The sequence below is a fragment of the Xenopus tropicalis genome, chromosome 3, assembly GCF_000004195.4.
Source record: "Xenopus tropicalis strain Nigerian chromosome 3, UCB_Xtro_10.0, whole genome shotgun sequence".
Classification (NCBI taxonomy): domain Eukaryota; kingdom Metazoa; phylum Chordata; class Amphibia; order Anura; family Pipidae; genus Xenopus; species Xenopus tropicalis.
In genome coordinates this window covers 151,818,894-151,882,960 of record NC_030679.2, presented here as the reverse complement: position 1 = coordinate 151,882,960, position 64,067 = coordinate 151,818,894, and the positions used below count along the sequence as shown (strand labels likewise).

At 49.3% G+C, this 64,067-nt stretch overlaps 3 protein-coding genes across 5 annotated transcripts; 2 read left to right on the top strand and 1 right to left on the bottom strand.

Moving 5' to 3' along the window:
- The first annotated feature begins 9,536 nt into the window (after positions 1–9,536).
- On the top strand, positions 9,537–17,406 carry LOC100489081 (phospholipid scramblase 2). Its single transcript, XM_031899618.1, has 8 exons — positions 9,537–9,636; positions 12,830–12,868; positions 13,671–13,804; positions 13,911–13,938; positions 14,929–15,110; positions 16,058–16,219; positions 16,579–16,707; positions 17,108–17,406. Exons 2-8 carry the CDS (start codon positions 12,856–12,858, stop codon positions 17,171–17,173), a joined length of 714 nt encoding a protein of 237 aa, XP_031755478.1. The 5' UTR covers positions 9,537–9,636; positions 12,830–12,855; the 3' UTR covers positions 17,174–17,406.
- A 5,548-nt stretch (positions 17,407–22,954) lies between these two features.
- Positions 22,955–34,617, top strand: plscr4 (phospholipid scramblase 4). The gene is made up of 7 exons (XM_002942874.5): positions 22,955–23,110; positions 23,788–23,868; positions 25,772–25,799; positions 26,285–26,469; positions 30,005–30,160; positions 30,413–30,574; positions 33,850–34,617. The coding sequence occupies exons 2-7, from the start codon at positions 23,821–23,823 to the stop codon at positions 33,886–33,888; spliced, it is 618 nt and encodes a 205-aa protein (XP_002942920.2). The 5' UTR covers positions 22,955–23,110; positions 23,788–23,820; the 3' UTR covers positions 33,889–34,617.
- A 580-nt stretch (positions 34,618–35,197) lies between these two features.
- tnk2l (tyrosine kinase, non-receptor, 2 like) lies at positions 35,198–56,686 on the bottom strand. 3 transcript variants are annotated; one of them, XM_031899617.1, is made up of 14 exons: positions 56,003–56,686; positions 46,463–46,636; positions 44,304–44,374; positions 43,042–43,233; positions 41,414–41,566; positions 41,002–41,288; positions 40,680–40,806; positions 40,063–40,209; positions 39,881–39,975; positions 39,612–39,776; positions 39,472–39,527; positions 39,003–39,364; positions 38,662–38,757; positions 35,198–38,332 (listed from the first exon to the last, which is right to left on the bottom strand). In XM_031899617.1, the coding sequence occupies exons 2-14, from the start codon at positions 46,623–46,625 to the stop codon at positions 38,210–38,212; spliced, it is 2,037 nt and encodes a 678-aa protein (XP_031755477.1). In that variant the 5' UTR covers positions 46,626–46,636; positions 56,003–56,686; the 3' UTR covers positions 35,198–38,209. The 3 variants fall into 3 exon arrangements, with proteins under 3 accessions (XP_031755477.1, XP_031755475.1, XP_031755476.1); XM_031899615.1 differs by having other exon boundaries at positions 39,463–39,527; positions 56,003–56,685; XM_031899616.1 differs by having other exon boundaries at positions 39,463–39,527; positions 46,463–46,633; positions 56,003–56,390.
- Between the last annotated feature and the right edge of the window lie 7,381 nt (positions 56,687–64,067).

Below are 64,067 nucleotides of genomic sequence, written 5' to 3'. Positions count from 1 at the left end.
GTGTGTATCCTATGTGTATCCCGTGTGTATCCTATGTGTATCCCATGTGTATCCCGTGTGTATCCCAAGTGTATCCCGTGTGTATCCCACATGTATCCTATGTGTATCCCAAGTGTATCCCGTGTGTATCCCACATGTATCCTGTGTGTATCCCGTGTGTATCCTATGTGTATCCCAAGTGTATCCCGTGTGTATCCTATGTGTATCCCATGTGTATCCTATGTGTATCCTATGTGTATCCCGTGTGTATCCTATGTGTATCCCGTGTGTATCCTATGTGTATCCCGTGTGTATCCAATGTGTATCCCGTGTGTATCCCACGTGTATCCCGTGTGTATCCTATGTGTATCCCGTGTGTATCCCGTGTGTATCCTATGTGTATCCCAAGTGTATCCTATGTGTATCCCAAGTGTATCCTGTGTGTATCCCACATGTATCCCACGTGTATCCCACATGTATCCCGTGTGTATCCCGTGTGTATCCCATGTGTATCCCGTGTGTATCCCATGTGTATCCCGTGTGTATCCCACATGTATCCCGTGTGTATCCTATGTGTATCCTATGTGTATCCCGTGTGTATCCCGTGTGTATCCCGTGTGTATCCCGTGTGTATCCCGTGTGTATCCCGTGTGTATCCCGTGTGTATCCCGTGTGTATCCCGTGTGTATCCCGTGTGTATCCCGTGTGTATCCCATGTATAAGATATTAGGATGATGTAGAGGGCAGAAAGGGAGCCACGCCGATAGAAGTTTGGGCCCCAACACATTAGACAGAAGCCGACATGTCCCTGGGCAGCGCCAGGCCGGGGTGCGGTTATGGCACGGGGAGCGGAGGGCAAATCAGAGACAAGCAAAGAGATATCAGTCACATGACCATCCAGATTGGGCAATAGAGGGAATTCCGACTGCTGGTCCCTGTGTAAATGATTCCCTTTTCTCTGTAATAATAAAACAGTACCTGTACTTGATCCCAACTAAGATATAATTACCCCTTATTGGGGGCAGAACAGCCCTATTGGGTTTATTTAATGGTTAAATGATTCCCTTTTCTCTGTAATAATAAAACAGTACCTGTACTTGATCCCAACTAAGATATAATTACCCCTTATTGGGGCAGAACAGCCCTATTGGGTTTATTTAATGGTTAAATGATTCCCTTTTCTCTGTAATAATAAAACAGTACCTGTACTTGATCCCAACTAAGATATAATTACCCCTTATTGGGGGCAGAACAGCCCTATTGGGTTTATTTCATGGTTAAATGATTCCCTTTTCTCTGTAATAATAAAACAGTACCTGTACTTGATCCCAACTAAGATATAATTACCCCTTATTGGGGCAGAACAGCCCTATTGGGTTTATTTCATGGTTAAATGATTCCCTTTTCTCTGTAATAATAAAACAGTACCTGTACTTGATCCCAACTAAGATATAATTACCCCTTATTGGGGCAGAACAGCCCTATTGGGTTTATTTCATGGTTAAATGATTCCCTTTTCTCTGTAATAATAAAACAGTACCTGTACTTGATCCCAACTAAGATATAATTACCCCTTATTGGGGCAGAACAGCCCTATTGGGTTTATTTCATGATTTTTAGCAGATGTAAGGTATAGCGGCCCAAATTACAGAAAGACCCCTTATCCAGACAACCCCAGGTCCCGAGCATTCTGGATAACAGGTCCCATACATGAATTTATGCACGGCTCTTAATCCAACACCAGTAAGTTTTTGGCAAGCCCCGCCTTTTTTGAGGTCTGATGAACCACTGGGGGGTATTCCTTTGGGGGCCGAAGACTAAGATGCCATTTATGGAGCCCTGCAACCCCCCTTACCCCCAACATGTGGCAGCGCAGTCACATTCTATAATGGGGGGGGGGGCTGTATATTCATTCCATGCAGTGCCTTGTGGGTGCATGTATTAACTTGGCCAAAGGCAAGAATGCCCCCCCGCCCCTGCCCCCCAGATACCACTGTGCCCCCCACACCCTGCTCAGCCACCAATCCCACCCCCAGTTACTTACCCTGCGCTCTCTCAGTGGGGGGGGGGGGGGGTGAACATAGGCGGAGGGGGATTTTTTTGTTTGTGTAGGCTAATGTCACGTGATCAACTGAGGGGCCCACGGGCTAATTGGCTAAGTACTGAGTATTTTTTTTCTAAATGACACGGACGAAGCCCAAACTATTTTGAAAACGATATGCATAGCGGTATTATATACATTTTATTTATAGGAGATCTTACTAGTGATGAGCGAATCTGTTCTGAATCTGAAAAATTCGCGAAACGGCGAAAATGTCGTGCGACAAAAAAAATTGTCGCCCGCGGCTATTATTTTGTTGCGCGGCTCTTGTTTCGTCGCCCGCGGCTCTTGTTTCGTCGCCCGCGACTATTATTTTGTTGCGCGGCTATTGTTTCGTCTCCCGCGGCTATTGTTTCGTCGCCCGCGGCTCTTGTTTCGTCGCCCGCGGCTCTTGTTTCGTCGCCCGTGGCTCTTGTTTCGTCTCCCGCGGCTATTGTTTTGTCGCGCGGCTATTGTTTCGTCGCCCGCGGCTATTGTTTTGTCGCGCGGCTATTGTTTCGTCGCCCGCGGCTATTGTTTTGTCGCGCGGCTATTATTTCGTCGCGTGCGGCTCTTGTTTCGTCGCGCGCAGCTCTTGTTTCGTCGCCCGCGGCTATTGTTTTGTCGCGCGGCTATTGTTTCGTCTCCCGCGGCTATTGTTTCGTCGCCCGCGGCTCTTGTTTCGTCGCCCGCGGCTCTTGTTTCGTCGCCCGCGGCTATTATTTTGTCGCGCGGCTATTGTTTCGTCGCCCGCGGCTATTGTTTTGTCGCGCGGCTATTATTTCGTCGCGCGCGGCTCTTGTTTCGTCGCGCGCGGCTCTTGTTTCGTCGCGCGCGGCTCTTGTTTCGTCGCCCGCGGCTATTGTTTCGTCTCCCGCGGCTATTGTTTCGTCGCCCGCGGCTCTTGTTTCGTCGCCCGCGGCTCTTGTTTCGTCGCCCGCGGCTATTATTTTGTCGCCCGCGGCTATTGTTTTGTCGCGCGGCTATTATTTCGTCGCGTGCGGCTCTTGTTTCGTCGCGTGCGGCTCTTGTTTCGTCGCGCGCGGCTCTTGTTTCGTCGCCCGCGGCTATTGTTTTGTCGCGCGGCTATTATTTCGTCGCCCGCAGCTATTATTTTGTCGCATGGCTATTGTTTCGTCGCGCGCAGCTATTGTTTCATCGCCCGCGGCTCTTGTTTCGTCGCCCGCGGCTCTTGTTTTGTCGCCCGCGGCTCTTGTTTCATCGCCCGCGGCTCTTGTTTCATCACCCGCGGCTATTATTTTGTCGCCCGCGACTATTCTTTTTTGACGCCGGCGACAATTTTTGGACGTGCGCGAATTTTTCCGCGGCGAAATTTTTCATCCGTTTCGCGAAACAATCCGCCAATGGCGAAACGCGGAAATTCGCCGCGAATCCATGCCTGGAGAAACTTTTCGCCCATCACTAGATCTTACATATAGTGTAGATAAATGTTGGCCCTCTTGCAAAAAGTTACACAGTATAATAATAGATGAGGTTAAAAAGGACCTGCATCCAACCATCAATTCAAAGATTTGCCCAAGTGAATTTCTTCACTGCTCGGCCAGTTGAACCAGAGGAAGGTGAAAAGCTGTAGCCTTAGGGCTCTGGCACACGGGGAGATTAGTCGCCCGCAACAAAGACTAATGTCCCCGAACTACCATCCCACCGGCGAACATGTAAGTCACCAGTGGGATGGTAACGCTGCGCAGGCGATTTCGGCAAATCGCTGAAGTTGCCTCGCGAGGCTTTTTTGCCGATTTCCCGAAATCGCGCCGCCGCGTGTGCCATCCCACTGGTGACTTACATGTTCGCCGGTGGGATGGCAGGTGATGGCAACTCGGGGAGATTAGTCGCCGGCGAACAGGGAGTTTTATCGCGGGCGACTAATCTCCCCGTGTGCCAGAGCCCTTAGATGGGGGAATAAAATCCTTCCTGACTCCAAGAGGGCCATCAGATCAAAGCACAATAAAGCTGCTGCATGGGCTTAAGATGTTTTGAAGGAGCTGTAAACAGCTGAGTATTCACAAAATATGGAAGTCACATCACAAATGTATAGCCTTGGTCCATTACTGTTAGAATTAAATGTACTATGGGAAAAGGTTCATTGCAGCCCTGGGTGCCCACCCAGTCTCTGTCAGGGTGACAATACAGAACAAGGAAAATCAGCAGCATCAAAAGCCTTTATTTGGTAGGTAGCTAAGGGCATAAGGACTTTAAACGTTATAGTCACCAAAAACCCAATCACACTGGCTCACATTGAACTAGTCAGGTATGTGTAGATTGTAGATTGTAAGCTCTTTGGGGCAGGGCCCTCTTCCCCTCCTGTATCGGTTACTGATTGCTTTATATGTTACTCCTTGTAGAGTGTAAGCTCTTTGGGGCAGGGCTCCCTTCCCCTCCTGTATCGGTTACTGATTGCTTTATATGTTACTCCTTGTAGAGTGTAAGCTCTTTTGGGCAGGGCTCCCTTCCCCTCCTGTATCGGTTACTGATTGCTTTATATGTTACTCCTTGTAGAGTGTAAGCTCTTTTGGGCAGGGCTCCCTTCCCCTCTTGTATCGGTTACTGATTGCTGTATATGTTACTCCTTGTAGAGTGTAAGCTCTTTTGGGCAGGGCTCCCTTCCCCTCCTGTATCGGTTACTGATTGCTGTATATGTTACTCCTTGTAGAGTGTAAGCTCTTTTGGGCAGGGCTCTCTTCCCCTCTTGTATCGGTTACTGATTGCTTTATATGTTACTCCTTGTAGAGTGTAAGCTCTTTTGGGCAGGGCTCCCTTCCCCTCCTGTATCGGTTACTGATTGCTTTATATGTTACTCCTTGTAGAGTGTAAGCTCTTTTGGGCAGGGCTCCCTTCCCCTCCTGTATCGGTTACTGATTGCTTTATATGTTACTCCTTGTAGAGTGTAAGCTCTTTGGGGCAGGGTTCCCTTCCCCTCCTGTATCGGTTACTGATTGCTTTATATGTTACTCCTTGTAGAGTGTAAGCTCTTTGGGGCAGGGCTCCCTTCCCCTCCTGTATCGGTTACTGATTGCTTTATATGTTACTCCTTGTAGAGTGTAAGCTCTTTGGGGCAGGGCTCCCTTCCCCTCCTGTATCGGTTATTGATTGCTTTATATGTTACTCCTTGTAGAGTGTAAGCTCTTTTGGGCAGGGCTCCCTTCCCCTCCTGTATCGGTTATTGATTGCTTTATATGTTACTCCTTGTAGAGTGTAAGCTCTTTTGGGCAGGGCTCCCTTCCCCTCCTGTATCGGTTACTGATTGCTTTATATGTTACTCCTTGTAGAGTGTAAGCTCTTTTGGGCAGGGTTCCCTTCCCCTCCTGTATCGGTTACTGATTGCTTTATATGTTACTCCTTGTAGAGTGTAAGCTCTTTTGGGCAGGGCTCCCTTCCCCTCTTGTATCAGTTACTGATTGCTTTATATGTTACTCCTTGTAGAGTGTAAGCTCTTTGGGGCAGGGTTCCCTTCCCCTCCTGTATCGGTTATTGATTGCTGTATATGTTACTCTGTATGCCCAATGTATGTAACCCACTTATTGTACAGCGCTGCGGGGTATGTTGGCGCTTTATAAATAAATGTAATGTAATGTGTTAGTTGGAACTCACTAGAGAACCATATTGACTGGATCACACTTTCACACCTCTATGAGTTTCAATTAACTCCTAACTGAATAAGTTTAATGAAACTATAATGATTGGATTTTGGTGACTATAAGGGTTTTCCTTTCCATTCCAGTTGAACTGAAGAATTTGTTTAGTTGTGGAACATTTTGAAGAACTCAGAAAGTCCAACTGCTTTAGATTTAATACGAGATTCTGTAGATATTGGATGAATAAAAATCTTTAAAGACATATTTAAATGTTCTGTTTGTATGACAGTGTAATACATTATAAAATATATATATATATATATATTAGCTACACATTGTGTATATGTATACATGCTGTAAGAAATGCCCAGACACTGACTGCGGCCGCCTTCCATTTACTCTCACATAAAGCTATTCGCTCCCAGTGATTGGCTCGCTGACCGGCTCTAAACTTTCCTATCCAAATCTCGGGAGATTTCGTACTCAGAATCTCAGAGACTCTGCTTGTTGGAGCTGTTGCTGGAATCACTGAGAGCTGGCAGGGGGGTCTTTTCCTACAGGTACCAATAGGCAACACTACCCCAACAAGCACAAGTAGGCAAACTTTTTTTTTTTGGAGTGGGCTTTTTTTTGACAAACAGGTTTGGGGGGCTTAGCCTACCCAAGCCTTAATGAAAATCCGCCCCTGGGGGTGAATTTTGGTTATAAGTAGTAATTATTGGCCGGTATGTCGGTCTGAGTTATGTTAATTATTTTTTGTGAAGTTTTTAGTAAAAACACATAAAAACCCTGGATAGAGAAGAAGGCAGGAGAGGTAAGTGCCCAGGGTCCTAGCACCCCCCTAGGCCTTTGCTGCTGCCCAGCCCAGCTCTGCCCCCCAATACTGTATGCCCAGCCCAGCACTGCCCCCGATACTGTATGCCCAGCCCAGCTCTGCCCCCAATACTGTTTGCCCAGCCCAGCTCTGCCCCCTGATATTGTATGCCCAGCCCAGCTCTGCCCCCCAATACTGTATGCCCAGCCCAGCTCTGCCCCCGATACTGTATGCCCAGCTCTGCCCCCAATACTGTTTGCCCAGCCCAGCTCTGCCCCCTGATATTGTATGCCCAGCCCAGCTCTGCCCCCCAATACTGTATGCCCAGCCCAGCTCTGCCCCCCGATACTGTATGCCCAGCTCTGCCCCCAATACTGTTTGCCCAGCCCAGCTCTGCCCCCTGATATTGTATGCCCAGCCCAGCTCTGCCCCCAATACTGTATGCCCAGCTCTGCCCCCAATACTGTTTGCCCAGCCCAGCTCTGCCCCCTGATATTGTATGCCCAGCCCAGCTCTGCCCCCAATACTGTTTGCCCAGCCCAGCTCTGCCCCCTGATATTGTATGCCCAGCCCAGCTCTGCCCCCAATACTGTATGCCCAGCTCTGCCCCCAATACTGTATGCCCAGCCCAGCTCTGCCCCCTGATATTGTATGCCCAGCCCAGCTCTGCCCCCAATACTGTTTGCCCAGCCCAGCTCTGCCCCCTGATATTGTATGCCCAGCCCAGCTCTGCCCCCCAATACTGTTTGCCCAGCCCAGCTCTGCCCCCTGATATTGTATGCCCAGCCCAGCTCTGCCCCCAATACTGTTTGCCCAGCCCAGCTCTGCCCCCTGATATTGTATTCCCAGCCCAGCTCTGCCCCCAATACTGTTTGCCCAGCCCAGCTCTGCCCCCCAATACTGTATGCCCAGCTCTGCCCCCAATACTGTTTGCCCAGCCCAGCTCTGCCCCCTGATATTGTATGCCCAGCCCAGCTCTGCCCCCAATACTGTTTGCCCAGCCCAGCTCTGCCCCCTGATATTGTATGCCCAGCCCAGCTCTGCCCCCAATACTGTTTGCCCAGCCCAGCTCTGCCCCCTGATATTGTATGCCCAGCCCAGCTCTGCCCCCAATACTGTATGCCCAGCTCTGCCCCCAATACTGTTTGCCCAGCCCAGCTCTGCCCCCTGATATTGTATGCCCAGCCCAGCTCTGCCCCCAATACTGTATGCCCAGCTCTGCCCCCAATACTGTTTGCCCAGCCCAGCTCTGCCCCCTGATATTGTATGCCCAGCCCAGCTCTGCCCCCAATACTGTTTGCCCAGCCCAGCTCTGCCCCCTGATATTGTATGCCCAGCCCAGCTCTGCCCCCAATACTGTTTGCCCAGCCCAGCTCTGCCCCCTGATATTGTATTCCCAGCCCAGCTCTGCCCCCAATACTGTTTGCCCAGCCCAGCTCTGCCCCCCAATACTGTATGCCCAGCTCTGCCCCCAATACTGTTTGCCCAGCCCAGCTCTGCCCCCCAATACTGTATGCCCAGCCCAGCTCTGCCCCCCGATACTGTATGCCCAGCCCAGCTCTGCCCCCCAATACTGTATGCCCAGCCCAGCTCTGCCCCCAATACTGTTTGCCCAGCCCAGCTCTGCCCCCAATACTGTTTGCCCAGCCCAGCTCTGCCCCCCGATACTGTATGCCCAGCCCAGCTCTGCCCCCTGATACTGAATGCCCAGCCCAGCTCTGCCCCCTGATACTGAATGCCCAGCCCAGCTCTGCCCCCTGATACTGAATGCCCAGCCCAGTGATACAATGATACAGTGCAGCATAAAGGAGTGGGGGTTGGGTCCCACTGGCAGCGACTGGGAGTCTTGTTACAATGGGAGTTGGACCGGCGCCTAATCCTGTAACAGAACCTGTTGTACCGAGCGGCAGCGTGAGGAGCCCATCCACATGCCAAGATGGAGCCTGAAGAACAAACATTCATGTCCTACAATCACCCTGAGCGTTACTAATGTCTGTCCCATAGCAACTGTTACACTCAGTCAGCCCATTTCCCAGCAGCCCCTTCAGCCCCTACTGAGCATGCTCCCTGAGTGTCACTGACACAATGCTTCAGCAATACCAATACTGGGGGGGTAAGAGGCAGGGTAGGCACCTGCCTAGGGCGCAATCACTGGGGGGGGCGCACTTCTCAGGAGAAAGATTTTTTTTTTGTTTCATCTTTAGTGGGTTCACTTACCCTTTAATAGTAGGAGGGATCGTTAATACAGGGCTCTCCTGCCTGCTCCAACCCCCTCTGCACATGTTCTGTATGTGTATATGGGCAGCTACACACAAGTGTCATCTTGGCAACAACTGGCGGCAGCGCTAACTTTATTTTCGCTTATTTAAACATTGTTTCTGGGGTTTTTTTTCGGAATATTTGCTTTTGTTTTTCATGTTACATATTTATATTTACACAAGTTCTACTCATTAATGTGTTGCAATATTTCTTTATTAAAAACTGAAAAAGGAAAATGTTAAACTGGGGAGGGGGGGGGGGCACTGAGTGGATACCTTGCCTAGGGCGCCAAATACCTTGGGCCGGCCCTGGTAAGGGGGGGTTGGATTCCTTAGCGCCCCCCCCCCCCCCCCCCGCAAGCACAAGGTCTCCTTCCCCTATAGTTCTGCCCCATGTGCAGCAGAACCGGACCCGTCTGGCCCAGACAATAGAACTTACTGTGCGGAATTAGCGACAATTAACAACAAACTTTGTTACAGAATTGTTACTTTGTAGCCAGTTTGGCTTTGTGTTTCCTCCGTTAGACTGACCCCTAGTGGCCAGGAATGGACACGCCCACCCCTAATCTGATGGGAACCCCCTGTTAACCCCCTAAGTCCCGGAATGTTTATCTGCGCTGCCCCCGGTGCTGCCCCAGAGCATTTATAGTTGGTTGTATTGACTGGCGCCAGTTAGTATAAAGGCCAATATTGGACCGGCAGTACCGGTACCGTATGATTATTATATAATAGAGTCTCTATCCTCCCAGCTCTGCCCCTTTATCCCTGCCTCACCCTGCCAGTCCCTCCCCATTGGCTACCTGCCTATCTGCCCCTCCTTCTGTTTTGTAGCAGAAGCCACACCCCATGTTCCAGAGCAAAACTGTCATTTTGGAAAGTTCTTCTAATTCCTCTGACGGGAAACTCTCAATTGTAAGTTTGTTTATAAACCCCTTGTTTCTGTATCACTCCCCCCATATTGTATCCCCACTCTGTAACTCCTCCTATTAATCTTTATACCCCCCATAGCTCCTCCTATTGCTCCATATACCCCTCCCAATAACTCCTCCTATTGCTCCATAAAACCCCTCCCTATAACTCCTCCTATTGCTCCATATACCTCTCCCTATAACTCCTCCTATTGCTCCATATACCCCTCCCTATAACTCCTCCCATTGCTCCATATACCCCTCCCTATAACTCCTCCTATTGCTCCATATACTCCTCCCAATAACTCCTCCCATTGCTCCATATACCCCTCCCTATAACTCCTCCTATTGCTCCATAAACCCCCCCTATAACTCCTCCTATTGCTCCATATACCCCTCCCTATAACTCCTCCCACTGCTCCATATACCCCTCCCTATAACTCCTCCTATTGCTCCATATACCCCCTATGACTCCTCCTATTGCTCCATATACCCCTCCCTATAACTCCTCTTATTGCTCCATATACCCCTCCCTATAACTCCTCCTACTGCTCCATATACCCCTCCCTATAACTCCTCCTATTGCTCCATATACCCCTCCCTATAACTCCTCCCATTGCTCCATATACCCCTCCCTATAACTCCTCCTATTGCTCCATATACCCCTCCCTATAACTCCTCCTATTGCTCCATATACCCCTCTCTATAACTCCTCCCATTGCTCCATATAACCCTCCCTATAATTCCTCCTATTGCTCCATATACCCCTCCCTATAACTCCTCCTATTGCTCCATATACCCCCTATGACTCCTCCTATTGCTCCATATACCCCTCCCTATAACTCCTCCTATTGCTCCATATACCCCTCCCTATAACTCCTCCTACTGCTCCATATACCCCTCCCTATAACTCCTCCTATTGCTCCATATACCCCTCCCTATAACTCCTCCCATTGCTCCATATACCCCTCCCTATAACTCCTCCTATTGCTCCATATACCCCTCCCTATAACTCCTCCCATTGCTCCATATACCCCTCCCTATAACTCCTCCTATTGCTCCATATACCCCTCCCTATAACTCCTCCCATTGCTCCATATTCCCCTCCCTATAACTCCTCCTATTGCTCCATATACCCCTCCCTATAACTCCTCCCATTGCTCCATATACCCCTCCCTATAACTCCTCCCATTGCTCCATATACCCCTCCCTATAACCCCTCTCATTGCTCCATATACCCCTCCCTATAACTCCTCCTATTGCTCCATATACCCCTCTCTATAACTCCTCCCATTGCTCCATATAACCTTCCCTATAATTCCTCCTATTGCTCCATATACCCCTCCCTATAACTCCTCCTATTGCTCCATATACCCCTCTCTATAACTCCTCCCATTGCTCCATATAACCTTCCCTATAATTCCTCCTATTGCTCCATATACCCTCCCTATAACTCCTCCTATTGCTCCATATACCCCTCTCTATAACTCCTCCCATTGCTCCATATAACCTTCCCTATAATTCCTCCTATTGCTCCATATACCCCTCCCTATAACTCCTCCTATTGCTCCATATACCCCTCCCTATAACTCCTCCTATTGCTCCATATACCCCTCCCTATAACTCCTCCTATTGCTCCATATACCCTTCCCTATAACTCCTCCTATTGCTCCATATACCCCTCACTATAACTCCTCCTATTGCTCCATATACCCCTCTCAATAACTCCTCCTATTGCTCCATATACCCCTCTCTATAACTCCTCCCATTGCTCCATATAACCTTCCCTATAATTCCTCCTATTGCTCCATATACCCCTCCCTATAACTCCTCCTATTGCTCCATATACCCCTCCCTATAACTCCTCCTATTGCTCCATATACCCCTCCCTATAACTCCTCCTATTGCTCCATATACCCTTCCCTATAACTCCTCCTATTGCTCCATATACCCCTCACTATAACTCCTCCTATTGCTCCATATACCCCTCACTATAACTCCTCCTATTGCTCCATATACCCCTCTCAATAACTCCTCCTATTGCTCCATATACCCTTCCCTATAACTCCTCCTATTGCTCCATATACCCCCCTATAACTCCTCCTATTGCTCCATATACCCCTCTCTATAACTCCTCCCATTGCTCCATATACCCCTCCCTATAACTCCTCCTACTGCTCCATATACCCCTCCCTATAACTCCTCCTATTGCTCCATATACCCCTCCCTATAACTCCTCCCATTGCTCCATATACCCCTCCCTATAACTCCTCCTTCTGCTCCATATACCCCTCCCTATAACTCATCCTATTGCTCCATATACCCCTCCCTATAACTCCTCCTATTGCTCCATATACCCTTCCCTATAACTCTTCCTATTGCTCCATATACCCCTCCCTATAACTCCTCCCATTGCTTCATATACCCCTCCCTTTAACTCCTCCTATTGCTCCATATACCCCTCCCTATAACTCCTCCTATTGCTCCATATACACCTCCCTATAACTCCTCCCATTGCTCCATATACCCCTCCCTATAACTCCTCCTTCTGCTCCATATACCCCTCCCTATAACTCCTCCTATTGCTCCATATAACCCTCCCTATAACTCCTCCTATTGCTCCATATACCCTTCCCTATAACTCCTCCTATTGCTCCATATACCCCTCCCTATAACTCCTCCTATTGCTCCATATACCCCTCCCTATAACTCCTCCTATTGCTCCATATACCCTTCCCTATAACTCCTCCTATTGCTCCATATACCCTTCCCTATAACTCCTCCTATTGCTCCATATACCCCTCCCTATAACTCCTCCCATTGCTTCATATACCCCTCCCTGTAACTCCTCCTATTGCTCCATATACTCCTCCCTGTAACTCCTCCTATTGCTCCATATACCCCTCCCTATAACTCCTCCCATTGCTCCATATACCCCTCCTTATAACTCCTCCTTCTGCTCCATATACCCCTCCCTATAACTCCTCCTATTGCTCCATATACCCCTCCCTATAACTCCTCTTTCTGCTCCATATACCCCTCCCTATAACTCCTCCTATTGCTCCATATACCCCTCCCTATAACTCCTCCCATTGCTCCATATACCCCTCCCTATAACTCCTCCTATTGCTCCATATAACCCTCCCATTTTTTACTCACTGTAGATTAAATGCCTAGATTAACAATTATTTTTCTAGGTCATAACAAGACCTGTCTTTTAAAGATGACATCACCAGGTAATGACATCATCATATATGTTTTGATCTCAGTTCTGATAGGCTTCTCATTTTGGGTTCCCTGCATCAGCTGTGGCATTTACACCCCCTACATTTCATCCTATAATCACCCTAAATACATCAACATGGACAGTGAGTGAAGCCAAAGCCTGTTTGGAGCTGGAGAAAGGGGAGGGGCAAAGTTTGGGAGGTAACTGAGTTCGAGGGAAGGACGGGTGGGTCAGGGGTTTGGGGGAAGTGGAAGTGTATGGGGAAAGGCAATTTATTTCATTTGGTTGAGAAGAAATAGAATTGGGGTGCGGTGTGAGCTGGGGTCTCATTGGGGAACATGGATGAAGTCAAGATCAAGTAACTGGTGGGAGGGGTGAGGTTTAGTGGTACTGAAAGGACTTTCAGGGATTGGTTGATAAAGGCAGAGGCTTTTAAACAGCCAGTCTCAGGACTGGGGGCAATATGAGATGATGGGGAAGAGTTTTCTACACCAGATATGGGGGGAACTAAAAGACATGAGTAAAAACTCATCATTCCATGGGGGCTACAAGGAGGACCTCGTTGGCCTCTTTTCTACATGTTGGCTTTATACATTCTGGGTTGTTTGTACATTTATATTTGCCCTCAGCCATTAAACCAAATTCTTCGAAATGTCAAAACTAAAGCATAAATAGCCAATTCCAACTGTTCCATAGTCTTCGTCCAAAGGGTATTGGTCAGATGTTGGCCATGGGAATCTACTGGCCAGAGCTTTGCAACCTTCTTCTGTAACATCATTAGTAATCTGACTGCATGTTCTTCCTCATCGTAGACTTCAAACCTTCATTGGAGCAGCCCCCAGGTTACAATACAATTGCTCCATACGCCCCACCAGACCAGTATCCCCCAGTTGCCCAACACTTGGCTACAACAGGTGCAAGTCCTGGATCTGAACTCCTCGCCCAGGTAACCTGTCTATGAATACATCCATGTATGTCTATAACCATATTAACACAATATATGTATAAATAACACGACTTTAGATGTATAACAATGAGTCATTGCCTTGCAGATAAACCAGTTGTCCATACGGGAGAAATGTAAGAAAACATCTGTATTGTCAGTTATTTTCCCCATTGAATCGTATTCTCTATCCTTCTCCTTGTTCTCTCTCAATCTTTGGGCTTCTTCCACCTGGTTTTCTCCTCACTGATTCCCCCCGGCCCCTTAGATTCTTTCCTCTTGCTTTATATGTTACTTCTATTTACTTCTTCTTCCTTTCTCTAGGCTTCCACTTAGAGTTCCCCTTCCTCAGTCTTCCCAGCCTCCAGGATTCTTTTCTTCTGCCTGGTTTGTCTTTTCCTTGATCTCCTGTCCATTATCTCCCTTGGCCTCCTCTGCCTCATCTTCTCCTCCATGGTTTTCCTCTGCCTTAATCTCGTTTCCCTTGGTTTCTTCTTCCTGAGCTTCTTAAGCCTTAACCTCCCCATCATGAATGTCCATGCTTAATATGTGTATTGCCCTCTGCAGATATGGACACCTTCTTTCTCAAGCATGTAGAGTGTCCTTAATAGACTGAAAATAACTTGACCCCTGTGCCCCAGCACAGACTGATCCCTGCTCTAGGCTTCCACTTAATGAGTTTCCCTTCCTCAATCTTCTCAGCTTCCAAGTTTCTTCTCTTCTGCCTGGTTTGTCTTTTCCTTGATCTCCTGTCCATTATCTTCCTTCCCCTGGGTCTTCCTTGGCCTCTTCTACCTCATCTTCTCCTCCATGGTTTTCCTCTGCCTTAATCTCTTTTCCCTTGGTTTCTTCTTCCCGAGCTTCTTAAGCCTTAACCTCCCCATCAGGAATGTTCGTTTAAAGTTCATGCCTAATATGATGAAGAGAAGTAAGTTCAAAGGCAACTTTTAATTGTCTTCATTTATGTTCCTTCAGTGTTCTTTAAGGTCAGGATGACTGATAAACAGAGTTTTGTCTCTTCCTCCCTCTTCCTTTCCAACACCAAATATCCCTTACTTCTAAGAGAGGGCAAGGAACCACCCCTTTGTAGTTATTCCTCCCCAGACCCAGTTCTCCTGTTCTCCCAGTTAAAGTGTCGCAGGGCTGGGGACGTTCCTTCGACGTGCTGAATTCAGACGGACAGCGGATCTTCCAGGCAGAGCAGAGCGCTCATTTTTGTGGTCCGGTCTTGGATGTGAATATCCGAGACAACAGCGGGAACGAGGTGATGGAATTCATCGACACCTGCAAGTGTTCCTGCTCTAGGGAGGTGAGGAGTTGCCCCATGATCCGCTCTACATACAACGATATATATGTACCCATACACTGCCAGTCAAATGTTATTGAACTTCTGGGCTTCACATGAGCTTATCAGTGCCTCGTACAGAGCAGAAAGTTCCAGAATGGCCATTAATTTCTGAGATATAGGGACAACATTAGCTAAGGAAACAATCATCTTGGACTCATCAAAATACCTTCCTTCACCTTGCAGTGATCCCAGCAGAACCAGCTCTGGGCACTGTGTCAGGTAAAGACTCAAGGTTTTTGTCTAAAAGTTCCTTCAACCACGGGGAGTGACCTTCTCCCGTTGGCTCTTTATACCAGAGGGCATAGCTTGGTGCTGAGGAACATTGTGGTCGCTCCTTTGACTTTAAAGCCAACAAACCATAATGCTGCCTCCTCCATGCTTGACTGTTGCTTTTGAACATTAGAATTCATTCCCTCAACCAATCAATGACATAGAAAAACTAATTGCAATGACCTACAAATGGATTCATCAGCCTGCAATACCATTTTCATTCAGTAGGAACCAAGTTCTTGTGCTTCTTAGCCCTCTTCAGTGGCCTAAGAGAGGTTTCCGAGCTGCTATGTGACCCTTTAGCCCTCCTTACTCACGTTGCACTCATTCAGTGGCCCCTTGACACCCAGTGAGACTTCTGTTCCACAGGCTGATGGCTCACATCTACTGCACCTTCCATCTAATCTTGTCCTTCACCTGCCAGTTCTTATACAACCATCTTGATGCCATTTGATGTTGCCCATTTCTAATTAGATCCATATTATTTAGGAAATCATACAATTCACAGACATTTCTTACATTACATGGGGAAGTTTAAAGGGCACCTTAAGGCGTTCAAACCCATTTGACTGGAGGTGTAAGGAGAATCTTTCTCAACTCAAGTCCGAATGTATCTGCTGTGTCTCATTCATTGACAGATGGAAGTCTACTGGCCCCGGGGATTCCCTGTAGGTTACGTCACGTTGCACTGGAACCAGATGGTCACCCACATGTCCATAATGAACTCTGCCAAACAGACCGTCCTGCTCATCATTGGACCAAGTTTCCGCAGTGGCATCTTCGGGAATTCATGCTTTGAGGTGACACAGAAATGATCTTTGCCCGTGCCCGTTCCTATGGCTTTCCATTTATCCATGGAACTTGGGTGCTAAAACTGTCTTTTCTATAAGGACCAATAATAAGTCTAATTCCACTACTTCCAAATGTGTATTGCCCTCTGCAGATATAGACCCCTAACTTTCTCAAGCATGTAGAATGATCCCTTTGTGATCTCTTTGTGCCCCCATTTCCCTGGCCCAACCTGTCCATTATGTTATACACCAGTCTGTACTGAGCAACAGATCCTCAACCCTTGCTCCGAACCATGTCTCGTTCCTACTCCCAGGGACATTTCTAGTCCTTGTGAGATACCTTCTCATGTGCGGTATTCTATCCCCAGGTAAAGTCCACAGATGAGCAGCACGTGGTGGGAGTTATCCGACACGAGAACGAGAGCTTTAGTGTCTCTTTCCCGTTGGACCTTGAGGTGGCCATCAAGGCAGTGTTACTTGGAGCCTCTTTCTATCTGGTGAGGAGATATAGCCGTTGTCATGAGGTCATAACTGTCAATACTGTCTACACTGCTTGGTACTAAGGCTGAGGATGTTTAGGCCACCAAAGATGGGCCATTTTCCCAATATAAACTAGAGGAACACTGGCCAAGGAATTAACCCTACTAATCTCATTGTTAGCTCTCTCGCTAGCTCTCTAGTTCCCACTCCTAAATCATCTTATCTAGGCCTCACTCATGGATTCTCGCTGAGGTCTCCATCCTTGGGTCCTCATCCTACATCATGGTCTTCAGACACATCCTCCAAGAGGGGAAGCCAAAAGAACAAAATGGCTACTCTCTGCCATTATATACTCACTAGTGATAACCTGACAGTTCTGTTAATTTCTCCGTATTTATTTCTCTGTCTCTTATTCAGGACGCAATTATTTACCAACAGAGGCGCCGTGTGCAGCAGCAGCAGCAAAGAAGAAGAAGAACCTAAAGATCCAGAAACAATAAGATCCTGTATTAAACGTTAATACTATTGTGCCTACAGTGCATATGTATAATATATTCTCTACATAACCCTGTGCCTGTAGCCCCAATACACTATATGCCAATGGTCTTATGAAATATATACACAGTAATACAAGTAATATTCTACATATACTTCAATGAATGAAGTTCAAAAAAGTAAAGCACTCAAAATAAAATAAATCTCAATATTTTATTAAGTGCAATACTTTTTTTTAAAAACTTTTTGGATCTTTTTAAAACCCCAGGCAGTTTATTTTTAAAGTAGGAGAAGGTCAGTAAGGTAGGACTAGCTAATGTGAGGGCTAGCTCCTGTAATAGCCCACTCTAGGGGTGACAGATAGGGTTAGGCAGGAGGCCTCAGTAGGAGGAGAAGGTCAGTAAGGTAGGACTAGCTAATGTGAGGGCTAGCTCCTGTAATAGCCCACTCTAGGGGTGACAGATAGGGTTAGGCAGGAGGCCTCAGTAGGAGAAGGTCAGTAAGGTAGGACTAGCTAATGTGAGGGCTAGCTCCTGTAATAGCCCACTCTAGGGGTGACAGATAGGGTTAGGCAGGAGGCCTCAGTAGGAGGAGAAGGTCAGTAAGGTAGGACTAGCTAATGTGAGGGCTAGCTCCTGTAATAGCCCACTCTAGGGGTGACAGATAGGGTTAGGCAGGAGGCCTCAGTAGGAGAAGGTCAGTAAGGTAGGACTAGCTAATGTGAGGGCTAGCTCCTGTAATAGCCCACTCTAGGGGTGACAGATAGGGTTAGGCAGGAGGCCTCAGTAGGAGGAGAAGGTCAGTAAGGTAGGACTAGCTAATGTGAGGGCTAGCTCCTGTAATAGCCCACTCTAGGGGTGACAGATAGGGTTAGGCAGGAGGCCTCAGTAGGAGAAGGTCAGTAAGGTAGGACTAGCTAATGTGCGGGCTAGCTCCTGTAATAGCCCACTCTAAGGCCCAGAGGCAACATGGGAGATTGGGCAGGACTTGCACAATATCTGGGCCCCAACCAAAGAGCAGATCTAAATTAAATGTATTTCCAGTAATCAAAAAATGTTATCTCCTGGCAAAATCTCCCTCCTCCCCCTCCTTCTCTTCCTCGTGCTCTTTCCTGTTATGTTTCATAAGTCAGAAAGTGGCAAAGGGAGAAAATTCATAGACTGGTTCAGCTGCCAGGTAAGGAGTTACTATATAGCTCTGCACTGGGTATGGGGGAGGGGCTGGCACTGCTGCTGCCTGCACTGTACCTCTGTTGGGTCATCTTGTCATGGAGCTGTAGCCTGTGTCAGATGGTTGAATGTTAATAACTCTCTCAATGACTTCATCTTCTGTGAACAAGCAGGGTGAGATGTCCATCACTACCACCAGAAAACATGGCAAGATGTCCATTAGTACCACCTGGTCTTGTCAATCTTCTGCAGAAAACATGGCAAGATCTCCATCGGTACCACCTGGTCTTGCCAATCTTCTGCAGAAACATGGCAAGATATCCATCAGTACCACCCGGTCTTGCCAATCTTCTGCAGAAACATGGCAAGATGTCCATGAATACCACCTGGTCTTGCCAATCTTCTGCGGAAAACATGGCAAGATGTCCATGAGTACCACCTGGTCTTGCCAATCTTCTGCAGAAAACATGGCAAGATGTCCATGAATACCACCTGGTCTTGCCAATCTTCTGCAGAAAACATGGCAAGATGTCCATGAATACCACCTGGTCTTGCCAATCTTCTGCAGAAAACATGGCAAGATGTCCATGAGTACCACCTGGTCTTGCCAATCTTCTGCAGAAAACATGGCAAGATGTCCATGAATACCACCTGGTCTTGCCAATCTTCTGCAGAAAACATGGCAAGATGTCCATGAGTACCACCTGGTCTTGCCAGTCTTCTGCAGAAACATGGCAAGATGTCCATGAATACCACCTGGTCTTGTCAATCTTCTGCAGAAACATGGCAAGATGCCCATCGGTACTACCAGGTCTTGCCAATCTTCTGCAGAAAACATGGCAAGATGTCCATCGGTACCACCTGGTCTTGTCAATCTTCTGCAGAAAACATGGCAAGACGCCCATCGGTACCACCAGGTCTTGCCAATCTTCTGCAGAAACATGGCAAGATGTCCATAGGTACCACCAGGTCTTGCCAATCTTCTGCAGAAAACATGGCAAGATGTCCATGAGTACCACCTGGTCTTGTCAATCTTCTGCAGAAAACATGGCAAGATGTCCATCGGTACCACCAGGTCTTGTCAATCTTCTAAATTTCTTCTAAATATTATCCAAAATGTAATAGACAACCATAAGAAAGAATGAAGATGCTCAGTTACATTAGACATTAAGGAGATAAGGTGGGAGGAGGATGAGGATGGTACAACAGGGTAATTGAGGCAATTGATGTTCACAGAAGGGCAGTGATTGATATGAGTAAGGCTCCTGTGCATGAGTGGAAGGGACCAACAAGATTTAGAAAAATTCTTCTATATCTCTATATACAGTAAATACCCCCCTCACAGTAGAACAAGGACCAATGAGGATCCAAATCTGAATAAAAAAACACAATGACCTTTGAGTGGAATCTCAACATTTATTTTTATACATTTATAACATGCAATGAATTGTATAAACATGGCGGAAGCTGTAGTCTGGGGTTACTGGTGGCCTTCACCATTATATTGTGTATCAGCCTATGGTCTATGTGTGTTTGTGGGGGGGGGGTCATTAGCTCCATCGTTAGCTGTAATCGTAATTAGTTACCTAAACTGGAGACAGAAGTGAAGAAGATTCCAGAACAATGGTCACCGACACCTACAGTTTATGGTCAACATTGATGGGTTTCCATTCTAGGTAAGTGGCCTAACTAATGATCCTCCCCCATTCTAGGTAAGTGGCCTAACTAATGATCCTCCCCCATTCTAGGTAAGTGGCCTAACTAATGATCCTCACCCAGGGATTATCCATGCATACCCAGAATGCAGCATGAAGGGGCTGAGCAAAGGAGGCGGTGAAGGTGTGTAAGTGCCTGATTGGCTCGCTCAGCTCATAGAAGGACAGACGTCCGGCCTCGTAGTCCAATGAGATCCTGATTCTCCTGCAGGAAGGGACGTGGGGTAAATACGTGTCCTTCCAGTCGTGTCTCACCGAGTAGGTCTTGCACCCTCGGCACAAACACCAGGACTTGTCGTTATTCCCAATCCAGGAATTCTCCCCGCCCCTCTCTATACTGGGATAGGCCACGCCCACCCTCCAACTCCCGGACTCACTGACCTCCACCTCCCAGTAATGTCGCCCCGAGGGGAAGCTCCTGGTGCTCAAAGCCTGAGGGACCTGGAACCTGCGTGGGGTTTGGGGGCGACCCTGGTCCGTTAGTGAGGGGGAGGCGCATTTTTCATCCAATGTTACGGACAGATAATTCCCGGCCGTGTTTATATCCAGTACCAGGTCCATAGCCTCCTCCCAGTAGATCCTCCCCTTTACCCCAGTCACAATCTGATCCAACCCTGTGAGTAATGTCTCTGAGATCAGAACCACATCCAGATCCCCTACAGCCGGGACCTTTATACCCTCCCTCCCGCTGCCCCCAGTATCTGCCCCCTCAGCCCCAACTGGTTCCAGTAGGACAGTGAGTGGATCCACCATGTTGCACATCTCCTCAATGTGATGGATCTTCCCAGACAGCTCGTCCTTCTTTATCTCCAGCTGTTGGATCAGGTCATGGAGTTGGATAAAAAGCTCCTCTTTCTGCCTGGAGATGTCACTCAGGAGTCGCTTCTCTAGGGCTTCCAGACTTTCCATGGGGCCCCCAATTTGGCCAATGACTCTCTCTGTCCCACCAGCTGCCACTTTGCTCCTGCGCTCTCTTTGGGCCCCTCTCTCAGTCTCCTCTCTCTCTGGGCTCAGTTTCTCCAGAACTTTCCTCAGTTTCTCCTTCTTCTTCTCAGAGGCCTCACTCATAAGCTCCACCCTGTGGCCCCGGTGCCCCCCGGCCAGGCAGCAGGACACACAGACAGGGGCCCCATCCTCACAGCACTGATACTCTAGAACCTTGTTATGGGCAGAACATTTTCTGTTCCCAAGGGCAGTGGTGGGATCTGTTGGTTGATGTTCTTCAGACTTTCTATGGACCCCCACGTGGCCATCGCACAGGAGATCACGGGCACAGTAAGGGCAGTAGATCCTACTTTCCCCCAGATCCAGCTGAGCAGAAAGGAATCGTTCCGCTATGTTCCCCAGAGTTCTGTTCCTGCTCAGGGTGGGACGTTCCGGATACTCGGCTCTGCACTCAGGGCAGGAATAAGCCCCAGATGCCCCCAGGGTGCCCCACGTTCTCCCAATGCAGCCCCGGCAGTAGTTGTGGCCACAGGGCAGGGTGACGGGATCTGTATAAACGCTCAGGCAGATGGAGCAGTTCAGCTCGGCTCTCAGATCAGCAGTCGCCATCGCTGGGAACTGGGAAAACTTTTATAAGATGCCCCCTCCCCCTCCCCCCACAGGGTGTGGCAACTTTGCCTTAGTTAACCCTATAGGACTCATTGGGGGTTATGTAACAAAAGGCACTAAGTTTGCCCAGGAGCAGTAACCCAATAGCAACCAATCAGCAGGCAGAATTTACTGGTCATCTGATTAAAAGCAAACATCTTATTGGTTGCTATGGGTTACTGCTCCTGGGCAAACTTAGTGCCTTTTATTACATATGAGGGATTCTCGTATAGTTCAACCCCACATATCCCAGCATGCATTATATTTCTAATCTTTCTATTCAGTCCCTCCCCTATTCATATATCAGTCACTCCCTGGTTACTAAGGTAATTTGAACCCTAGCAACCAGATAACTGCTCCAAACTGGTGGGGTGTATTAGGGTTAGGATTAGGGTGTATTAGGGTTAGGGGTTAGTAACCACTCCCTGGTTACTAAGTTACTGGTTACTAAATTACTCCCTGGTTACTAGGGTTAGGATTAGGGTGTATTAGGGTTAGGGGTTACTAACCACTCCCTGGTTACTAAGGTAATTTGAACCCTAGCAACCAGATAACTGCTCCAAACTGGAAGGGTGTATTAGGGTTAGGATTAGGGGTTAGTAACCACTCTCTGGTTACTAAGGTAATATGAACCCTAGCAACCAGATAACTTCTCCAAACTGGTAGGGTGTATTAGGGTTAGGATTAGGGGTTAGTAACTACTCTCTGGTTACTAAGGTAATTTGAACCCTAGCAACCAGATAACTGCTCCAAACTGGAGAGCTGCAGAACAAAAAGTCAAATAATGAAAAATCTACCACTAATAAAAAAAATAAACGAAGACCAATTGCAAATTGTCTCAGAACAGCCCTCTACATCGTACTAAAACTTAACTCAAAGTTGAACAAGTTTGGAGTTTCAGCAGTTATCTGGTTGCTAGGGTCCAAGTTACCCTAGCAACCAGGGAGCGGTTTGACTGAGAGACAGATATATGAATAGGGGAGGGGCTGAATAGAAAGATAAGGAATAAAAAGTAACAATAACAATAAAACTGGAGCCTCACAGAGCAATAGGGTTTGGCTGCCGGGGTCAGTGACCCCCATTTGAAAGCTGCAAAGAGTCAGAAGAAGAAGGGAAATAATTTAAAAAATATAAAAAATTATTATTATTATTAATAATAATAATAATAATAATAAAGACCAGTGATGAGCGAAATGTTTCACCAGACATGAACGTGGAATTTGTTTTCCGAGGGAATAGAATGTTGCAGTGTTGTTACGTTGCCCCCTAGTGGCCGAGGCCGCATTGCAGGGTGTTTATCTCCCTCCCATTCTCCTTCTTTATGAGGGAAATAAGTAACTTCCATTTCGCGTCCCTGTTCCTGGATTCCGGAGCGGCTCCGGCGTTAGGGAAGGGCAAATATTCCTCTCTATCTCCTGATAAGCAGCGTTTGTGCATTCCCAGTGTGGGTAAGTTCCGCTATTGCCCCCCCCCGCTGGCAGTGGGTGTGCCCGACTCCAGGCAGTCGGGGCAGAGAGGGGGCACCCAGCCGCTATCACAGCAATGGGAGTCAGAATTTGGTGCAAGGTGGTGAACATATGTGTGGGATCTGCTAGGCAGCCATGTTAAAGGGGAACTTAACCCTCAAAATGAATTTGCCACATTTTATATACTGTAGTTACAGAACCGGCCACAAGTTACTGAAACGGCCACAAGTGTCAGCACCTCAGTAGCAGCAATGATCCAGGGCTTCCAACTTGTCACGGGGGGGGGGTCGCCATCTTGGAAGGTGTCAGTGACACTGCACGTGCTCAGTGGGCTCTGGGCGGCTGTTGGGAAGCCGAGCTTAGGGGTCGAGCAGAAAATGAGGTTTGTTTGTCTTGGGGGGCACAGACCTTCCCTGCTAATGGGCTGGAACGGAACCACAGAACATAATATAAAACATTTCTGCCCTACTTCTTTTAGGCTTTAGTTCCCCTTTAAAACAACTGCCGGTTGGGAAACTGTCATAACGATTTCACAATTTCATGAGTTGAACAATTTCCCCCCCCCCCGATCATTTCCTGTTATTCAGAGTAATATTCTCCCCCGGGGAGGCATTTTGCCTGGGTTTGTGCCGATCATTTCATTTATCTCTTGGCCTCAGCCCACAGGGTTCCCATAACCTCCCCCAGGCAGAATGGCAGGAACCCCAGTGATACCCCCCGGTCTGGAGAACCTCCTGCAGGTGAGAAGCTGAACTATCAGGTTGTGCCTTGTTTGCCCCGGGGAGGGGGGGAAATGGATCCATTGTATATATTACCCCCGAGATTGGGTACTGTGGAACAAACAGACTCATTGCCCCTATATATTACCCCCGAGGTGGGTATTGTGGAGCAAAGAGTTTATTGTCTGAGGGAACCAGAGGTTGGGCCTAGGTGGGAGGGACAGGGAAGCTCTCTGGGGTGAGTCCCTTGAGGTTGGGCCTAGGCGGGAGGGACAGGGAAGCTCTCTGGGGCGAGTCCCTTGAGGTTGGGCCTAGGCGGGAGGGACGGGGAAGCTCTCTGGGGCGAGTCCCTTGAGGTTGGGCCTAGGCGGGAGGGACGGGGAAGCTCTCTGGGGCAAGTCCCTTGAGGTTGGGCCTAGGTGGGAGGGACAGGGAAGCTCTCTGGGGCAAGTCCCTTGAGGTTGGGCCTAGGTGGGAGGGACAGGGAAGCTCTCTGGGGCGAGTCCCTTGAGGTTGGGCCTAGGCGGGAGGGACAGGGAAGCTCTCTGGGGCGAGTCCCTTGAGGTCGGGCCTAGGCGGGAGGGACAGGGAAGCTCTCTGGGGCTAGTCCCTTGAGGTTGGGCCTAGGTGGGAGGGACAGGGAAGCTCTCTGGGGCAAGTCCCTTGAGGTTGGGCCTAGGTGGGAGGGACAGGGAAGCTCTCTGGGGCGAGTCCCTTGAGGTTGGGCCTAGGTGGGAGGGACAGGGAAGCTCTCTGGGTGAGTGCCTTGAGGTTGGGCCTAGGTGGGAGGGACAGGGAAGATCTCTGAGGCGAGTTCCTTGAGGTTGGGCCTAGGTGGGAGTGACAGGGAAGCTCCCTGGGGCGAGTCCCTTGAGGTTGGGCCTAGGTGGGAGGGACGGGGAAGCTCCCTGGGGCGAGTTCCTTGAGGTTGGGCCTAGGTGGGAGGGACAGGGAAGCTCTCTGGGCGAGTTCCTTGAGGTTGGGCCTAGGTGGGAGGGACAGGGAAGCTCTCTGGGGCGAGTCCCTTTAGGTTGGGCCTAGGCGGGAGGGACAGGGAAGCTCTCTGGGGCAAGTCCCTTGAGGTTGGGCCTAGGTGGGAGGGACAGGGAAGCTCTCTGGGGCAAGTCCCTTGAGGTCGGGCCTAGGTGGGAGGGACAGGGAAGCTCCCTGGGGCGAGTTCCTTGAGGTCGGGCCCAGGTGGGAGGGACAGGGAAGCTCTCTGGGGCGAGTCCCTTGAGGTCGGGCCTAGGTGGGAGGGACAGGGAAGCTCTCTGGGGCAAGTCCCTTGAGGTCGGGCCTAGGTGGGAGGGACAGGGAAGCTCCCTGGGGCGAGTTCCTTGAGGTCGGGCCCAGGTGGGAGGGACAGGGAAGCTCTCTGGGGCGAGTCCCTTGAGGTCGGGCCTAGGTGGGAGGGACAGGGAAGCTCCCTGGGGTGAGTCCCTTGAGGTCAGGCCTAGGTGGGAGGGACAGGGAAGCTCTCTGGGGCGAGTCCCTTGAGGTTGGGCCTAGGTGGGAGGGACAGGGAAGCTCTCTGGGGCGAGTTCCTTGAGGTTGGGCCTAGGTGGGAGGGACAGGGAAGCTCTCTGGGGCGAGTCCCTTTAGGTTGGGCCTAGGTGGGAGGGACCAGTGGTGTAACTAGATGTTACTGGGCCCCACAACAAATTCAGTTTTGGGGCCCTAAAAACATGGTATGTTGGCCTGTCCTACCAAGATATATTGGAATTGCTCGTTCATAAGGGTCTTGTTGGACCCCTTACACTCCAGATGTTCCTCGGCTTGGCTCCTTGCAAGGTTGAGATGTTCTTGTACCTTGGAAAGGGAGGCGGTTGGGTCCTTGTGGGCAAGAGATTGTCTTGCCTGGATCAGTGGAAGGGAAATACTCTAAAGCTTTACATCTTCCTGATTTCTTTCTTTGACTTTACAGATGGATGAGATTTGGATCAAACAGACACGTAAGTTGGCTGCCATATTGCCCAGAAGGTCTAAGAACTTGACTTTGCCCCTTTGGCTGGTTCCTCATGTGACCCACAGCCCATGTTACCCTGGGCATTTCCAGAAGGTATAAAGGGGGTCAGGGGTTACATTTTATCGGAGATGGGTGCTTGGATTATCCAATGGGGCTTGTCCTTTGCTGCTCATAGAAGTGGGATTGAAGCTTCATTTTATTGCGTGATTATTGGCTTTGGTCTCTTTTTCTGGGGCAGAATCAATGCTAATGGTCTCCTTGGTGCAACCGTCTTCGCTCGTCTCTTTCTGTATTTTTATTGGATATTTATTGAGAGTTCCTCAGGGGCAGGGCATTAACATTTTCTAATCATTGAATACTTTGTACTCATTGCCTTTCAACTGTTCATGGGGGTTTCCTTGGCTCGTGCATTGCTTTGCTTGCTCATTGGTTGCTTGGTTCCTCAGGGATTAATATTCTACCCAATTGCAGGACACAGCACATTTCAGAACCACTGCACGTACGATCTTCTAACCCCGAGTGGGGCCTTGTTGTACCGCGCTGAGGAGACAAGGGAATGCTGTGGGCCTCGCTTTGATGTATCGGTCCAGAACCTCCACGGGCAACAAGTTCTTTCTCTTCTTCTGCCTTCCTCCTATTGTACCTGGGAGACTCAGGTAATGACTCTGGGGCAGGTCATTCTCCCTCCACTAATAAATCCCCCATTTTAGATTGACTTACCTGCAGCGATGGAAGGTTTCAATATATGGGACTGATGTGATAGTTTATAGAACCATAAAAGAATTGGCCACCAGGAAGGAAGACTTTAGGGTAAGGAACCATAAAGGAATTGGCCACCAGGAAGGAAGACTTTAGGGTGAGGAACCATAAAGGAATTGGCCACCAGGAAGGAAGACTTTAGGGTGAGGAACCAGAAAGGAATTGGCCACCAGGAAGGAAGACTTTAGGGTGAGGAACGTTAAAGGAATAGGCCACCAGGAAGGAAGACTTTAGGGTGAGGAACCACAAAGGAATAGGCCACCAGGAAGGAAGACTTTAGGGTGAGGAACGTTAAAGGAATAGGCCACCAGGAAGGAAGACTTTTGGGTGAGGAACCAGAAAAGAATTGGCCACCAGGAAGGAAGACTTTAGGGTGGGGAACCAGAAAGGAATAGGCCACCAGGAAGGAAGACTTTTGGGTAAGGAACCATAAAGGAATAGGCCACCAGGAAGGAAGACTTTTGGGTAAGGAACCATAAAGGAATAGGCCACCAGAAAGGAAGACTTTAGGGTGAGGAACCATAAAGGAATAGGCCACCAGGAAGGAAGACTTTAGGGTAAGGAACCATAAAAGAATAGGCCACCAGGAAGGAAGACTTGAGGGTGGGGAACCATAAAGAATTGGCCACCAGGATGGAAGACTTTAGGGTGAGGAACCATAAAGGAATAGGCCACCAGGATGGAAGACTTTTGGGTGAGGAACCATAAAGTAATAGGCCACCAGGAAGGAAGACTTTAGGGTGAGGAACCATAAAAGAATTGGCCACCAGGATGGAAGACTTTAGGGTGAGGAACCACAAAGGAATAGGCCACCAGGAAGGAAGACTTTAGGGTGAGGAACGTTAAAGGAATAGGCCACCAGGAAGGAAGACTTTAGGGTGAGGAACCATAAAGCAATTGGCCACCAGGAAGGAAGACTTTTGGGTGAGGAACCAGAAAAGAATTGGCCACCAGGAAGGAAGACTTTAGGGTGAGGAACCATAAAGGAATAGGCCACCAGGAAGGAAGACTTTTGGGTAAGGAACCATAAAGGAATAGGCCACCAGGAAGGAAGACTTTTGGGTAAGGAACCATAAAGGAATAGGCCACCAGGAAGGAAGACTTTTGGGTAAGGAACCATAAAGGAATAGGCCACCAGGAAGGAAGACTTTAGGGTGAGGAACCATAAAGGAATAGGCCACCAGGATGGAAGACTTTAGGGTAAGGAACCATAAAAGAATAGGCCACCAGGAAGGAAGACTTGAGGGTGAGGAACCATAAAAGAATTGGCCACCAGGATGGAAGACTTTAGGGTGAGGAACCATAAAGGAATAGGCCACCAGGAAGGAAGACTTTTGGGTAAGGAACCATAAAGGAATAGGCCACCAGGAAGGAAGACTTTTGGGTAAGGAACCATAAAGGAATAGGCCACCAGGAAGGAAGACTTTTGGGTAAGGAACCATAAAGGAATAGGCCACCAGGAAGGAAGACTTTAGGGTGAGGAACCATAAAGGAATAGGCCACCAGGATGGAAGACTTTAGGGTAAGGAACCATAAAAGAATAGGCCACCAGGAAGGAAGACTTGAGGGTGAGGAACCATAAAAGAATTGGCCACCAGGATGGAAGACTTGAGGGTGGGGAACCATAAAGAATTGGCCACCAGGATGGAAGACTTTAGGGTGAGGAACCATAAAGGAATAGGCCACCAGGATGGAAGACTTTTGGGTGAGGAACCATAAAGTAATAGGCCACCAGGAAGGAAGACTTTAGGGTGAGGAACCATAAAAGAATTGGCCACCAGGATGGAAGACTTTAGGGTGAGGAACCACAAAGGAATAGGCCACCAGGAAGGAAGACTTTAGGGTGAGGAACGTTAAAGGAATAGGCCACCAGGAAGGAAGACTTTAGGGTGAGGAACCATAAAGCAATTGGTCACCAGGAAGGAAGACTTTTGGGTGAGGAACCAGAAAAGAATTGGCCACCAGGAAGGAAGACTTTAGGGTGAGGAACCATAAAGGAATAGGCCACCAGGAAGGAAGACTTTTGGGTAAGGAACCATAAAGGAATAGGCCACCAGGAAGGAAGACTTTTGGGTAAGGAACCATAAAGGAATAGGCCACCAGGAAGGAAGACTTTTGGGTAAGGAACCATAAAGGAATAGGCCACCAGGAAGGAAGACTTTAGGGTGAGGAACCATAAAGGAATAGGCCACCAGGATGGAAGACTTTAGGGTAAGGAACCATAAAAGAATAGGCCACCAGGAAGGAAGACTTGAGGGTGAGGAACCATAAAAGAATTGGCCACCAGGATGGAAGACTTTAGGGTGAGGAACCATAAAGTAATAGGCCACCAGGAAGGAAGACTTGAGGGTGAGGAACCATAAAAGAATTGGCCACCAGGATGGAAGACTTTAGGGTAAGGAACCATAAAGTAATAGGCCACCAGGATGGAAGACTTTAGGGTAAGGAACCATAAAAGAATAGGCCAGCAGGAAGGAAGACTTGAGGTGAGGAACCATAACAGAATTGGCCACCAGGATGGAAGACTTTAGGGTGAGGAACCATTAAGGAATAGGCCAACAGGAAGGAAGACTTTAGGGTGAGGAACCATAAAGGAATAGGCCACAAGGACGGAAGACTTTAGGGTGAGGAACCATAAAGTAATAGGCCACCAGGAAGGAAGACTTTAGGGTGAGGAACCATAAAGTAATAGGCCACCAGGAAGGAAGACTTTAGGGTGAGGAACCATAAAGTAATAGGCCACCAGGAAGGAAGACTTTAGGGTGAGGAACCATAAAGAAATTGGCCACCAGGAAGGAAGACTTTAGGGTAAGGAACCATAAAGGAATTGGCCACCAGGAAGGAAGACTTTAGGGTGAGGAACCATAAAGGAATTGGCCACCAGGAAGGAAGACTTTAGGGTAAGGAACCATAAAGGAATTGGCCACCAGGAAGGAAGACTTTAGGGTGAGGAACCATAAAGGAATTGGCCACCAGGAAGGAAGACTTTAGGGTGAGGAACCATAAAGGAATTGGCCACCAGGAAGGAAGACTTTAGGGTGAGGAACCAGAAAGGAATAGACCACCAGGAAGGAAGACTTTAGGGTGAGGAGGGAGAGCTGACAAGGCTAAAACCTGAACTTTATGAGAGCTTAAACTAAGCTGAGTTCAAGTCCAGACTGCAAGAACTCTAACACTGAAGGAGTAGAAGGTTCTAAAGGATTTCCTTTTCTCTTTGGCCAAGCAAACAAAGGGATCCCAAATCCAATGGTATGTGGAAGGAGTACTAGCCCTTCTGGCTTTAACCAAAGTGATAATTACCAAATCTGAACCCCCTTGTTGTCTCAATCTGACCTTCTTACCTTAATTCCGTCATTTATTAGATTATTCCTTTTTTTCTGAACAACTCCCTTACCATGTTGAGTAACACTGTGGCACCATGCTGACCCCCAGTTGCAGGTCTTCTCGGGCACTGGAACGCTCCTTGGGTACATCAATAAGACTTGGGCGAGTATGAACTTCACTATCCTGACGCCCACCAGAGAGAAGTCCCTGGAAGTGCAAGGCCCCGGCTGGGGCGGTGGGTTCATGTCTGATGTCAACTTCCAGGTATGAGTTGACATGTGAACTTACTACACATTAGAAGACATTAGTAATAGCTCTCTGTTAGCTGAGTAAGGTATGAGCAAGGTATGAGTATGGTATGAGCAAGGTTTGAGTAAGGTATGAGTAAGGTGTGAGTAAGGTATGAATAAGGTATGAGTAAGGTATGAGTAAGGTATGAGTAAGGTGTGAGTAAGGTATGAGTATTGTATGAGTAAGGTATGAGTGGAAACCTTGACCACTTCTTTATCCTTCCAGGTGACCATGTACGGCAGCCATGCAGCCTTTGGCTTGATCACTCGTGTCTGGAGAGGGGTGAAGAAGGAATTTTTTAGCCCAAACGACTATTATGCAATAAAGTTCCCTCGTGACCTGGATGTGAATGTGAAAGCTCTGTTGGTGGCCTGCACCATTTATATTGTAAGTACGCAGAGGGATTCCGAGGGGCAAGAGGTTGGGTATTTACATGAAGATCAAACACGGGCTGATCCAATCCTTTGGGTCTGGGTCAATAATCAAATTATAATGGGGACTTATGCAGTCAAATCAGAAGAAGGGCCAGTGGTCAACTGGTATTCTGAGATCTGCCAGATAGATATTTGGCTAATTTTCAGCAGCTTATAGAGGCCCATGTATGGCCAGCTTATGACAAAGGCCTAAAAGTAAACCATAGGACTAATCATTAAGTCAGATACATACCTTCCAGTGTTATAAACTGGGGGGATGCAGGAGTTTCATGGGTACAGGCTTTATACCTCAGAGGGCAAGAAGAAGAGTATTTTGCAATTGTTTCATATTTACTCTAATTTTCCTTTATGGTCATCACCATACATAGTCAATTCATGTGGGTAGCTGTCCCTGTTCAGTGAAAACCATTAAGGAATAGGCCACCAGGAAGGAAGACTTTAGGGTGAGGAACCATAAAGGAATTGGCCATCAGGAAGGAAGACTTTAGGGTGAGGAACCAGAAAGGAATAGGCCACCAGGAAGGAAGACTTTAGGGTGAGGAACCAGAAAGGAATAGGCCACCAGGAAGGAAGACTTTAGGGTGAGGAACTAGAAAGGAATAGGCCACCAGGAAGGGAGACTTTAGGGTGAGGAACTAGAAAGGAATAGGCCACCAGGAAGGAAGACTTTAGGGTGAGGAACCAGAAAGGAATAGGCCATCAGGAAGGAAGACTTTAGGGTGAGGAACCAGAAAGGAATAGGCCACCAGGAAGGAAGACTTTAGGGTGAGGAACCAGAAAGGAATAGGCCATCAGGAAGGAAGACTTTAGGGTGAGGAACCAGAAAGGAATAGGCCACCAGGAAGGAAGACTTTAGGGTGAGGAACCAGAAAGGAATAGGCCACCAGGAAGGAAGACTTTAGGGTGAGGAACCAGAAAGGAATAGGCCATCAGGAAGGAAGACTTTAGGGTGAAGAACCAGAAAGCAATAGGCCACCAGGAAGGAAGACTTTAGGGTGAAGAACCAGAAAGGAATAGGCCACCAGGATGGAACACTTTAGGGTGAGGAACCAGAAAGGAATAGGCCATCAGGAAGGAAGACTTTAGGGTGAGGAACCATAAAGGAATTGTCCACCAGAAAGGAAGGCTTTAGGGTGAGGAACCAGAAAGGAATAGGCCACCAGGAAGGAAGACTTTAGGTTGAGGAACCAGAAAGGAATAGGCCACCAGGAAGGAAGACTTTAGGGTGAGGAACCAAAAAGGAATAGGCCACCAGGAAGGAAGACTTTAGGGTGAAGAACCAGAAAGGAATAGGCCACCAGGAAGGAAGACTTTAGGGTGAGGAACCAAAAAGGAATAGGCCACCAGGAAGGAAGACTTTAGGGTGAGGAACCAAAAAGGAATAGGCCACCAGGAAGGAAGACTTTAGGGTGAAGAACCAGAAAGGAATAGGCCACCAGGAAGGAAGACTTTAGGGTGAGGAACCACAAAGGAATAGGCCACCAGGAAGGAAGACTTTAGGGTGAAGAACCAGAAAGGAATAGGCCACCAGGATGGAAGACTTTAGGGTGAGGAACCAGAAAGGAATAGGCCATCAGGAAGGAAGACTTTAGAGTGAAGAACCAGAAAGGAATAGGCAACCAGGATGGAAGACTTTAGGGTGAGGAACCAGAAAGGAATAGGCCACCAGAAAGGAACACTTTAAGGTGAGGAACCATAAAGGAATTGGCCACCAGGAAGGAAGGCTTTAGGGTGAGGAACCAAAAAGGAATAGGCCACCAGGAAGCAAGACTTTAGGGTGAGGAACCAGAAAGGAATAGGCCACCAGGAAGGAAGACTTTAGGGTGAAGAACCAGAAAGGAATAGGCCACCAGGATGGAAGACTTTAGGGTGAGGAACCAAAAAGGAATAGGCCATCAGGAAGGAAGACTTTAGAGTGAAGAACCAGAAAGGAATAGGCAACCAGGATGGAAGACTTTAGGGTGAGGAACCAGAAAGGAATAGGCCACCAGGAAGGAACACTTTAGGATGAGGAACCATAAAGGAATAGGCCACCAGGAAGGAAGACTTTAGGGTGAGGAACCATAAAGGAATAGGCCACCAGGAAGGAAGACTTTAGGGTGAGGAACCATAAAGTAATAGACCACCAGGAAGGAAGACTTTAGGGTGAGGAACCATAAAGTAATAGACCACCAGGAAGGAAGACTTTAGGGTGAGGAACCATAAAAGAATTGGCCTCCAGGAACGAAGACTTTAGGGTGAGGAACCATAAAGGAATAGGCCACCAGGAAGGAAGACTTTAGGGTGAGGAACCATAAAGGAATAGGCCACCAGGAAGGAAGACTTTAGGGTGAGGAACCATAAAGGAATAGGCCACCAGGAAGGAAGACTTTAGGGTGAGGAGGGAGAGCTGACAAGGTTAAAACCTGAACTTTATGAGAGCTTAAACTAAGCTGAGTTCAAGTCCAGACTGCAGGAACTCTAACACTGAAGGAGTAGAAGGTTCTAAAGGATTTCCTTCTCTCCTTGGCCAAGCAAACAAAGGGATCCCAAATCCAATGGTATGTGGAAGGGGTACTAGCCCTTCTGGCTTTAACCAAAGTGATAATTACCAAATCTGAACCCCCTTGTTGTCTCAATCTGACCTTCTCAACCTCCAGGCCGCCAAGCTGAGGGTTAGACGATTTGGGTGAAGGGGCTTTAGCAGATCTCTCACGTTAGGCAGGACAAGAGGTTTGTAGAGTGTGAGATCCTTGAAGAGAGGGAATTTCCCCCTCCCATCTCTGTGTAATCTGAGCTACCAGCAGCCAGAGCTGCAGCAGGAAGCTACTGAGACCAAGTTAAAATGGCTGACATCTTAAACAAACAGAAGGAGCAGCTAGGGCTGTTACTCAGGCAGTTAAAGCTTTCTGCAGAATAAATATAGGGTTCTAGGTGCCTAATATAGGGTTCTAGGTGGCACTAATGTGGCAAATCTATTGCCAAAATGACTTTCCTTCTCCTTTAATCTGATCTGGTGAGGACTCAAGTCACTAACCTGCCAACAGAAAGAAAGGGGGGTGCGAAGGAACAGGGACCCCAATGTGTTTATAACACTGCCTTTGACCATAACTGGGAAAAGATTTCCACCCCCAATCAGAATTTACAGTTAATGGAAGTATAAATCGGCGGCACTCCTGCCCCCCCCGGGGGTGGCTTTTCCAGGCCCTCAGATACTGAGTCATTCTTTGTCATGTGTTTCTCTTGCAGGATTTTACTTATTATGAAGCAAGAAATCGAAGGTCCTGATTGGCCCTGGAGAACGTTTAAGCCTCAGTGAGAAGAGGACTTGGGTCGGCTGGGGCACATGTATGGGGCAAATGTATAGTTTGGGGTCACAATGATGTCCTCCCTTACCCCAATCACATCTCTGGGCCATGGATTTGTTCTTTACTTGCCCCGGGCCACCCTGACCCCCCACCCTTACCTTCAGGAGCTTCGGTGCAGGTTAAGGGAAGGGAGAGGCCATGGTGGATCTAAATGCCCCAATATGGGGTAATTGCAATGTTGTTGTGTTCTTATCCTACCACCCAGCCCCTGCTTTCCAAAGGCCACGCCCAGTAACGCTAAGCCACGCCCTTCATGTCACCTCTTCCCACCCACTTCCAGGTCCGTGATCCAGGATGACAGAATGAAAATGAAGACAATTGGGGGGTTACTGGTGGGCTGCCTCGTGCCCCAGGAAGGGGCAAGTTACACACAGTATATTGAGTTATATTGCACTGGGTTTATATAAAGCTTTAATAGACTTTAACCAAAAATGTCCTGTAGCCTCAATAAATATCTGTATTCTTTGTATCTTGACATTTTATAGCAGAAATAGTCACTTTTACTAGAAGGGGTCACTTTCATGTTAATAAATGGGTTCATTTGTTGGAGGCTGCCCTTGATGTATTTAGTTGTTTCTCTGTGTATTTATAGTGGAAAAGCAGCTGCCGCCTCTCTCTGTATATTTACAATAAATCTGTTTATTTACAATAATTGCATTTTATTACACTCCCCGCGCGCCCAGGACATTTTGGGTTCCACTTATTTGGTTCCTATTGGGTTTTGGATTTTATATAAAATGGGTTATTAACCTTCGAGTTAACTTTCAGTAGGATGTAGAGAGGGATATTCTGAGACAGTTTGCAATTGGTCTTCATTTTTTATTATTGGTAGTTTTTGATTTATTTAACTTTTTCTCCAGTTTGGAATTTCAGCAGTTTGGTTGCTAGGGTCCAATTTACCTTAACAACCAGGGAGCGGTTGGAGAAATGGATTGATATATGAATAGGGGAGGGGGCTGAATAGAAAGATAAGGAATAAAAAGTAACAGTAACAATAAAACTGGAGCAATGGGTTTTGGTTGCCGGGGTCAGCGACCCCCATTTGAAAAAAAGGCAAATAATTAAAAAAATGATTATAAAACTCTGCTCTGATTACTGCAGACTGGACATGTCTCTATTCATGTTGCTGCCCCTTGAACCCTGGCAGTGCCCCAATGCCCCGGTGACACCCCCCTAAAACAATGGGCGGGGCCTGTGCCCAGTGGGCCGATTAATTACAGACGCAGCGATTAAGAGCAGGAAGTGCCCGTCCGTTTAATACAAAGGAATAATTGTAGCAAAATGATTTTACATTCAGGAACCAGTTTGCTCATAAAAAGCTCTGCGCCCCAATAATACAGGTACCGCCCCAATATTATATACAATATCACAGGGTCAGTGTGACTCCTCCCCTTATTAATACATTAATCCGTATATACAGCATCAATATCACTTCCCACTCATACTGGGAACAAATGAACCCCCTAGTGTCAATGATAAGGATATCAGGGGTACACAAGCCTCTGTGACATCACTAATCACCATTTATAACCGATGACATCACCAAGTACAGTTTATATTGATCTGACAGGTATATAGACACGCACGGTATCGGTTATTCTATTTTATAAAACAAAGATATATAAATATAGATACAAATATACACAAATGTCGGGGGGCGCGGTGCCCCCGCGGGTAACGGAGCAGAACTCTTGTTACTATAGAGGGTCCCTGAATTTGGGTCGTAGCATTTGATCGTCATTTAGCGAAGTGGGCGGGCAGCTGGGGTGGAACCAAGTAGGTATTAGCCCCGCCCCCTCCACTTTATAGAGGTAAAATTATTATAAGTAAGTATTATAGTAAAAAAAAAATAATACCAATATACGATATATATATATATATATATATGGCGCCAGCAACGGGGCAGCGTAATTAGCTCTCAGTAATCGGTTGTATAAAAATGTAAATGTGCCAAGGTGCCTCCATGATGCCCCCTGCAGGGCTCCCTGGGCACTAGATGGCAGCACATCTCCATTCTCTGGAATCAGCCTCACTTGCTCTTTGCCTGTGCCGCTGAGATGGGTGCCCCAAGACAGTTCCCGCTGAGACGGGTGCCCCCTGAGACCTGTGCCCCGAGACAGTGCCCCCTGAGACCTGTGCCCCGAGACAGTGCCCGCTGAGATGGGTGCCCACTGAGACATGACACGGGTGCCTCCTGAGACGTGTGTCCCCAGAGACGGGTGCCTCCTGAGACGTGTGTCCCCTGAGACGGGTGCCCCCTGAGACCTGTGCCCCCTGAGACCTGTGCCCGCTGAGACATGACACGGGTGCCTCCTGAGACGTGTGTCCCCAGAGACGGGTGCCCGCTGAGACGGGTGCCCGCTGAGACGGGTGCCCGCTGAGACGGGTGCCCGCTGAGACGGGTGCCCACTGAGACATGACACGGGTGCCTCCTGAGACGTGTGTCCTCAGAGACGGGTGCCCGCTGAGAAGGGTGTCCTCAGAGACGGGTGCCCGCTGAGAAGGGTGTCCTCAGAGACGGGTGCCCGCTGAGAAGGGTGTCCCCAGAGACGGGTGCCCCCTGAGAAGGGTGTCCCCTGAGACATGTGCCCGCTGAGACGTGTGCCCCAAGAGAGTGCCCCCTGAGATGTGTGCCTGCTGAGACGTGTCTCCCCTGAGACGTGACACGGGTGCCCGCTGAGTCGGGTGCCCCCTGAGATGTGTGTCCCCTGAGACAGGTGCCCGCTGAGACAGGTGCCCCCCTGAGACGTGTGCCCAGAGACAGGTGTCCCCTAAGACGGGTGCCCCAAGACGTGTGTCCCCTGAGACAGGTGCCTACTGAGATGTGTGCCCACTGAGATGTGTGCCCGCTGAGACGGGTGCCCTCTGAAATCTTGAGGTTGTCAAGGCGTCTCCAAAGGAGAACTGCTCCATCTTCAGCCAAAATGACCCTGCTCCAGTTTGGGAAACGAGGTTTGGCCCAAATAGCTGAGGAGCAGATAGAACCAGAGGGGCAAGTAGTGGTTCCGCGTAGGCAGAGAGGATTTCCTTTGGAGAGCCTCTTCCAGCAACATGGCACCAAGATGAATCTCCAGCCATGTCCATCTGTTCCAAAACAAACTCGTTCATTTTGTGTTTCTGAGGAAAGCAAAAGGGTCCAACATGGTCCCCACCCAAGACTGACCCACCTTGAGAAGAAGTGCAGGCAAAGTGAGACACCCCCAGCCAACTGACTAACAGCACCGGCACAGAGATACATATTAAAGCTCCACCCAAGGCTGAAATGGATGAGGAACATCACTGGAAAGAGTCCTGAGTATATTGGCCTTTGTATTAGTGTTTAATAATTGTATAAAAAGTTTAACACCAAATACAAAATGAGATTTCACCCCTAATAATCCCATGGTGTGATGTCCTTATGGGGGCGTCCATGCTGGTCCACCATGAAGGTTTATTAGCTTCTCCTTGGTGGTGCCAGGCCTCTAACACTGTAGCAGAAGAATGAACTTGGCACATCTGGTCTCAAATCCACAGAATGAAAAAAATATCAGTTCCACGTGCCCCAACCAATATGGCGGCTCATCCCATCCTGATAGTCCCAGCGTGGGGCCCATTGTCTCAAGGTAAAGGAATCGTCTCAGCCATTGGCCAAAAGTAGGATATAAAAGAAAACTACGGGCACAACTGGGTTCCCAGATGATGGTGCACCAAGGAAGGCAAACGTTGAGGTCATGTCTATGCCAGCTCATTTCACGTCTATGGAAGCTCAGGTCATGTTTATGCCAGGCAGGTCATGTCTATGGAAGCTCAGGCCATGTTTATGCCAGCTCAGGCCATGTTTATGCCAGCTCAGGCCATGTCTATGCCAGCTCAGGCCATGTTTATGCCAGCTCAGGCCTTGTCTATGCCAGCTCAGGCCTTGTCTATGCCAGCTCAGGCCATGTCTATGCCAATATGCCCAGTTTCTCGTCACTCGCAAGCTGATGATTCTGTTTTAGAGGTAGATTTGCGCCAGTGTGTATCATGGCATCTGGTTCTCCATGTTCTTTTCATAATAAATGTCCATTCATGGTGACCATTGGTATTATTAGGGTTGGCCAACCAGAGGCTTATTTTTTCCTGCAGAAACATCTCCCCAATGTCAAGCTTCCTAAGGAGGGCGCCACTTACTCAGGACTCTTATGTTTGGCAATAGCCTTGCCACTCGCCCCACTGTGTCGGCACCCAAGTCAAGTGATTTGCCATCAAGAAAAAAATGCTCATCATGAAATGTTGGTTTTTCGCAACACGTAGCGGGAGGCGGCCTCCAGGTCCCATTGACACTTCTCCAGGATCCGTCGACAATCTTCCTTACTGTTCCTGCCCACGTTGTATAACTGCTCCATCTACAGGGAGAGATAAGGGACAACGTCAGGGTCGGCTGGACTTCTACTGAGCTCCTCATAAGTACAAACCTTAGAACTGACCAACAAGCCTCCACTTTCTCATAATGGACAGTCTGGGCAAACAGAATAACAGCTATTACACATTATATACAGTAGAACCCCAAGTTTACATACCTGGTACCTGATGCCGCCCTCTGGGAAACTTGGGGTTCTACTGTACCTTAAGTATGTGAGCCATATCTAAATACCTTAAAATAGCAAGGCCAGGCTTGAGGCCTAAGGGCTAACACAGTTGACCCTCTTTAAAGCAAAAGAGTGAATTAAATCACCTTGAGTGCTTGGATAGCACGGGGAACATTGCCAGAACTATTGCTCAACGCCTCGCGGCACTCCTCCGTGGTCACTCCATGGACCCGTTCCTCTACCTGCAGGGAACAGAGAGGGGAATTATGGATATAGAACTCGGTTGCACTGATACAGTTCCGATCCCAAAGCCTTGTAGAGGGATCTGAGAAGGTCTCAGGGTAGGAAGTTGAAGAGAGAAGCAGAAAACAAACTCAGCCTGAAACCTGAGGACACCTGGAACACCCTTCCATTCCCAACGTTGGGGTCTGAGTGAAGGTTGGAGAGGTAGAAGATAAGAGATAGATGGTACATCCGAACCACCCACCTCTTTGATCTTTCTCTGCAGCTCATTTTCCACAGAAGTCCTAAGGGCCTTCCCTCCAGCATCTCCCTCTGGCCCCGTTCCTCCTGGACTCTGCCGAGGGACACCACCGCCAACCGACTGAGCAGGAAAATCAGCATTAGGGGACGGGATAAATCTCTCCTTGGAAGCAGGTCGCTTGGGTTTGGGGAACACAGGAGGTCGCATGATGGCAAAGTTTCGGATCTGGGGGATGTCACTAATTCTCCGGGGGGATGCGTTGGTGGGATGGCTCTCCAGATCATGGGCGCGGTTCCTCATTGGCGGCTGTTGCCTGTTGGCTGGGACACAGGGCTCAGAGATAGATTCAAGACTTTTGGAGATTCCTGGAGGCATGAAAGAGAGGGTAAGTGATGTCATTGGGGGGTTGGGGGGGGGTAACGTTTGAAGGTAGAAGCTGAATGAGGAGGAAGGAGACACTCACGTTGCATACCCAACAGATTGCTTCTATCTGCTTTTCTACCTTTGTCCTTGATTCGGTTCCTCCTACTGAAAAACACAAAGTTCGAATCATGGGGTTCATGGGGCCTTGGGGGGGGGCTATCGACAATAGAAGGGCTAACATGAACCTACTCATTCTCCGACTCCCCCTCAATGCCCGGCAGCTGCATTAGGCTGGTAGACTGTCTCCCAGACACCTGAAACTGGGGTAAATCCCGCGTAACGACAATGGATGCAGGGAATCGCCCCACCTTAAGTGTCCGCTTGTTCTGCCCCCTCCAGAGGGGCATATCTGACCTGATTGGGGCAAAAACACAAGTCAGATGTTTGGTCCATATGAAATGAAGCATTCAGGAGCCAAGTTGTTGAATACCAGGGGCAATATTGCTTCTCCTACTTACCCCGCTTCAATAACAGTGACCACATCGCCACTTTCCAGTTGGAGACAGCTAGGGTCATTGAAATCACGTTGAATTCTGACCTCTTGGGGGCGCGCCTGCAACACGGAAATGGTGTAAGAGAGTGTGTGGGAACCACCAAGATACAGAAGCCCCCTAGGGGCCAAGTAAGGCTTCTTACTTACCGCGCTGAGGAGGCCCATTAGGTTGGCAAACGTTGGCCTTTGATCAGGTTCGTATATCCAGCACTTCTTCATTACCTCGTAGAGAGCCTGAGGGCAATCGTCCGGTCGCTCCAGCGTCTCTCTGTCGCGGTCAATCTTCAGTAAAATCTACAGGACAAGATGGAACCCACTCAAGCCATTTCCCTTGGTTGAGATGTAGATTGATCTCCACTAAGGATTGACCTTTCTCCTCTATTTAAGAAACCTTGGCTTTGGGCTAAAACACTCAGGAGCTCAATTCTTATATTAAAAATGGTCTTGTTCCACCCACCCATCCGTCCCATCAAGGCCTCAAGCAGAACAGATAAGGTGGAGCTTATTATACAAGAAAAAATTGACTGGAAGAGACTCACTAACTCTACGTTGCCTCCAAAGAGTCCAAAGGTTTTGTTTCTTCTCTGAACGCCTGGGCTGATAATGAGGCACTATGACTAAGGTATAATAATGTGGCCACTACTTTTCTTGAATTAAATGCCCCAGTGCTATGAATAACTTGTTTATGGATGTAGGGATAGTGGGTGTAGGGATGGTGGTGGATGCTTGAGGTGCACCTCAATAGATGACATGATGGTTGGTACCTGTTTCCCACTGAAGCCCATCCAAGGCTCCTGTCCATAAGTGAACATCTCCCATAAGGTCACACCAAACATCCACACATCTGACTGGTTAGAGAAAGCGCCGATCTTCAGACTCTCCGGGGGGCACCTGGAGTAAGAAAGGTCAGATTGTTACATAGAGTCTCACCATAGAATCCCTCCATTCAGTATCTAGATCCCGTAAGATCTTCCACCAGGCATTGACCATCCTATCCATGATTTCTAAGACCAACATTAGTTCATCCCAAGGGAGAAGAAGGGAAAGGTCCTTGGGATCTTCTACATCAGCTTCTCTCCTTCTTACCATGCAAAGGGGATTTTGCGGTGAGTAGACATGATGTAATGGTCGCTGTGCCCACCAAGTGCCCTCATCAGGCCAAAGTCACCAATCTTGGCCACGTCCTCGCTGGTCAGTAGAACGTTCCGAGTTGCCAGATCTCTGTGGATGAATTTGTAGGATTCCAAGTACTTCATGCCGGAAGCGATCTGCAAGGAGTACTTCCATAGGAGGGGCAGGGAAAAAGAGCCACAGCTGCCATAACTGTTGTGAAGGGCATCGAGCAGGGAGCCCAGAGGGGCAATCTCCGTTACCTGAGCAAGAGACAGTGAGAGATTTATTGGTGGGGGACAGTGTTGTCTCAATGGGGTCTCCTCAACGTGGTGGTTACAATGTCAAGCAGCAAGGGGAAGGGGCAATACAAGGGGCAATCACTCACCATTTTGAGAGGTTTGGAAAGTACCACCCCATAGAGGCGAATGAGATGGGGATGATCCAACACGTACATGGAGTTCACTTCCTGCAGGAAATCCTGTAGGGCTTCAGGGTCGGAGCAGGCGTCGGACCGCAGATATTTGACCGCCACGTTCACCTGCGAGGGGAGGAGCATTATATACGTTTGCTGTTTGGGGGAATGTTTGGTCACAACAATCTGATCTTGTATCAGTTCCTGAGGATCCTGATTGGTCCTCAGGAACTGCAGTTTGCAACACACCCACTAGGGGGCTTCCGGCTAATACCCCCGGAACTGCAGTTTGCAATACACCCACTAGGGGGCTTCCGGCTAATACCCCCGGAACTGCAGTTTGCAATACACCAACTAGGGGGCTTCCGGCTAATACCCCAGGAACTGCAGTTTGCAATACACCCACTAGGGGGCTTCCGGCTAATACCCCGGGAACTGCAGTTTTCAATACACCCAATAGGGGGCTTCCAGCTAATACCCCGGGAACTGCAGTTTGCAATACACCCACTAGGGGGCTTCCAGTTAATACCCCAGGAACTGCAGTTTGCAATACACCCACTAGGGGGCTTCCAGCTAATAACCCAGGAACTGCAGTTTGCAATACACCCACTAGGGGGCTTCCAGCTAATACCCCGAGAACTGCAGTTTGCAATACATCCACTAGGGGGCTTCCAGGAATACCCCGGGAACTGCGGTTTGCAATACACCCACTAGGGGGCTTCCAGCTAATACCCCAGGAACTGCAGTTTGCAATACACCCACTAGGGGGCTTCCGGCTAATACCCCAGGAACTGCAGTTTGCAATACACCCACTAGGGGGCTTTTTAACTAATACCCCAGGAACTGCAGTTTGCAATACACCCACTAGGGGGCTTTTTAGCTAATACCCCGAGAACTGCAGTTTGCAATACACCCACTAGGGGGCTTCCAGTTAATACCCCAGGAACTGCAGTTTGCAATACACCCACTAGGGGGCTTCCAGCTAATAACCCAGGAACTGCAGTTTGCAATACACCCACTAGGGGGCTTCCAGCTAATACCCCGAGAACTGCAGTTTGCAATACATCCACTAGGGGGCTTCCAGGAATACCCCGGGAACTGCGGTTTGCAATACACCCACTAGGGGGCTTCCAGATAATACCCCAGGAACTGCAGTTTGCAATACACCCACTAGGGGGCTTCCGGCTAATACCCCCGGAACTGCAGTTTGCAATACACCCACTAGGGGGCTTCCGGCTAATACCCCAGGAACTGCAGTTTGCAATACACCCACTAGGGGGCATCCGGCTAATACCACCGGGTACTGCAGTTTGCAATAGAGCCACTAGTGTGCTTTCAGCTAATACCCCGGGAACTGCAGTTTGCAATACACCCACTAGGGGGCTTCCAGCTAAATACCCAGGAAATGCAGTTTGCAATACACCCACTAGGGGGCTTTCAGCTAAATACCCCAGGAACTGCAGTTTGAAATACATCCACTAGGGGATATAGCCAGGATGGGGGTCATTACAGCATCAGCTGAAGGTATTCATTCATCAATAGCCCCTACCAGTTATACCCTCCTGCCCTCCTACCCATCACCACGGTAACGTAATACTTACACTCCTTCCACTCGAGACCCTCCACTCCCCTCGTCTCACTACCCCGAAACAGCCGTCCCCCAATCTCTCAAACAGGCTCAGGTCACGTTCATTAATCAGGCATTTCATGGAGCTATCGGGTTCCATCCGTAAAGGGGACACCTCCGGGCTTTGGGGCCCCTCTGGGGACTCTGGATTTTTCGAGGGAAACACCTGAGAGGAAGAAATAAATGTGGGTTAATGGGTTTGTCCCCCCCCCATAAAAGTAACCCTAATACACTGAATATTATGTAACATTCATGAACGAACAGCAGCGCAGTGTCGCTTTACGGCAAAAGTAACCCAAACGCACTGAATATTATGTAACATTCACGAACGGAACGAACAGCAGCGCAGTGTCGCTTTACGGCAAAAGTAACCCAAACGCACTGAATATTATGTAACATTCACGAACGGAACGAACAGCAGCGCAGTGTCGCTTTACGGCAAAAGTAACCCAAACGCACTGAATATTATGTAACATTCACGAACGTAACGAACAGCAGCGCAGTGTCGCTTTACGGCAAAAGTAACCCAAACGCACTGAATATTATGTAACATTCACGAACGGAACGAACAGCAGCGCAGTGTCGCTTTACGGCAAAAGTAACCCAAACGCACTGAATATTATGTAACATTCACGAACGGAACGAACAGCAGCGCAGTGTCGCTTTACGGCAAAAGTAACCCAAACGCACTGAATATTATGTAACATTCACGAACTGAACGAGCAGCAGCGCAGTGTCGCTTTACGGCAAAAGTAACCCAAACGCACTGAATATTATGTAACATTCACGAACGTAACGAACAGCAGCGCAGTGTCGCTTTATGGCAAAAGTAACCCAAACGCACTGAATATTATGTAACATTCATGAACGGAACGAGCAGCAGCGCAGTGTCGCTTTACGGCAAAAGTAACCCAAACGCACTGAATATTATGTAACATTCACGAACGGAACGAGCAGCAGCGCAGTGTCGCTTTACGGCAGGGGAAACGGAATGATAAACAGAGGGATAATCATTATTACGGGCTCCTCACGTTCCATAACAAACTCACTGCAAAACTTCTTAGTAATTGAGATAATGACCTAAACGAAGGGGCGTGGCGCATTCCTAATCACATGACTAGCCTCCGTCCGAATTCACCAGATGCCTGAACGCGTTTCCACATAACTCAGTGTTTACAGAGAGAGAATGGCACGTGCCGGGCATGACTGGGCATATTAATGGGGAGCGAGCCTCACCTTGTACATCCAGGATTTGGGGCGCACCGGGGGTTTCCTGCGCCTCAGAGCCTCGAACAGTCGCCTCTGCCCTGAAAAGAGAGTTTCAAGTTCAAAATGGCGCCGTGCCCCTGGGACCCGGGTATATACCCAATATATCACCTACTGACCTACAATTCAATTGGCCTAGAACTCTGGGGAATGCTGGGATTTATACGTAAACAGCAACTTTGCAGTTGGTCTTCAGACCTAACCCCTATTGCCATGGGCAATACCCCTGGGGCCAACTGCATGTTGACTCCCAGCCAACGTTACACTGGGAATAGTCTATTAATCAATGGCTGATGCCCCCCGTTATTCCCTGGCACTGGAACCCCAAGTCAGCCGGGGGAATGGTGAGGATTGGGCTACTGAGAGCAATAATGAAGAATGGCTGTGATTGAGTAGTCAGAGGAACCTGTCTGTGCGTGCCCGTGTGTGCCAGTGAGTGCCCGTGTGTGCCAGCGAATGCCAACCGGTGCTCTCATTGCTAACGGCGCATTATAAGCTCATTACGAGAGCGACCTCATTCCACTGAGACAGAGTCACTACTGAGAAGCGAAACTGACTCACATGGGCACAGGCAGGGGGTTGGCACATTGCTCACATGGGCACAGGCAGGGGGTTGGCACATTGCTCACAGGGGGCACTGGGTACAGACACCAACGCTAGGAGTCATGTGATGCACTGTTGGGGGCACTGGGAGTAGTGTGAGGCACTGTTGGGGGCACTGGGAGTCATGTGAGGCACGGTTGGGGGCACTGGGAGTCATGCGAGGCACGGTTGGGGGCACTGGGAGTCATGCGAGGCACGGTTGGGGGCACTGGGAGTCATGTGATGCACGGTTGGGGGCACTGGGAGTCATGTGATGCACTGTTGGGGGCACTGGGAGTCATGCGAGGCACGGTTGGGGGCACTGGGAATCACGCGAGGCACGGTTGGGGGCACTGGGAGTCACGTGATGCACTGTTGGGGGCACTGGGAGTCACGTGATGCACTGTTGGGGGCACTGGGAGTCACGTGATGCACAGTTGGGGGCACTGGGAGTCACGTGATGCACGGTTGGGGGCACTGGGAGTCATGCGAGGCACGGTTGGGGGCACTCGGAGTCATGCGAGGCACGGTTGGGGGCACTGGGAGTCATGTGATGCACTGTTGGGGGCACTGGGAGTCATGCGAGGCACGGTTGGGGGCACTGGGAGTCACGTGATGCACTGTTGGGGGCACTGGGAGTCACGTGATGCACTGTTGGGGGCACTGGGAGTCACGTGATGCACTGTTGGGGGCACTGGGAGTCACGTGATGCACTGTTGGGGGCACTGGGAGTCACGTGATGCACTGTTGGGGGCACTGGGAGTCATGTGATGCACTGTTGGGGGCACTGGGAGTCATGTGAGGCACTGTTGGGGGCACTGGGAGTCATGTGAGGCACTGTTGGGGGCACTGGGAGTCATGTGAGGCACTGTTGGGGGCACTGGGAGTCATGTGAGGCACTGTTGGGGGCACTGGGAGTCATGTGAGGCACTTTGAGATATGAGATGCATGATTGTGGGCACTGGGGCAATTAGAGTGCAAGCTGTATGTTACAGTCTGTACCTGAATATTCCTATACTCAGAGCTGCAGAATGAGAGAAGAATTTGGGGTGCAGACCCTGCAGCAGGTGAGTAACCCATTTATTGGATTGTGCTAACGGTGCTGAAGGGCAATAAGGGCAGTTCTTGGGAAGGGGGCGCAGTTCTTGGGAAGGGGGCGCAGTTCTTGGGAAGGGGGCACAGTTCTTGGGAAGGGGGCACAGTTCTTGGGAAGGGGGCACAGTTCTTGGGAAGGGGGCACAGTTCTTGGGAAGGGGGCAAAGTTCTTGGGAAGGGGGCGCAGTTCTTGGGAAGGGGGCGCAGTTCTTGGGAAGGGGGCGCAGTTCTTGGGAAGGGGGCGCAGTTCTTGGGAAGGGGGCGCAGTTCTTGGGAAGGGGGCGCAGTTCTTGGGAAGGGGGCGCAGTTCTTGGGAAGGGGGCGCAGTTCTTGGGAAGGGGGCGCAGTCCTGCAGGCTGAAAGGGGAATTTGGCAAAGGGCCCATTAAATTCTGTGAATGGGGCAATAAGGTACCAGAAATGTGGGTGTATTTGGGCAGAAGTTGGACCCACCTGGTCTCCCCATGCCGATCTGATCCAAATCGAAGGGTTTCACAAAGTCAAAGTGACCCGGGCGGGTGATGTTCAGCCCATCGCGAAGCTTTGAGTAGAACTGCTCCAATTGGACCTCCCGTAACAGCGCCAGCAGCCAATCTGTGCCCTCCTCCGTGCCCATTGCGCCACCTGCTGAGACAATTGGGGCAAAGTGATGTTATGGGGTATAATCTGCCTGTATATACCCCTCTCTTACTCACAGAACCAGCACCAGTACCAGCGACTGGGCCCCTCAGCCCAGTCATTTCAGGGCCAGAACCCTAAATCCTGAAGTACATTCTGTTTCTCATTCATTAAGTTCAATTGCAATTTACTGCCAAGCACTGGCCTCTATATGCCCCTGGGGCCCCCCAGCATTAACTGAGCGATTATATGGGCCCCCCAGCACTAACTGCCCAACACAAACATGCCCTATAGTATAAATGGGATATATGGGGAGACTGTGCCCTATACACTGACACACACACACCCTATAACTGCCCTATAGTATAAATGGGATATATGGGGAGACTGTGCCCTATACACTGACACACACACCCTATAACTGCCCTATAGTATAAATGGGATATATGGGGGGGCTGTGCCCTATACACTGACACACACACCCTATAACTGCCCCTATAGTATAAAATGGGGATTATATGGGGGGGACTGTGCCCTATACACTGACACACACCACACCCTATACCTGCCCTTATAGTATAAATGGGGATATATGGGGGGACTGGGTGCCCTACTACACTGGACACACACACACACCTATAACTTAGCCCTATAGGTATAAATGGGATAATGGGGGGACTTGGGGTGCCCTATGACCCTGACCACACACACCAACCCTATAAACTGCCTATAGTATACATGGGATATATGGGGGGGAACTGTGGCCCTATACCACTGACACACCACACACACACCCTAGTAACTGCCCTATAGTATACAATGGGATATATGGGGGGGACTGTGCCCTATACACTGACACACACACACCCTATAACTGCCCATAGTATAAATGGATATATGGGGGGACTGTGCCCTATACACTGACACACACACACCCTATACTGCCCTATAGTATAAATGGGATATATGGGGGACTGTGCCCTATACACTGACACACACACACCCATATAACTCCCCTATAGTATAAATGGGATATATGGGGGGACTGTGCCCTATACACTGACACACACACACCTAAACTGCCCTATAGTAATAAATGGGATATATGGGGGGACTGTGCCCTAATACAACTGACACACACACACCCCTATAACTGCCCTATAGTATAAATGGGATATATGGGGGGACTGTCCCTATACACTGACACAACCACACCCTATAACTGCCCTATAGTATAAATGGGATAATATGGGGGGGACTGTGCCCTATACACTGACACCACACACACCCCTATAACTGGCCCTATAGTAATAAATGGGATATTATGGGGGGACTGTGCCCTATACACTGACACACACACACCCTATAACTGCCCTATAGTATAAATGGGATATATGGGGGGACTGTGCCTATACACTGACACACACACACCCTATAACTGCCCTATAGTATAAATGGGATATATGGGGGGACTGTGCCCTATACACTGACACACACACCCTATAACTGCCCTATAGTATAAATGGGATATATGGGGGGACTGTGCCCTATACACTGACACACACACCCTATAACTGCCCTATAGTATAAATGGGATATATGGGGGGACTGTGCCCTATACACTGACACACCACACCCTATAACTGCCCTATAGTATAAATGGGATATATGGGGGACTGTGCCCTATACACTGACACACACACACCCTATAACTGCCCTATAGTATAAATGGGATATATGGGGGGACTGTGCCCTATACACTGACACACACACCCTATAACTGCCCTATTAGTATAAATGGGATATATGGGGAGACTGTGCCCTATACACTGACACACACACCCTATAACTGCCCTATAGTATAAATGGGATATATGGGGGACTGTGCCCTATACACTGACACACACACCCTATAACTGCCCTATAGTATAAATGGGATATATGGGGAGACTGTGCCCTATACACTGACACACACACCCCATAACTGCCCTATAGTATAAATGGGATATATGGGGGAACTGTGCCCTATACACTGACACACACACACCCTATAACTGCCCTATAGTATAAATGGATATATGGGGGGACTGTGCCCTATACACTGACACACACACCCTATAACTGCCCTATAGTATAAATGGGATATATGGGGGGACTGTGCCCTATACACTGACACACACACACCCTATAACTGCCCTATAGTATAAATGGGATATATGGGGGGACTGTGCCCTATACACTGACACACACACACCCTATAACTGCCCTATAGTATAAATGGGATATATGGGGGGACTGTGCCCTATACACTGACACACACACACCCTATAACTGCCCTATAGTATAAATGGGATATATGGGGGGACTGTGCCCTATACACTGACACACACACACCCTATAACTGCCCTATAGTATAATGGGAGATATATGGGGGACTGTGCCCTATACACTGACACACACACACCCTATAACTGCCCTATAGTATAAATGGGATATATGGGGGGACTGTGCCCTATACACTGACCACACACACACACACACCCTATAACTGCCTATAGTATAAATGGGATATATGGGGGGGACTGTGCCCTATACACTGACACACACACACCCTATAACTGCCTATAGTATAAATGGGATATATGGGGGGCTGTGCCCCTATACACTGACACACAACACCCTATAACTGCCCTATAGTATAAATGGGATATATGGGGGGACTGTGCCCATACACTGACACAACACACGCCTATAACTGCCCTATAGTATAAATGGGATATATGGGGAGACTGTGCCCTATACACTGACAACACACACACACACCCTATAACGCCTATAGTATAAATGGGATATATGGGGGGACTGTTGCCCTATACACTGACACACACACACCCTATAACTGCCCTATAGTATAAATGGGATATATGGGGGGACTGTGCCCTATACACTGACACACACACACCCTAATAACTGCCCTATAGTATAAATGGGATATATGGGGGGACTGTGCCCAATACACTGACACACACACCCTATAACTGCCCTATAGTATAAATGGGATATATGGGGGGACTGTGCCAATACACTGACACACACACCCTATAACTGCCCTATAGGTATAAATGGGATATATGGGGGGGACTGCTGCCCAATACACTGACACACACACCCTATAACTGCCCTATAGTATAAATGGGATATATGGGGGGGACTGTGCCCAATACACTGACACACACACCCTATAACTGCCCTATAGTATAAATGGGATATATGGGGGGACTGTGCCCTATACACTGACACGCACACACCCTATAACTGCCCTATAGTATAAATGGGATATATGGGGGGGACTGTTGCCCATACACTGACACACACACCCTATAACTGCCCTATAGTATAAATGGGATATATGGGGGGACTGGTGCCCTATACACTGACACACCACACCCTATAACTGCCCTATAGTATAAATGGGATATATGGGGGGGACTGTGCCCTATACACTGACACACACACCCTATAACTGCCCTATAGTTAAATGGGATATATGGGGACTGTGCCCTATACACTGACAACACACACCCTATAACTGCCCTATAGTTATAAATGGGATATATGGGGGGACTGTGCCCTATACACTGACACACACACACCTATAACTGCCCTATAGTATAAATGGGATATATGGGGGGGCTGTGCCCTATACACTGACACACCACACACCCTATAACTGCCCTATAGTATAAATGGGATATATGGGGGGGACTGTGCCCTATACACTGACACACACACACCCTATAACTGCCCTATAGTATAAATGGGATATTATGGGGGGACTGTGCCCTATTACACTGACACACACACACCCTATAAACTGCCCTATAGTATAAATGGGATATATGGGGGGACTGTGCCCTATACACTGACACACACACACCCTTATAACTGCCCTATAGTATAAATGGGATATATGGGGGGACTGTGCCCTATACACTGACACACACACACCCTATAACTGCCCCTATAGTATAAATGGGATATATGGGGGACCTGTGCCCTATACACTGACACACACACACCCTATAACTGCCCCTATAGTTATAAATGGGATATATGGGGGGACTGTGCCCTATACACTGACACACACACACCTAATAACTGCCCTATAGTATAAATGGGAATATATGGGGGGACTGTGCCCTATACACTGACACACACCACCCTATAACTGCCCTATAGTATAAATGGGATATATGGGGGGACTGTGCCCTATACACTGACACACCACACCCTATAACTGCCCTATAGTATAAATGGGATATATGGGGGGGACTGTGCCCTATACACTGACACACACACCCTATAACTGCCCTATAGTATAAATGGGATATATGGGGGGACTGTGCCCTATACACTGACACACACACCCTATAACTGCCCTATAGTATAAATGGGATATATGGGGGGGGACTGTGCCCTATACACTGACACACACACACCCTATAACTGCCCTATAGTATAAATGGGGGATATAGGGGGACTGTGCCCTATACACTGACACACACACACCCTATAACTGCCCTATAGTATAAATGGGATATATGGGGGGACTGTGCCCTATACACTGACACACACACACCCTATAACTGCCCTATAGTATAAATGGGATATATGGGGGGACTGTGCCCTATACACTGACACACACACCCTATAACTGCCCTATAGTATAAATGGGATATATGGGGGACTGTGCCTATACACTGACACACACACCCTATAACTGCCCTATAGTATAAATGGGATATATGGGGGGACTGTGCCCTATACACTGACACACACTATAACTGCCCTATAGTATAAATGGGATATAGGGGGGGACTGTGCCCTATACACTGACACACACACCTATAACTGCCCTATAGTATAAATGGGATTATGGGGGACTGTGCCCTATACACTGACACACACACCCTAATAACTGCCCTATAGTATAAATGGGATATATGGGGGGACTGTGCCCTATACACTGACACACACACACCCTATAACTGCCCTATAGTATAAATGGGATATATGGGGGGACTGTGCCCTATACACTGACACACACACACACACCCTATAACTGCCCTATAGTATAAATGGGATATATGGGGGGACTGTGCCCTATACACTGACACACACACCCTATAACTGCCCTATAGTATAAATGGGATATATGGGGGGACTGTGCCCTATACACTGACACACACACCCTATAACTGCCCTATAGTATAAATGGGATATATGGGGGGACTGTGCCCTATACACTGACACACACACCCTATAACTGCCCTATAGTATAAATGGGATATATGGGGGGACTGTGCCCTATACACTGACACACACACCCTATAACTGCCCTATAGTATAAATGGGATATATGGGGGACTGTGCCCTATACACTGACACACACACCCTATAACTGCCCTATAGTATTAAATGGGATATATGGGGGGACTGTGCCCTATACACTGACACACACACCCTATAACTGCCCTATAGTATAAATGGGATATATGGGGGGACTGTGCCCTATACACTGACACACACACCCTATAACTGCCCTATAGTATAAATGGGATATATGGGGGGACTGTGCCTTAAACATTTACAGGAATTTGCACCGAAAGTAAAGTTTAGAAATAACATAATATTTTCCTTTCGTTATACAAATAACGAGACGCACCTCGGGGTGTGCCCTAATTGTAATCACTGAAACCACAGAGCGGTGCCACGGGCCAGAATTCCCACAGGCGGATGACTGGGTATTTGTTTGGTATTTGCAGAAAAAGCAACCACAGATTGGTCACAGAACCCCTCAGTGACTGCTAATATCCTTATCATTTACAGTAGGGGGTACATTATCCCTTATAATACATGAGTGATACTCAGAGTTCCCTGTATAACTCAGCCTGCAGCCTTGTGCCTTTATATGGGGGGCACAGAACCCCTCAGTGACTGCTAATATCCTTATCATTTACAGTAGGGGGTACATTATCCCTTATAATACATGAGTGATACTCAGAGTTCCCTGTATAACTCAGCCTGCAGCCTTGTGCCTTTATATGGGGGGCACAGAACCCCTCAGTGACTGCTAATATCCTTATCATTTACAGTAGGGGGTACATTATCCCTTATAATACATGAGTGATACTCAGAGTTCCCTGTATAACTCAGCCTGCAGCCTTGTGCCTTTATATGGGGGGCACAGAACCCCTCAGTGACTGCTAATATCCTTATCATTTACAGTAGGGGGTACATTATCCCTTATAATACATGAGTGATACCCAGAGTTCCCTGTATAACTCAGCCTGCAGCCTTGTGCCTTTATATGGGGGGCACAGAACCCCTCAGTGACTGCTAATATCCTTATCATTTACAGTAGGGGGTACATTATCCCTTATAATACATGAGTGATACTCAGAGTTCCCTGTATAACTCAGCCTGCAGCCTTGTGCCTTTATATGGGGGGCACAGAACCCCTCAGTGACTGCTAATATCCTTATCATTTACAGTAGGGGGTACATTATCCCTTATAATACATGAGTGATACTCAGGGCAGGTAAGGGCAGGTGCCAGGGCAGGTAAGTACCCCAAGCAGCCTATATGCGAGTGCCGGGGCAGGTAAGTACCCCCAGCAGCCTATATGCGAGTGCCGGGGCAGGTAAGTACCCCCAGCAGCCTATATGTGAGTGCCGGGGCAGGTAAGTACCCCCAGCAGCCTATATGCGAGTGCCGGGGCAGGTAAGTACCCCCAGGGGGCTGTTGCAGCAAACAGACCAACTGTATTCACTTTCCTGTTGCAGAAAATCCTGTTCCCCAAGTCCCACAATCCCCTGCGGCACTGGGGCCGGGGGCGTGGGAAACGCCTTGGCAGAAAGACAGTTAAACATTAACCCTTAGGTTTTTGTTGACTGAAGCTGTAAAAACATTTGCGGTTGGTCACTTTGCTTTTATTTTCTCTTTCCTTCGTCACTTGGGATTTAAAGGGGAAACTGCCTTTTGCCCCATCTAAGCCCCCCCCCCCATACTCCGTGTTACTGACTGATACTTATAGTTCTACTCTGTGTTTGGGGTTAGTTGCCCTTTGCTTCCCTCCCTCTCTGTTCTGACATTGAAACTGATGTTTGTCTCCAAGGGTCAGTCACCTTGGCAACCAGATATCAGGTGAATGCCAGGCTGGAGTAGGTGAAGGGGCGTCAATAACTGAAACAGTACCCACAGCGCAAACATGTGTCATTGCGTGTGTCTGTCCCTTTCCCTTCCCTGCACTGCTGGTTCTGACTCCTGATACAACTCCCCAATACCCATTCATCCCTCATTCTCACTGGGTTTATAGTTATGTGTAACTGTCACTGTGTCTGTCCCTTTCCCTTCCCTGCACTGCTGGTTCTGACTCCTGATACAACTCCCCAATACCCATTCATCCCTCATTCTCACTGGGTTTATAGTTATGTGTAACTGTCACTGTGTCTGTCCCTTTCCCTTCCCTGCACTGCTGGTTCTGACTCCTGATACAACTCCCCAATATCCATTCATTCCTCATTCTCACTGGGTTTATAGTTATGTGTAACTGTCACTGTGTCTGTCCCTTTCCCTTCCCTGCACTGCTGGTTCTGACTCCTGATACAACTCCCCAATACCCATTCATCCCTCATTCTCACTGGGTTTATAGTTATGTGTAACTGTCACTGTGTCTGTCCCTTTCCCTTCCCTGCACTGCTGGTTCTGACTCCTGATACAAACTCCCCAATATCCATTCATCCCTCATTCTCACTGGGTTTATAGTTATGTGTAACTGTCACTGTGTCTGTCCCTTTCCCTTCCCTGCACTGCTGGTTCTGACTCCTGATACAACTCCCCAATATCCATTCATTTCCTCATTCTCACTGGGTTTATAGTTATGTGTAACTGTCACTGTGTCTGTCCCTTTCCCTTCCCTGCACTGCTGGTTCTGACTCCTGATACAACTCCCCAATATCCATTCATTCCTCATTCTCACTGGGTTTATAGTTATGTGTAACTGTCACTGTGTCTGTCCCTTTCCCTTCCCTGCACTGCTGGTTCTGACTCCTGATACAACTCCCCAATATCCATTCATTCCCTCATTCTCACTGGGACAGGGACAGATACGGCTTTCAATAGTAATTCCCATTGCTCCAGTGCTCTAACCCATAGCAACCAGTCAGTTAGTTGTGGCCTGGTTAGTGCAGTGAGTTTGCTAAAAGCCAAGATGTGATTGGTTGCCATTGGTCACTGACTTGGGGCCTGGGGAGCTAAATCACTTTGTTTAGACACTTACCCCCATATGAGGTAAAAGGCTCTAAGTTTGCCCAGGAGCAGTAACCCATAGCAACCAATAAGATGTTTGCTTTCAAACAGGGGCCCAGTAAATGGTAGTGATTGGTTGCTATGGGTTACTGCTCCTGGGCAAACAATGCCTTTCATTACATAACCCCATTGGTGCAGCAGTGCAGTAAAGTGCAGACCAGAGGATTTCCTATTATACACACCACAGCACTGAATGTTATTGGGGTTGGGGGTAGCAGTTTGGGGCCCAGAGCCCCCAGGGGGACACCCCGCAGGGAATCACTAGGCCACAGATGAGTGAGAGTTGCCCCGGGGCCAGACCTGCAGCTCTGGGTGAGTCACGCCGCTGCCTGCACTGCTACTCACACCTACAGCCGGCACTGCCAGCCACATACCAACCGCATTCCTGCGACTCATACCCACCCGACTGGCTCCTCGGCACTTAACCCTGCGCTGTTCCTGCTGCCTATTTACTAACATCCGTACCCCGGGGGGGGGGGGGGGGCACAGGAAAGGAGCTTCATTAGCACCCCAATAAATGCCAAGGGGACTACTGGGAAATCCCCTGATAGTGAGAGTTGTGGTGGGGCTAATGGGCACAGAAGGGGCATCAGGGGGCCAGCGAATGAACCCTATTTGACCCTGGCTGGCCCTGCCCCTTTAGGCTGTCAAAGCCCTGCCCTCTGTGATTCTATTGGGGGTCATTATGTGCCCCTAGAGCCCCCCCTTCATGTGACTGTGCTCCTATTTATACCCCCCCACCCTATAACAGTCAGTACCACCTCTGCCCAGACACTCTTCCCCGCACCCACCCCTGTATATCAACTTACCTTTCTACACCACAGACATGGGGACATTTACCCCCAAACCCCACTCTCTTACTATCCTAACTATATAATTGCCCCCGGGTACCCAGCGGCTCCCAAATACACACCAGCACAGAGACTAATTAAAGCCCTGGTCCCAAGAGCTTACAATCTAAAGAGCCTATTACGTATCTATTTGAGAGATTAAGGGGTAACTTACCTGCCAGGTGGCCAGAGATGTGGGGTGACAGGGGGAGCTCTCTATCCGCACCAGGGTGTCACTTGCGAGACCTCTGTATGAAGAGACTGTTCCCTCTGTATATAATGAGTATAAGCTCCTTGTATAACGCTGCCTGTGGCCCCAGGTTAGGGCCACTCTCCTCCTTGGCCAGGGGGCACCATGTAGATCTGCCCAGTCTCCTCTGTATGTGACTCTCTCCTGGGGCCCCAAGTTAGGGCCACTCTCCACTCTCCCAGGGCCAGGGAGCAGTCTATAGACAGTGTCTCTCTGGATGGGGCCCCCCAGTCCGCCTGTCTCTGCTTGTTCTGTGCCTGGGCCGCTCCTCTATCCTGTTTGCTTACCTGGCTTCCCCCTACCTGGGCCCCTCCCAGAAATCTAACGGCCCCGCCCCCTTCCTTTCTCACTCTCTCTCTCCCTGCAGGGTGCTTAACTCCTTCCCTGCCGGAACACTCTCTCTCCCTGTACATTTCTATAGGGAGGTTTCCGGGCCTTTATTCTGTATAGAAACTCGCCCCCACAGAAGCCCCCACCTGCCGGCTCAGCAGCAGTAACAGTGGGTGGGTGGGTGCATGGTGCCTTGGAAAGCAGTACAGTCTGCAGCAGCATTTCTGCCGAATCCTAAGCAGCATGTACTACAGGGACCGGTATATTAAGGGGCTCAGGAGGCTTCCCCCCCCCACTGGTGCTGCTATGTACATGACACCCCCTACAGTCCCTTGTTTGTGGCCCCTGGACCTGCACCCCTCCAGCTGTTGTTATATATGGGGCCCCCTGGCTATTAACTGCTCCATGGACTGGTCCCTGAGGTGGCACTAAACTAGCCCCCCCCCCCCCAGTGATTATAACTTGCGCTGCACTGCCTATATGCAATACGCTGGTCCCCTAGATTGTAAGCTCTATGGACAGGGACCATCTCCCTTTGGTTTTAGCCAGATATAAGTGACAAGATGGGGAACAGACCTGCTGGTTTTGAAGCACACAAGCGGATCAGTAGGTTTATGGGGGGCAGTAGTCTGTGCTGGGATTGCACCCAATACACTCACTTTTACTCCCCTTCCCCTCATGTACCCCTCACCCCCATGTTATTCCCCCCTCACCCCCATGTGATCAGGGAAGGATCATGGGATGCAGCCTAGATGCCAGGGGGCACTTACATATAATAAACATTCATTTTGTCCATATACGGCAGCCAGTAAGTTCTTTGGTGGGAAGGAAAGATCTCACCATCAGCATAGGAAGGGGTTCCTTACTGTAAGGGCAGTCAGGTTATGGGATTCCCTACCCAGAGAGGGGGAATGAGTGATACATTGGGGGTGGGGAGGAAAGGGGATCTCACCATCAGCATAGGAAGGGGTTCCTTACTGTAAGGGCAGTCAGGTTATGGGATTCCCTACCCAGAGAGGGGGAATGAGTGATACATTGGGGGTTGGGAGGAAAGGAGGTCTCACCATCAGCATAGGAAGGGGTTCCTTACTGTAAGGGCAGTTAGGTTATGGGGTTCCCTACCCAGAGAGGGGGAATGAGTGATACATTGGGGGGGGGGGAGGGGATCTCACCATCAGCATAGGAAGGGGTTCCTTACTGTAAGGGCAGTCAGGTTATGGGGTTCCCTACCCAGAGAGGGGGAATGAGTGATACATTGGGGGTGGGGAGGAAAGGGGATCTCACCATCAGCATAGGAAGGGGTTCCTTACTGTAAGGGCAGTCAGGTTATGGGGTTCCCTACCCAGAGAGGGGGAATGAGTGATACATTGGGGGTGGGGAGGAAAGGGGATCTCACCATCAGCATAGGAAGGGGTTCCTTACTGTAAGGGCAGTCAGGTTATGGGGTTCCCTACCCAGAGAGGGGGAATGAGTGATACATTGGGGGTGGGGAGGAAAGGGGATCTCACCATCAGCATAGGAAGGGGTTCCTTACTGTAAGGGCAGTCAGGTTATGGGATTTCCTACCAAGAGAGGGGGAATGAGTGATACATTGGGGGGGGGGAGGGGATCTCACCATCAGCATAGGAAGGGGTTCCTTACTGTAAGGGCAGTCAGGTTATGGGGTTCCCTACCCAGAGAGGGGGAATGAGTGATACATTAAGGGTGGGGAGGAAAGGGGATCTCACCATCAGCATAGGAAGGGGTTCCTTACTGTAAGGGCAGTCAGGTTATGGGGTTCCCTACCCAGAGAGGGGGAATGAGTGATACATTGGGGGGGAGGGAGGAAAGGAGATCTCACCATCAGCATAGGAAGGGGTTCCTTACTGTAAGGGCAGTCAGGTTATGGGGTTTCCTACCAAGAGAGGGGGAATGAGTGATACATTGGGGGGGAGGGAGGAAAGGGGATCTCACCATCAGCATAGGAAGGGGTTCCTTACTGTAAGGGCAGTCAGGTTATGGGGTTTCCTACCAAGAGAGGGGGAATGAGTGATACATTGGGGTGGGGAAAGGGGATCTCACCATCAGCATAGGAAGGGTTCCTTACTGTAAGGGCAGTCAGGTTATGGGGTTTCCTACCAAGAGAGGGGGAATGAGTGATACATTGGGGGGGGGGGGGGATCTCACCATCAGCATAGGAAGGGGTTCCTTACTGTAAGGGCAGTCAGGTTATGGGATTCCCTACCAAGAGAGGGGGAATGAGTGATACATTGGGGGTGGGGAGGAAAGGGGATCTCACCATCAGCATAGGAAGGGGTTCCTTACTGTAAGGACAGTCAGGTTATGGGGTTCCCTACCAAGAGAGGGGGAATGAGTGATACATTGGGGGTGGGGAGGAAAGGGGATCTCACCATCAGCATAGGAAGGGGTTCCTTACTGTAAGGACAGTCAGGTTATGGGATTCCCTACCCAGAGAGGGGGAATGAGTGATACATTGGGGGTGGGGAGGAAAGGGGATCTCACCATCAGCATAGGAAGGGGTTCCTTACTGTAAGGGCAGTCAGGTTATGGGGTTCCCTACCCAGAGAGGGGGAATGAGTGATACATTGGGGGTGGGGAGGAAAGGGGATCTCACCATCAGCATAGGAAGGGGTTCCTCACTGTAAGGGCAGTCAGGTTATGGGGTTCCCTACCCAGAGAGGGGGAATGAGTGATACATTGGGGGTGGGGAGGAAAGGGGATCTCACCATCAGCATAGGAAGGGGTTCCTTACTGTAAGGGCAGTCAGGTTATGGGGTTCCCTACCCAGAGAGGGGGAATGAGTGATACATTGGGGGGGGGGGGGAGGAAAGGGGATCTCACCATCAGCATAGGAAGGGGTTCCTTACTGTAAGGGCAGTCAGGTTATGGGGTTCCCTACCCAGAGAGGGGGAATGAGTGATACATTGGGGGTGGGGAGGGGATCTCACAATCAGCATAGGAAGGGGCTGAGGGCAGTCAGGGCAATGGGAGAATAGCAGGAGAGTTTGGGGGCTGCAGTTGGTGGGTTGAGGGGTTGCTACAGTAACAGAGGGTGAGACTGAGGAGTGAATGTGGGAGGGTGGGTACGGGGCAGTTGAATGAGGGGCCAATGGCGGCGGGGCCCAGGGGATGCCAGTGACACAGTGAGTGTGCGGCCGGGGCAGCGCAGTTATTACGACATGAGGCTGTGACTGGGCGGCTCCCGCCCCTCCCCCTTTCCCGCCTCACACACAGAATAATAATTAGGGCGGGAAACCACTTCCCGGAAAGTCATCGTTACGTGAGGGAATCTGTCCGCAGCGAGTGCGGCTCCCACGGCTGTGCGGCGTGCCCGGAAACACGTCACCGGGATTATTCCCAGTCACATGATTCCCGGAGGGCGGGGCTGCCGCACAGCTGCACTTTGTGTCAGTCAGAAAGGGAATGTCTGTAACTGTCTGTCCCGCCCCCCCCGCCCCCCCCAAACTGTGAGGGACGCAGCTAGGGTATAGGGTGAGGGGGTACAGTTATGGGTATAGGGTGAGGGGGTACATGTTATGGGTATAAGGGTGAGGGGGTACAGTTATGGGTATAGGGTGAGGGGGTACAGTTATGGTATAGGGTGAGGGGGTACAGTTATGGGTATAGGTGAGGGGGTACAGTTGGGTATAGGGTGGGGGGTACAGTTATGGGTATAGGGTGAGGGGGTACAGTTATGGGTATAGGGTGAGGGGGTACAGTTATGGGTATAGGGTGAGGGGGTACAGTTAGGGTATAGGGTGAGGGGGTACAGTTATGGGTATAGGGTGCGGGGGTACAGTTATGGGTATAGGGTCAGTTATGGGTATAGGGTGAGGGGGTACAGTTATGGGTATAGGGTGCGGGGGTACAGTTATGGGTATAGGGGTACAGTTATGGGTATAGGGTGAGGGGGTACAGTTATGGGTATAGGGTGCGGGGGTACAGTTATGGGTATAGGGTGAGGGGGTACAGTATATGGGTATAGGGTGAGGGGGTACAGTTATGGGTATGAGGGGGTACAGTTATGGGTATAGGGTGAGGGGGTACGGGGGTACAGGGGGTATACGGGGGTACAGTTATGGGTATAGGGTGAGGGGGTACAGTTATGGGTATAGGGTGGGGGTACAGTTATGGGTATAGGGTGAGGGGGTACAGTTATGGGTATAGGGTGCGGGGGTACAGTTATGGGTATAGGGTGAGGGGTACAGTTATGGGTATAGGGTGCGGGGGGTAACAGTTATGGGTATAGGGTGCGGGGGGTACAGTTATGGGGTATAGGGTTGAGGGGTACAGTTATGGGTATAGGGTGCGGGGGGTACAGTTATGGGTATAGGGTGAGGGGGTACAGTTATGGGTATAGGGTGCGGGGGGTACAGTTATGGGTATAGGGTGAGGGGGTACAGTTATGGGTATCAGGGTGCGGGGGGTACAAGTTATGGGTATAGGTGGGGGGTACAGTTATGGTATAGGGTGAGGGGGTACAGTTATGGGTATAGGGTGAGGGGGTACAGTTAATGGGTATAGGGTGAGGGGGTACAGTTATGGGTATAGGGTGAGGGGGTACAGTTATGGGTATAGGGTGGGGGGGTACCAGTTATGGGTATAGGGTGAGGGGTACAGTTATGGGTATAGGGTGGGGGGTCAGTTATGGTATAGGGTGAACGGGGGTACAGTTATGGGTATGGGGTGGCGGGGGGGTACAGTTATGGGTATATGGGTGAGGGGGTACAGTTATGGGTATAGGGTGCGGGGGGTACAGTTATGGGTATAGGGTGAGGGGGTACAGTTATGGGTAGAGGGTGAGGGGTACAGTTATGGGTATAGGGTGAGGGGGTACAGTTATGGGTATAGGGTGAGGGAGTACAGTTATGGGTATAGGGTGAGGGGGTACAGTTATGGGTATAGGGTGATGGGGGTACAGTTATGGGTATAGGGTGAGGGGTACAGTTATGGGTATAGGGTGAGGGCGGTACAGTATGGGTATAGGGTGAGGGGTACAGTTATGGGTATAGGGTGAGGGGGTACAGTTATGGGTATAGGGTGAGGGTACAGTTATGGGTATTGGGTGAGGGGTACAGTTATGGGTATAGGGTGAGGGGGTACAGTTATGGGTATAGGGTGAGGGGGTACAGTTATGGGTATAGGGTGAGGGGGTACAGTTATGGGTATAGGGTGCGGGGGTACAGTTATGGGTATAGGGTGAGGGGGTACAGTTATGGGTATAGGGTGAGGGGGTACAGTTATGGGTATAGGGTGGGGGGTACCATGGGTATAGGGTGAGGGGTACAGTTATGGGTATAGGTAGCGGGGGTACAGTTATGGGTATAGGGTGAGGGGTACAGTTATGGGTATAGGTGAGGGGGTACAGTTATGGGTATAGGGTGCGGGGGGTAACAGTTATGGGTATAGGGTATGGGGGGTACAGTTATGGGTATAGGGTGAGGGGTACAGTTATGGGTATAGGTGCGGGGGGTACAGTTATGGGGTATAGGGTGAGGGGGTACAGTTTATGGGTATAGGGGTGGAGGTGGGTACAGTTATGGGTATAGGGTGAGGGGGTACAGTTATGGGTATAGGGTGAGGGGGGTACAGTTATGGGTATAGGGTGAGGGGGTACAGTTATGGGTATAAGGGTGAGGGGGTACAGTTATGGGTATAGGGTGAGGGGGTACAGTTATGGGTATAGGGTGAGGGGGTACAGTTATGGGTATAGGTGAGGGGTACAGTTATGGGTATAAGGGTGAGGGGGTACAGTTATGGGTATAGGGTGAGGGGGTACAGTTATGGGTATAAGGGTGAGGGGGGTACAGTTATGGGTATAGGGTGAGGGGGGTACAGTTATGGGTATAGGTGCGGGGGGTACAGTTATGGGTATAGGGTGAGGGGGTACAGTTATGGGTATAGGGTGCGGGGGGTACAGTTATGGGTATAGGGTGAGGGGTAACAGTTATGGGTATAGGGTGCGGGGGTACAGTTATGGGTATAGGGTGAGGGGTACAGTTATGGGTAGAGGGTGAGGGGGTACAGTTATGGGTATAGGGTGAGGGGGTACAGTTATGGGTATAGGGTGAGGGGGTACAGTTATGGGTATAGGGTGAGGGGGTACAGTTATGGGTATAGGGTGAGGGGGTACAGTTATGGGTATAGGGTGAGGGGTACAGTTATGGGTATAGGGTGAGGGGGGTACAGTTATGGGTATAGGGTGAGGGGGTACAGTTATGGGTATAGGGTGCGGGGGGTACAGTTATGGGTATAGGGTGAGGGGGGTACAGTTATGGGTATTGGGTGAGGGGGTACAGTTATGGGTATAGGGTGAGGGGGTACAGTTATGGGTATAGGGTGAGGGGGTACAGTTTATGGGTATAGGGTGAGGGGGTACAGTTATGGGTATAGGGTGAGGGGGTACAGTTATGGGTATAGGGTGAGGGGGTACAGTTATGGGTATAGGGTGAGGGGGTACAGTTATGGGTATAGGGTGAGGGGGTACAGTTATGGGTATAGGGTGGGGGGTACAGTTATGGGTATAGGGTGAGGGGGTACAGTTATGGGTATAGGTAGCGGGGGTACAGTTATGGGTATAGGGTGAGGGGGTACAGTTATGGGTATAGGGTGAGGGGGTACAGTTATGGGTATAGGGTGCGGGGGTACAGTTATGGGTATAGGGTGAGGGGGTACAGTTATGGGTATAGGGTGAGGGGTACAGTTATGGGTATAGGGTGCGGGGGGTACAGTTATGGGTATAGGGTGAGGGGGTACAGTTATGGGTATAGGTAGCGGGGGTACAGTTATGGGTATAGGGTGAGGGGGTACAGTTATGGGTATAGGGTGAGGGGGGTACAGTTATGGGTATAGGGTGAGGGGGTACAGTTATGGGTATAGGGTGAGGGGGTACAGTTATGGGTTATAGGGTGAGGGGGTACAGTTATGGTATAGGTAAGGGTGAGGGGGTACAGTTATGGGTATAGGGTGCGGGGGGTACAGTTATGGGTATAGGGTGAGGGGGTAACAGTTATGGGTATAGGGTGCGGGGGGTTACAGTTATGGGTATAGGGTGAGGGGGGTAACAGTTATGGGTATAGGGTGCGGGGGGTACAGTTATGGGTATATGGTGCGGGGGGTAACAGTTATGGGTATAGGGTGAGGGGGTACCAGTTTATGGGTAAGGGTGCGGGGGGTACAGTTATGGGTATAGGTGAGGGGGTAACAGTTATGGGTATAGGGTGAGGGGGTACAGTTATGGGTAAGGTGGGGGGTACAGTTATGGGTATAGGGTGCGGGGGGTACAGTTATGGGTATAGGGTGCGGGGGGTACAGTTTATGGGTATAGGGTGGCGGGGGGTACAGTTATGGGTATAGGGTGCGGGGGGGTACAGTTTATGGGTATAGGGTGAGGGGGGTACAGTTACAGTTATGGGTATAGGGTGCGGGGGGTACAGTTATGGGTATAGGGTGCGGGGGGTACAGTTATGGGTATAGGGTGAGGGGGTACAGTTATGGGTATAGGGTGCGGGGGGTACAGTTATGGGTATAGGTGGGGGGTACAGTTATGGGTATAGGGTGAGGGGGTACAGTTATGGGTATAGGGTGAGGGGGTACAGTTATGGGTATAGGGTGAGGGGTACAGTTATGGGTATAGGGTGAGGGGGTACAGTTATGGGTA

Bases quoted from the DNA above. Each gene is read 5' to 3' on its own strand.
- LOC100489081 (XM_031899618.1), top strand. The intron at 13,939-14,928 runs GTAAGAAAACAT...CTGTTCTCCCAG, and splicing joins GTTGTCCATACGGGAGAAAT to TTAAAGTGTCGCAGGGCTGG. The intron at 15,111-16,057 runs GTGAGGAGTTGC...ATTCATTGACAG, and splicing joins AGTGTTCCTGCTCTAGGGAG to ATGGAAGTCTACTGGCCCCG.
- plscr4 (XM_002942874.5), top strand. From the start codon at position 23,821: ATGGCAGGAACCCCAGTGATACCCCCCGGTCTGGAGAACCTCCTGCAG. The intron at 23,869-25,771 runs GTGAGAAGCTGA...TTGACTTTACAG, and splicing joins GTCTGGAGAACCTCCTGCAG to ATGGATGAGATTTGGATCAA. The intron at 26,470-30,004 runs GTAATGACTCTG...GCTGACCCCCAG, and splicing joins ATTGTACCTGGGAGACTCAG to TTGCAGGTCTTCTCGGGCAC.
- tnk2l (XM_031899615.1), bottom strand. From the start codon at position 46,625: ATGGGCACGGAGGAGGGCACAGATTGGCTGCTGGCGCTGTTACGGGAG. The intron at 44,375-46,462 runs GTGGGTCCAACT...CTCTCTTTTCAG, and splicing joins GATCGGCATGGGGAGACCAG to GGCAGAGGCGACTGTTCGAG. The intron at 41,567-43,041 runs GTAAGTATTACG...CTCCCCTCGCAG, and splicing joins GGGTCTCGAGTGGAAGGAGT to GTGAACGTGGCGGTCAAATA.